Source organism: Leopardus geoffroyi, chromosome B3, assembly GCF_018350155.1.
Source record: "Leopardus geoffroyi isolate Oge1 chromosome B3, O.geoffroyi_Oge1_pat1.0, whole genome shotgun sequence".
NCBI lineage: Eukaryota > Metazoa > Chordata > Mammalia > Carnivora > Felidae > Leopardus > Leopardus geoffroyi.
Genome location: NC_059337.1, coordinates 141,042,582 through 141,114,670, shown reverse-complemented (window position 1 = coordinate 141,114,670; position 72,089 = coordinate 141,042,582). Strand labels below are relative to the sequence as shown.

The 72,089-nt window shown below is 43.7% G+C and overlaps 1 long non-coding RNA gene across 1 annotated transcript; it reads left to right on the top strand.

Moving 5' to 3' along the window:
- The first annotated feature begins 34,299 nt into the window (after window positions 1-34,299).
- Window positions 34,300-46,221, top strand: LOC123582348. Its single transcript, XR_006704338.1, has 3 exons — window positions 34,300-34,489; window positions 36,954-37,081; window positions 44,612-46,221. It is a non-coding gene; the product is annotated as an uncharacterized LOC123582348 (long non-coding RNA).
- Window positions 46,222-72,089: the final 25,868 nt, after the last annotated feature.

Sequence of the window (72,089 nt, the reverse complement as noted above, 5' to 3'; positions counted from 1 at the left end):
GGGCTGGCTCCCAACTCGCCTGACAGCAGATGACCAGGTGGCTTTCTCTGCCTTTTTCTCTGAGGCCTCAGCAGCTCAATACACATGCCTTGTCCATGGTCCTGCCTGGCAGGTGCTCTCAGTATAAACCAGTGTAATTTTGTTCTTAGAGAATCTCTCTGCCACCTGGGGGTTCAAGTTTTTGCATTTAACACATATCTGCCCACTGGGTGTCAGTGAGCCAGGCAGTGTGCTAGGTGCCCCTTTTCTTACACTTTCAGGAAATCTACAAGCGCTCATGTCAACTTCAGAGCCGTGGCCTCGCTTGGCTGGTCTGGGCCACTGGTTTTTAATGGCCCCCTGGTCCCTGGTAGTAGGTAGGTCAGGTGGCCATTACAAACAATCCCCACATCTCAATGGCTCAGCACAGTGAATTTTATTTCTTAAATTTTTAAAAAATGTTTATTTATTTTTGACAGAGAGGGAGAGGCAGAGCATGAGTGGGGGAGGGGCAGAGAGAGAGGGAGACACAGAATCCAAAGCAGGCTCCAGGCTCCGAGCTGTCAGCCCAGAGCCCGACACGGGGCTGAAACTCACAGACCTCGAGATCATGACCTGAAGCCGAAGTCAGACGCTCAACGGACTGAGCCACCCAGGCGCCCCGAATGTTATTTCTTATTCAGAGATGAGGAAAGGGGACTGGGCCCTGGGTCGGTGAAGGGTGGGGGAGGACTGCTGAGTTATTTAGTGACTTGGGGACCAAGATCTTTTCCACCTTGCGACTCAGACTTCCTCTAGTTCTCTTGGTTAATAAGGACCTTTTGGGAAGACTTTACGGGCTAAGAAGTGGTGAAAATTTCTGCACACATTCCATAGTTCAGTTCCATGTGACCACTCCATAAGGGAGACCGGGGAATGGAGTCCAGCCCTGTGCCCACAAAGAAGAGGAGCATATGAGCTTTTAGAGACCATTATATGTGTGTTTTTTTGATTCCTTCACAGTGTGAAATCTTCAAGGACAAGAGTTATGGCACCAACATGCTGACCCCTTGCTCAGGGCCTGGTGCTGTTATGTCAATGGTAAATATGTCCTGGAGAAAAAAAAAAAAAAAATGAATGAATGAGGGGAGACTGGCTCCTGGCTCAGTTAAACGTCTGACTCTGGATTTCAGTTCAGGTCATGATCTCACGGTTCGTGAGTTCAAGCCCCACATCAGGCTCTGCACTGACAGTGTGGACCCTGCTTGGGATTCTCTATTTCCCTCTCTCTCTGCCCCTCCCCTGCTTTCTCTCTCTCTCTCTCTCAAAATAAATGGATAAACTTTAAAAAAATGAATGCGTGAACAGATGAATGAACAGCCTACAACCATAATGTAATGGTTGATGACAAAGTTAACCAAAGTTATTAGCACAATTTTATTGAACTTCCAACATGTGGCTTCCACCATTCTTTCCTCTACTTGTTGTGTTGGACCAGACAGAAGGGGGCGAACACATAACCTGCATGGTTCAGACCCCTTCTAGAACTCCGTGATGTTTCTATGGGTATTTGTCTCATCTCAGACCCCTCTTTTCTGGACAAAGGCTCAGGGGTGGGAGGCTCAGCTCCTATGGGTGAAGTCCTCACTGTGGTCTCATTCTACCCAACTCACTCTAGTTCCCCTCAACTTTGCCAAAGCGTTAGTTCCTGACCGAGTCTCAGAGCAGGTGACCCAAAGCCGTATCCTGCACCACCATCTATCAACAGCTTCTAGGAAATCTCCAGCCTCAGACCTTTGACCATTGTCCCTGATAGCGAGCAAGCTTTTAAAAAAATATGAAATCCCTTTTTACCTCAAACATTCCGCACATTCAAGAACATTGTTTTTCTTTAGAGGCAAATGTCTAATGGGAACCTCAAGGTTGAGTTTCTTGTTCTTCTTGCTGTTGTCCCTCGCTGTGAATGTATCATTGGTTCAGTGGTGGGCAGCACAGGGCCGAGGGATTTATAGGCATGAAAACCTCACTGCTTTGATAACTCAAAATACTGCTGCTCTTACCACACTTCTATTAAAATGAAGGTTGTTTTTGGGGGTTCTATCTGTTCCCCCTTTCCACAACACAAAGTCCCAAGGAAATCCCAAAGGATTCCTACGATGGCTAATTTAAATGTCAGCTTGGGGGGCACCTGGGTGGCTCGGTTGGTTAAGCGTCCGACTTTGGCTCAGGTCATGATCTCACGGTCCATGAGTTCGAGCCCCGCGTCGGGCTCTGTGCTGACAGCTCAGAGCCTGGAGCCTGTTTCAGATTCTGTGTCTTCCTCTCTCTGTGCTCCTCCCCTGTTCATGCTCGGTCTCTCTCTGTCTCAAAAATAAATAAACGTTAAAAAAAAAATTAAAAAAAAATGTCAGCTTGGTTGGGGCACGATGCCCAGATATTTGGTCGAACATTATTCTGGATATTTCTATGAGAATGTTTTTAGGTCATATTAATATTTAAATGGATAAACTTTGAATGAAACAGATTGCCTCCCATCATGGGGGTGCGTTTTACCCAATCAGATACAGGCCTTAAGACATAAAAAAAAAAATAAAACAAACAAACAAAAAAACACAACAACAACAACAACAACAACCCTGAAATCCCCCTGAAAGAGGAAATGGAAGGGAATCTCCAGTCTTCAGAGTCAGGACTGTGGCATCATCTCTCTTCCCTGGATCTCCAGCCTGCTTACCTGCCCAGCAAAATTTGGATTTGCCAGCCTCCATAATCTCATGAGCTAATTCCTTAAAATTTCTCTGTCTTTCTCTATCTGCATGTGTGTATGTGTATATTTATAAATATAAATATATATATTTATTTTCTATTATTTATTTATATTATTATATTTATATTATGTATGTAAATATTATACATTTATATATATTTATATATTATTTTTATATATTTTAATATATATTTTATATATAATTTATAACAATATATTATTAGATATATATAATAGTTATATATTTTATAAATATAAACATATTATTATATAAATATAAACATATATTTATATATGTGTGTGTATACATACATATACATATGTACATACACATACAAATATAATACATGTACATATCTGTGTATATATTCGTATGTAAACATGTATATGTATAAATGTGTGTGTATGCATATGTATACCTATATACACACAAACATCTGGTAAAATGTTAATTCCAAATACCCACTTTTCCCATTGAAGAGATCCAAAATAAATGATTTCAGTCAACTTGAAAGTATAAACTTTTAGGAACGGAGATGAGATAGTCAAGTGTGTACTTATATTTATTTCATTCATTGGTTTACACATGCCTATCTAAAATACCTGAAAAATACAGTACTTACATTAATACTGTGAATTAAATAAACCTTAAAAATAAATAAATGTAGACTACTTGAAATTTACCAATTACTTTATCAATTTGCATGGGGTTTTTTTTGGTTTTAATTTGTTTGTTTTGCATTTTATAAAATCAAGAATTTTTTAAAAGGTATCACATCAGTAGTACTTACTTTAACAGTTCAGCTCAAGAATTATCCCCTTGAGAATTCTCAACGAAAATGAGTATTTTGAGAATCTTAAGAATTCCTCTCTACTCCCCCTGATTTTAAGACACAACAACTTTTCGGATAATGAAAGCAATCATTTAAAAAACTTGAGAATTCCTGATTTGTACTTATGCTATGAAAATGATTTTTTTAAAAGACAAACTTTTATATGCTATAATAATTGTCCTTAACAAACATCTCTTTAGCTTCAGAAAATTCATAGTGACTTCAAAAGATAACTGACCACACTGTTAAGAAGCAAAAAAGTAAAGGGGCGCCTGGGTGGCGCAGTCGGTTGAGCGTCCGACTTCAGCCAGGTCACGATCTCGCGGTCCGTGAGTTCGAGCCCCGCGTCAGGCTCTGGGCTGATGGCTCAGAGCCTGGAGCCTGTTTCCGATTCTGTGTCTCCCTCTCTCTCTGCCCCTCCCCCGTTCATGCTCTGTCTCTCTCTGTCCCAAAAATAAATAAACGTTGAAAAAAAAATTATAAAAAAAAAAAGAAGCAAAAAAGTAAAGAAAGAACCCCATTGGGACGGTCAAGTGAAGTTGAAACATGGGCAAAGTACCTAAAAATTGGTTGAAACTAATTTTTTGCTCTGCACTAATTGAGAGATTTTTTCCAGATAGCTAAAACTCCATATGTAGTAAGTTCTTCTTTCCTAAATTCACTTTTGGGAAAAAAAAAATACATTATTTTCTATTCAGACAATAAGAATGACCAGAGAATTTTCTGCCCCAAATGTTGGTGGATTTCAGGGAGAAGGATTCACTTGGAAGCCACTTCAGAATATTCTCCCTTTTCCTCCCACTGATATTCCCAATCCACTGAATTCAGTGTCATAGAAACGCAGGAGCAAGTCTTTTTAAATTCTTTAGATATGACATACTTTCTGTGGAGTAGTGTTGCCCGATAGATAAATAATGTAAAATACAGATGCAATTTTAAGTTATCTGGTAGCACGTTAGGAAGGTAAAAGAAACAGGTGACATTCACTTTAATCATGCATTTAATACAAAAAAAATGACCATTTTAACATGCAATCAAAATAAGAAGCACTCAGGAAATATTTTACACTCACTTTTTCCTAGTAAATGGCAGGCATCCAGTGTGGATTTTATATGTACAGCACATCTCAGTTTGGACCCACCACGTTTCAGTGTTGAGCAAACAGTTATGGCTAGTGGCTACCATATTGGAGAGAACAGCTCTAGATACCCGGCCACGTCTCCATATAGCTATATATCTACATAAATATAGACATAAATATAGATTCTCTTTTCCCAGCGCAGAGGACCCCAAATTCTAAAACTCGCCGAGTGATTGAATACGTATCTTTAGGGGGTGATTTGGGGGCAGTTGAGCCTTTCTTTATTAACTTCCCGGCAGTTCTGTTCCAAATAATGTCGCGTCATTTCGGAAGTAAACACCTCCTCAATTTGGATCCTACTCATGGGGTTTCCGCTGCCGGTGGCCTAGAGAAAGCTCATCTCAGTCTTTCCATCTCTACCTTCTACATCTCTTCAGATCCTTCCTTTCTCGCAGCTGTCCTGGGCTCAGCTTCCAAGGTTTGTAGAGGGTGCAATTTCTGGAGTCCATTATGTACAGTCTCTTTATGTCTTCAAGTTTTCAATTAAAGAGAGAAAGAAGAATGCTCCATAGAATTCGAGTTTCACTTATTAGACATTCAAGAGGAAATACTACTCCATTTGCTATCGGCTATCTGAAACAATAATTAGTAATGATAATAAAACCATCACTTATTGAAAGCCTACTCCACACTTTCACATTTCCAATATACTTTTATTTATTTTTTTTTAATTGTTTAATGTTTATTCATTTCTGAGAGAGACAGAGAGAGCACATAAGCAAGGGAGGGGCAGAGAGAGAGGGAGACCCAGAATCCGAAGCAGCTCCAGGCTCCGAGCTGTCAGCACAGAGCCTGATGTGGGGTTCGAACCCACAAACTGCAAAATCATGACCTGAGCCGAAGTCGGACGCTCAACCGACTGAGCCACCCAGGTGCCCCTCCAATACACTTTTATTTATTTTATTTTACTTTATTTTATTTTATTTTATTTTATTTTTAACGTTTATTTATTTTTGAGACAGAGAGAGACAGAGCATGAACGGGGGAGGGTCAGAGAGAGAGGGAGACACAGAATCTGAAACAGGCCCCAGGCTCTGAGCAGTCAGCACAGAGCCCGACGCGGGCTCGAACTCACAGACAGTGAGATCGTGACCTGAGCCGAAGTCAGACGCTTAACCGACTGAGCCACCCAGGCGCCCCTTTTTAAAAATTTTTTTTTTCCAATACACTTTTAAATATGTGCTAACTTTATTTCATCCACATAACAACACCATGAGGGTGAAAATACCTGTTTTATGGGTTCTGAAATGGGACTCCAGTGAAGTCGTTTGTTCAAGAACACGGAGCTGGGAAGAAATAAACAAGGAATTAAACACAAGCTTTTTCTATTCTGGTTCGGGTCGGAATGTCTGGTTCCAAGCCTCATGATTTTGCACTGGTTAGCGAAATTCTTCCAAGTAGCATTATAGAACTTTTATGTTGTGGGACCTCTGGCCCTGATGTGAAAATAACCATGTTGGAGTTCTGGCCCTCCTTTTGCCACTTACGCTGTGGCTTTAGGAAAATCCTATATTTGACTTCTACTTCCTGCTCTGAAAAATGGAATAATAAACCCTGCCTCACATGGGGATTCATGCAGCTCGGGCATTGGAGTATGCCACAGCATTAATTAACACGATGAAAAATAGAAGTAACTTAATTGTTAATTAATAGTGGGGTAACTTAAATAAAATAGAAATATGTTGCATGTTATGGCTGAATGATTAGATACTATATAGTCATTAAAAGTCAAGTTTTCAAAGAATATTAAGTGTTTAGACTCCGAATGCCATGCTAAGTAAAATTCTTTTAAAAGTATAAAAAAAAAAAAAACCTACCATATGATCTTAATTTGGTAATTCACAGAGGCACACATAAACACTGAGGAAAAAAAAAAAAATCCTGCCAGGAATCACATTTATGGTGGTTATTTGGGGGTCATAAATTACAAGTTTTTTTTTTTAATTGAGTACACTTCTATATGTCCCAAAATTTCTATAATGATCACGTATTAATTTCCCTTCCTTAATAAGAAAAAAATGTATTTTTAAGTGGCATCTCTAGTTCCCAGGAAAAGTTCACTTTTAATGAAGACCATTTGATTCATCAAATAAAGTTTTCTACCTCCTACACTTAATGAACTATTTTAAGTCTCCTCTTTCCTTAGACACCTACTGTTTCTATTAATTCTAATACACTATCAGCTCTCATTATAACACCCCTGAGGGACTGTGGGAACAAATGCACTTTCCGACAGGCATAAAGTGAGGTCATGGGGAAAATAAGGAAAATTGGTGACTTTCTATTTCCCTGGTGACCTAAGTGTTTTTCCCTAAGCAAGTAAGACTTCTGTGCGTTCCTGTGTATACATCCTAACAGTCCTGGATGAAGGAGTTGATCTTTAAGTAATAACGATTTCCTGCTTTAGTTAGAAATGCCAGTGCTTTCTAAGGAGGGGGGAGGTGGGGGCTTAAATACCTAGGAAAACCTAAAGGCTCTCTAAAGGGGCGTGAATTGCAGATGTGTGTGTACCCAGGAGGCTGCAGAAGGAATCCTGGAAGATGTGGGTCTGGATCTTTGCTGCTCCAACCACTGTGAAACTTTGAGCTGGTTCCTCAACATCCTAGAGGCCCTGGTCTGGGAAAGCCTGCTGGGATTTCTCCTTTCAAAGTGTGCGGGTGAGATGGGACATCTGTTAACACTCTGTGCATTAGGGAACGTTCCACATAAATGAGAGTCTTTGCTCCCCAGATGCTGGTTCCTGACTTCTAAGGCTGTTGGGCAGCTCTACCCCAAATTCTCCAGTAAAAAAACTTAATAGGACATCGCTCGAATTCCTGGGTGCCTGTAGGGAGACAGGAGTAGAGCAGCAAAAAGATTGTAAAGGCAAGAAAAACGACAGAGCGAAGCAAGGGCATGGAGTCTGAGAGTCACTGTGACTTTGGTTGGGTTTTCTGTCACGTGACCTTTGTTTATGTGTACGTGCCTATTGAGAAGCAGGCCTGGGGGAGTGGACCCACACTGGACTTCAGGTTAGAATGACACGGTCCGGGGTCTGTCTTTTCCATGAACGAACCGGGGCCCCTATATCAACACCCTTCCAGTCTCCAGACCTCAGGTGCTTTTCTGGAGAGAAGGGGAGAGACCATCTTTCTCACAAAGTTATGACAAGGATAAACAGAGTGGACACATCTCACAAACTCAATGGGTCCTGATTATTATTACGCTCTGGTTAAGAGACACCTTGTCGACCTGATGCAGCCAAAAATAATGTTACCTACACATTTTCTGCATGCAGACTGGGGTTTAAATAGTGCTGTTCCATATACTTTGTTATTTATGGTCATAGATAGAATTGCTCGTGGTGATAAAGTACAAAACTGTGGAATGGGTCAGCCTTAAAATCTTGTCTGAGAGTCCCAAGGGCCTGTCTCTCAGGTTTCCCTCCTTCTCCTCATCAGACACAGGGTAGACAGAACAGCGAGTTCAGATCTGATTTTCCCTTCAACTTTTTTTTTTTTTCTTAGGCACTAGGTCCCCCACTACAGATGCCTAGAGGAAGATTTACAAGGGAACTGAGAAATTCTTTTCGTGTCTTAAGAAAGTGGTTTTTTTTTTGTTGTTGTTAGGGGGTTCCTTTATAGGCCAACATGAAATCCAAAAAAGGGGGAAAGAAGGTCCTTTTATGAAAGCTATCCATCAAATGTCAAGGATAATAATCAATTTTCTGTCACAATGAACTGATAAAAGCTTTCAGTAATAATGTCATGGGTGGGGGGGATTTGTGTTGGAACTCGAAACGCAGAGCCCTGATATCAAACGAATTCATAAAAGCTCAATGCCGCTGTAGCCCTAGGAGGCATGACAAAATACAATTTTTCATCCACAGGATATGGAATAATTCCTCTTTTTTATTTTTATACTGAGAGAAGCAAAAGGAAATCTGAATTTAAAAAAAAAATATTACACAATCCAGCTTCTGCAGGTGAACATTAGTGATCATTTTGGCCGCTGATATCAGAAGCCGTTCTGGTGATTTCTCTCACATCATGCAAATGGCTGCATAATGCCTGCTCCTCTTGGAATGTAAAATCAAATCAGCATTCTAATGCTACAAGCCGGTGATGAGCTTGGGAATAAATATGCAGGAGTGCTTAAAAAAAATCAAGGCAATCAGGAGGAGCCAGCGTCCTGGCTCGGACTATAAATCTTTGTCTATTTCAATCGTAGGGCTGGCCGAATCAGTGTAAAACTCCAGTGGGGATGTCATCAATTTCTGTTAACCTCTCTATTCCTCTTTGTGTTGGCTCCGGGGTGATGGATTGGTTTTGTCACTTCTGTTCCGTTCACAGTATGTTAACATGGAAGGGTGCAGGCAGGTTATGAGGAAAGGTTATTGCTGTCCCAGCCTTGACCCTCGCTTACTCTCTTCTGTGGGATCACGGGTACCTTTCTATCTGGGGACCTTGGTGCCTCCTTTTGGTCCCTGGATGCTCGGCTCAAAGACCCCATGTTGGCCGGTCCAACGTTGAATCGCAGGTCTCCCTTTTGAAGTGAAAATAGGTCTATCGATTCACCTTCCAGAGGAACAGCTGGCAGTGTATTAAGACAAGGGAAGAACAGATTAGGAACCTGGGCTCCAAAAGGAACTCAGACTCCGAGTCACTACACGGCCCCACGTGTGGTTGTCTCTCTTCTGGTGTCACTTTCCAAACTGTGACTGGCTTTTTCCAGCCATAAGTCTATAGTTCTTTCCAACACTTCTAATGGAGTATTACGGTCTCTGTTTTCCCCAGAGGTGCATGTTAACCAACTAAAGGCTTGGCCTGCACAGAATATGTGAACGTGAACCAATAAACCCAGTAGTTAACTTCTTATTCTCATGGCACGCCCAGGCTGTGACTTCAAGATTGCAGGACAGGTTGCTTTCAATGTTGTTGCCGCCGTTACTAGCACATAGATTGTAAGTGCACTAGCCAAAATGGTAGCCACTAGCCACATGGGACTCTCTGCATTTTAAATTCATTAAAATGAAAGAAAATTTAAACATCAGTCTTTTGTTTCTCTAGCCACATTCTGAGTGCTTAATAGTCACCTGTGATTCATGGCTACTTTATTGGACAACACAGACATTGAACAATTCCATCATCTTAGAAAATTCTATAGGACAGAGTTGGCTTAGATTGCATTTATCTAAATGGATCTGTGCCTTTCAAAGTATTCACCAAAGGGAAGCCAGATACTTATTTCAATAAGATTGCCATTGTTGAGACATGGGAGCTTAGTTATACAGCTATTAATCAAAGGTGAGGTATGCTCATAAGGTAATGGCTTGCTTGGAAATTGACTCTAAAGGAATTCCAAAGACGTTTCAAGCTTGTTTTGAGTGATGGCAAAGTTATTGAAATAAGTATGATACAAAGAGCCTATGGGCATTTGCTTCAGACGTATCTGAATTCCAGACACCAATCTGACACTTCCTGGGGCTGGAATCTTGGAAGTTTTACATAAACTCCCCAAACCTCAGTTTTCTGAAGCTTTTTTCTGAAGCCGTTTTCACAAGCTTTTTCTTCCTGAGGTTTAATTGAGGTAATACTGCAAAGAAGTTTAGGAATGATGCATCAAACAGAGCAGGAGCTTAAAACATATTTGCTCTCATGACCTTAACATTTCTACACTATCGATCTTCAAACAGAATTGGGAAGCAGATGTATACAAAGGAAAGGGACAATGGCAACTTTTAATCACTGGAACATGCAGCAAAGCACTAACTACCCACCTTGGGGCAGCAGTTATTTGCTTAATTAGGGGTGGGACGGGAGAGGCAGGTCACGCTCTGGTTCACATAAACATCCCATCTCCTGATAACCCAGCCCTTCCCAGACTCCCAAGACTTTCACCTGCAAGACTGGTTTTACGTAAGATGGTAAATCAGCCTCGCTTAGCAGGACACACGTTGGCCGGCTCTGCTCCCAGTAGGAGTCAGGGGCCAGGATGCTGTCTTCGGAGTGGTACTCCGGAAGCCGGGAATCTCCTGTGGGCATATTGATCAGGTTGCCTATGCCCCCCACTCTTGATATCCTTCGCTTCCAATCAGAACTGGGGTCCCGTGTGCAAAGGGTGTGCGTTCAGGCAAAGCCCTCTTCCTTAATCGAGAGCCTTTTAGTTTGGTGAAGACCTCTGAAACAAGACCATCTACAGTGAAATCCTTGCTCTGCTACTGACCAGTCGCTTGAACTTGAACAAGTTATTCAGCCTCTAAGGACTCTGGTATCCTCATCTACAAGATGAGGAAGTAGTACCTACCTCACAAGTTTGTTACTAAGAGTTAAATCCGATAAACCATAGCACGCACGTAACGCAGTACTTACCGGGGCTCCATCAACGGCGCCAATGAATATATATATATATATATATATTTTTTTTTTGGTAACTGATGCTTTTATAAATGCACTTTACTGGGAAGTGCTCTTCCAAAGGCAGAATTTTGCTTGGCTGTGCCTGCTAGAGCTACAAGTGGTACTGAGATGAAAACACCCATTTTACTGATGAAGAAATTGCATTTCAGGGAGGCCAGGTGACCTACCCTAATGACCACAGAACCAGGAGGCTGCGCCACCGACTTGTTTCAAGTCTACAACAATTAGAAAGAGAATTCATCGAAATAAATTAGTCCTCAAAGGGAATGTTTGACACATAAACTGAAATAAGACACTCACATTTCTCTGGGACCGAATTAACAAGAAGTCTGGTCAGAACTCCACTTTGGGCTTTGGGAGTACATGTGATTGGGTAACTGTATTTAAGGATTTAGAATAAGTTGGCCCTGGGGTAGTGGGAGTGAGTGTGGGGGGAAAATCAGGCAATGGGGCAGAGACAAGTGAGAAACATATCCATCCGAGTATCTGCTGAATTGAGAATTCCACAATCACCAGGATGGACCCGTTTTGTTTGCTATCTCAAAACCACTGGAGAGTGTCTCGTGTGCCATAAGATTTTGCGATTGCTACATAGAAGAATAAGTAAAAGATAGAGTGGGGAAATGAATGAATGGAGCCAGAAAGGAAATCACATCCTAACTCGTTCAGTGGTTCTCAATAGAATCCCTTGTAGAGCCTTTTCAAAGATCCAAGGTCTGGGCACCATCCAAACCAATAAATCACTGTCTCTGGGCATGGGGCTTGAGCAAGACGATTTTTTTTTTAAGTTTATCAATTTATTTTGAGAGAGAGAGAGAGAGAGACAGTTCAGGGGAGGGGCAGAGAGAGAGAGGGAGAAAGAGAGAATCCCAAGCAGGCTCTACACTGACAGACCCCAACACAGGGTTCAAACTCACAGACCACGAGATCATGACCTGAGCCCAAATCAAGAGTCAGATGCTTGGCAGACTGAGTCACCCAGGCGCCCCTTGAGCAAGGCTATTTTTAATAGTGCTCCAGGTGAGTCTAACGTTCAGCAAGGTGTGAGAAACACTGATGTAGTCTTATCCATTAATTACTGGGAACAGATGGGAAAATTGAGAATTCACTAGTGGAAGGGACTTGCCTGAGGATTTTCACCAAATCATTGGTGTTTCTGAAGCTAGGGGCTTTTGGCTTGATTGTGTGTGTCTGTGTGTGTGTGTGTGTGTGTGTGTACCATAATTTCTCGTGTAGTTGTTTCTTTATAGATGAATATGACCCTTCTGTTCCTTGAAAGTCTTTCTCCGCTGACTCTCTTCCTACATATCTCCTCCCCTTATGAGATTTTTAAAAGGGTGTTTCCCTTTTAAGAAGGTTTTAGTGATCTCTTTCATCCGTGGGCTGGTGACCTTCTACTACTCTGTGCTCCAAAAAAGTCCTCCTGGTTTCCCAAAGTCCCTGGTTTCAATATTATTCTTGTGAATCCCTACACTTACAGCCTCAGTTATATGGTGAGCTCATCAAGGGCAGAAAGGGTGTCTTTTTTAGCTGCTTGTCTGTAGGGCTTGACACATGGGCTCAATTAATAGATAATGAATAAATGTGGGCCAGTTGCTTTACATACATAAAAGTGATTTGTATATACATATACATATCTGTGTGAGTGTATATCATTTGCGTAGGACTTATTTAAAAATTTATCATTTTGAATGTACATATGATTAAATGTAAATGAGATAGTTTAATTTAAATTGACAGAATTTATTGAGCACCTATTATATCTGAAGCACTTTGTAAAAACAGGAGATTAATGATAAGTAGGACACAGTCTCTGACCTCACCAGAGCTCACAGGCTAGGGGGTCAGGCTTACTCACTAATTATAACACGGTTCGTTCTTCGGAGTGTGTTAACTACGGTGACAGACCAACAAGCAAAGTGCCGTGGGAGCAAAACTGAGCTAAATGTATGTGGTGAACGAAACATTAATCCAAGCGTTCTTAAACTTCCTTTGGAGGGCATCCTTGACACGTTGACAAAAAAACTGCTATGAATACTTCCCAGAAAATATGCACAAGGCACACCACTTGCAGACCCACTGAGGATTTTCCGTGGACGCTTGACCCCCTCTGATGCACCTTCTTAGGTGTTTGGCCCTGGTGACTATCTCAACATGGTTCAATGCCATGACACCCTTGACGTTTAGGTGCCATCTGCGCCTTTACTCCATAGAAGTTAACAATCCAGACACTAAATACATTTCTAGGCCTCTCGCCCCTATGGTACAAAGTCTGGGAAGACCAAGAAGGAGGTTCCATTCCTGCAAAGACCAGGATGTGCAATATCCCAGTGAGTTTTCTCTTGATGCGTCTGCAGCTTGGCGCATGATCTGGAGAAGAGGACCCTGGAACATCGCTGGCCAGATCAGAGTTCAGCTGCTACACTCACCACTGAAGGCAACACATTCCCCTTCTTTGTGGTTGTGTGCGTGGTATCACTTTCTGAGCTACACGTAAATGGATTCCCCAGTAAGCTGACACATAGACTCATCATCTCCTTGGTTGAAGCAACTCAAGAGATATTTCTATTTAATTACTTTATCCCTGATGCTATTTCATACAGTGGTTTTTAGACTTTGGAGTCTCACGTTATAGTCTTACAAATCATTAAAGACCGAAATAGCGTTGCTCATGTGGGTTACAGTTATAAGCATTTAGCATATGAGAAATGAAAACAGATGTCTAGAATAGCTAATTATTAATTCATTTAAAAATAACAATACCATCCATTATTTGATAATGGAAATAAGATGTTTATAATGAAAAATAATGAGGTTTCTTCCCCCAAAAAATCACTGAGAAGAGTGACGTTATTTTACATTTCTGTAAATCTTTTTCGGAAGACAGCTGGATTCTCATGTCTGCTTCTGCACATCATTATTTTGTGATAGATCTTTCTGATTGAAGTATAAGAAGAAAACCCAGCTTCACATATTTGTGTCGTGGAAACAGAGAGGAATGTTTTAACAGCTTTTCAGATAATTTGAGATAGTCTTCTTTGATATTACTCGAAAACCCAACAAGTGGTGGTTTCTTAAGAGTTAGCTGTAATGTAAAATCTGAAATCACATCAGTGAGCTTTTCATGCTCTGTTATATTAAAATCTAGTGATGGGTCTTGAACTTTAATCAATGATAGATTTCATAAATGACTTCGAAAGATCATATATCTGTCATTTAGAAAATACTGGTTCACCGAGTGATACGTATCTTCCAAATATTGCACATTCATTGCATCACCGGAAACATCACCTTCATTCATATCACCACAGAGATCATCAGAAAAGCCTTTAATATTGGAAAGGGATCGGGCTCATGATATCCCATGCAAGTTTTCCAAAGTTCTAATTGTGAATTGAAAGCTCTAATTTTATTATTGGCAACAAATACAATCAGTTGTTTTTGTTGAAATCAACACTTCAAGCTCACTTTATTCGCTTTCAAAACAGATGTGTCCACGAAACCCAGAGATCTGAATAATCACAGTTTATAAGTTGCTGCTTCAAGTAAAAAGGGTATTCCAGGAAAAAAGCACTAATTTAGCTCACAGCGCGAACACACAAATGCCCACGTTGGGCTCTGGGCTGACAGCGCTGAACCTGCTTGGGATTGTTCTTTCTCCCTCTCTGTCTGCGCCTCCCCTTGCTCGCACTCTCTCGCTCTCTAAAGCTAAAGAAATGAATATTAAAAAAAAAAGAAGGAAAACTAACACATTCCAGTACTTCCGGGTGTCGGCACATTAATGATTGTTACAATTTCTTGAAGGACATTCTTTTTTTTTTTTTTTTTAATTTTTTTTTTCAACGTTTATTTATTTTTGGGACAGAGAGAGACAGAGCATGAACGGGGGAGGGGCAGAGAGAGAGGGAGACACAGAATCGGAAACAGGTTCCAGGCTCTGAGCCATCAGCCCAGAGCCTGACGCGGGGCTCGAACTCACGGACCGCGAGATCGTGACCTGGCTGAAGTCGGACGCTTAACCGACTGCGCCACCCAGGCGCCCCATTGAAGGACATTGTTAAATGAGTATCAATGCGTTTGGTGCCACTGCCTTGACTCCCACTAAGATGTCGATGGTGCTACCAACTGTTGCTTACATCATCAATGGAAATGTCAATTGTATAAAAAAAAAGGGAAGGACGTCTTGGTAGTATTTCAAAAACAGTCTTGACATCACGGATCCACTGAAAGAGCTTCAAGGAACCCCCCAGGATCTGCAGACCACATGTTAGAGTCAACCGATTTATTTCAGTTGTACAATCACGTTTCAAAGCATCCTGCAAATTTTTATCTGTCCGCCCCCGTGTTCAATTTATAAACATTCCAAGAATTAAATTAGACGGTTATGGGTTTCAATGAGCTAAGATGAGATGAAAGTTTGGAGATCTCCAATCTCACTTTTTGAGAATTTTTTTCGGAATATTCAGATACGTGTAACTACATTGCTGGGAAATTCTCGATGCAACTTTGGATTTTAACACATCAATAACCTTCTGTACATAGGCATTCCCAGTGATTTAATTTTGGCTTCTCTAACTATTATATCCCAGCATTTATCAATTTAAGTAAAATGGCAACATAAATACACACATCCTTCCATTTTTATACATATTTCTATCCATTACAACCAAGTTAGCCACTTGATTTCCTTTTCAGGGAACACAGTCGATGAAGCTGATGAAGTTTTCCCATGTGGGCAAACTTCTTTCGGGACTAAATTTCAACCATCCAAACTGAAACGCTTGGAGCTAAAAATGTGCACCGTGGGCTCTCAGAACCCGAAGGTGTGCATTTAAAATGTTCTAAAGTGCTTTCATTAAGAGACATGTTCTTTTTGATTGATTGATTTTCAAGGGAAAAAAAAAAAGCTGCCAGAGAATGAATTCGTTGGTAGTTGAAAGTTAAAAGCTATAGACATGGTCGGACTGGGGGAACCAGACCATCTCTGTGATGAGACCCTGGAGGGCGCATGGCATTCAACCATCGCAACCTCATAGCACTGAACTACACAGAAAAAATAGACCCCGTAGTTCTGATTTGCAAATCAAGGGCCATATGATTTAGTTGAAGGAGAAATAGAAAACAAAAGCTCTCGTTTGAGATTCACACTCGGAGAGTGATGACCTTGGTTCACATGCCAGAGCTCTCTGAATCGTGGCTCCCTTCCATGAGTGCAATGTGGGACTATTTTGCTAGTCACTCAGTGTCTTCTGAAGAGGGTAGATCATGGACACTGGTGAGCCACTGACTCTTAGGAAGGTATGGGTATGGCACTATCAAGACAGAGGCAGAGAAAAGGCTGGATTTTTCTTCACAAAGGCAGGTGGGCCAATTGAGATTCCCAAGGAGAAGACACCAGCGGAAGGAGACAGGAGCTATCAAAGCTGAGTCATCAGGACAGGGTGGGGAAATGGATCCTTTTGATGATGTAGCAGAGAAAAGGGGATTTTGTCAAGTGGACATGTTTGATGGGATTTTTAAAGTGTATTGTCGAGTATGAAAGCTTTGACGGAATCTGCAGTTCTCATTATACCTTTGGTGCAAATGGATTCGTTCTGGGGAACCGGAATGGCTATTTTAGTTCTGCTTCAAAACTGGCATGCACGACCAGGAACAGCTGAGATTTCAGTGACACATGGAAGGCAGCTACAGGCAACCGATGTGAAAACACCTGTTGAGGCAGAAGCATGGTATATGCTTTCTGAATAACAGCCAATAAAGTTCATTTGAACACGAGGAGATTTTTTTTAATCTTTTTTTTTCAATGTTTATTTATCTTTGAAGGAGAGAGAGACAGAGTGTGAGTGGGGCATTGGGGGTTGGTGCACAGCAGAGAGAGAGGGAGACACAGAATCAGAAGCAGGTTCCAGGCTCCGACGCGGGGCTCGAACTCAAGACCCGTGAGATCATGACTTGAGCCCACGTTGGATGCTTAACAGGCTGAGCCACCCAGGTACCCCTTTTAAAAGTCTTTTTAAAGATTATTTATTTTGAGAGAGAGAGAGAGAGAGAGAGAGAGAGAATGAGCAGGAGGAAGGCAGAGAGCGAAGGAGAGAGAGAATCCCAAGCAGGCTGTGCCCTGAGAGTGCAGATCCTGACCTGGGGCTTGATCCCACGAACTATGAGATCATGGCCTGAGCTGAAATCAGTTTAATTCTCATAAGTAGGGGTAGGGGTTGGGGCCGACGTTCCTTATTTCTGTGCCTAGCTACAGGCAGAGTCAAGGAGCGGCCTGACCCAGCAATGCAGAGTTCTGTTGTACTTGAATCCCTGACTACCAGGAGGAGAAAGCAGGAGAGAAAAAGTCTTTCCATTCTCCTGGTGTGGAAATAAAACCATAAGAACAAATGACTTCATTTCTTGAGTGCTTATTATCCATCAGGCCCCATTCCAGATACATTAGAATCCTTTTCTCTGATGGCAATTCTGCTTTAAGGATGAGGAAAATGCAAACTGGAAATTAAGGAACTTGCTTAAGATCTCAAGACCAGTAATTGTTTCTAGTGAAAGTTTCTCCCACGGTTCCCTGGCATTTGATGCTGTTACTAAAGGCCACTTGGAGGGCGGGGGGGGGGGGGCGGGGGCCTGGGTGGTTCCATTGGTTAAGCATCCAGCTCAGGTCATGATCTCGTGGTTCCTGGGTTTGAGCCCCACGTCGGGCTCGGTGCTGACAGGACACAGCCTGCTTGAGATTCTCTGCTCTTCAGATTATCTGGTGACCTGCTCCCTGCGGTGTGGAGGCCCCCACGTCCACCTCAACACCTTTGTTCCTGTGAAGCCGATTCTCTGCCCAGAAAGGGAGGGCAGAGTGCCCTCGGATTGTTAAGAGCTCATGATTTAGAATCCGGGGTTTGAGTTCACTCTTGAGTTTCATAGAACAGTGAGCTGATTCGAAGCAGGCGAGACTTTCTCGATGATTGCCAAACCCCTTTTCTCTTTTTTCCAAACAGATAACGCTACTCTGTCCCTAGCCTCCCTTGTGATTAGAAGTGGCCATTTCACTGAATTTTGACCAGTGGATGCGGACCACCTCCAGGACTGGTCCTTCAAAACCTCCTGTGCAGGGGGACCCGGGTGGCTCAGTCGGTTGAACATCTGACTTCGGCTCAGGTCATGATCTCGGGGTTCCTGACTCCGAGGCCCGCCCCTGGCTCTCTGCTGTCAGCGGGAAGCCCGCTTCAGGTCCTCTGCCCTCCTCTCTCTGTGTGCCTCCCCGACTTGTTCTCTCTCTCAAAAATAAACCCTGAAAAAGAAAATAGCGATAAACCTCCCGTGCAATGCTCTTTTCCCAGAGCAATCTTGGAAGTCTAGCCTTATCTTAATAAAGTTTAGAGTGTGGGTTTGGATATTCTAGACTACCGCCATTTTTGATAATAGCTCTGATTGCCTGCCACTTACTGTAAGCTCGGCATTGTGCTGAGGGCCGAACATGCAGTATCTCATTTAAATTTCACCAAAACGCTACGAGGTGGATAATAACGTCGTCCTCATTTTACAGGTGAACAAAGCCAGCCTCACACAGTTCAAGTGAGTTTCCTGGACCACACAGGTGCTACAGTGGTAGACGCTGGATTAGGAGCCAAGACTTGGTCACTAACGTGCATCCCCTGTTCCTCTGTTCCTCTGTGATGCTGCCCTGCCTTCCCCACAAGAACCTCGTTTCTGCATCCTTTGTTCTGCCTGGAGCCTAGGGGTTATGTGCTCCTACTTAGGAACAGATATCAATTGGATTAGCAGCAAGCCTTTATTGATTCTTTCAGACTTACGGGGTCTGTTTCACGTCCAGCTCAGTTTGGTCCCCCCGAGGAGCACGTGGGGACGCAGGTGTGGTGCCCACCCTCACGACACATGTTGGGTGACGTCTGTCTTCCCAGGCGGTGAGAAAGCGAGCATTGCGGTGTCTTCCATAGAGGTGGGCTATGGCCATCGTGTGATGAAGATGTTGCTTTGTCTATGGTCAGCACCGGCCTCTTCTAAGCGAGGCTTCTGGGCTACCAGAAACAGAACCTACAGGTGGCTACCTTAAGTAGAAGGAAATGCATATTTCAAGGACACCGGCAAGGGCCAGGGGGTCCCAAGGAGGAACGCCATCTTTTGGGTGCTTATATCACTTTCCTCAGGCCGCCTCCTTCCTTCCCCGCCCTACGACCTCCTGCACCCGTACCCTCTCGTAGGGAGGACCCCATCCCTGAAGGCTCAGCTCTTGCGATGACCCGTGAGGGAGGGTTGAGGCTGGTAGACAGGAAGGGAAGGAGCATGAGGAAACTCGTCAGTGACATTGGAGGTTGGTTCTGGGGACAAGATTTTCCAGCTTAGCTCTTCCGTAGGATATAATGAAGGCCCACGGGTCTGTACCGATGCGCTGGTGTGGCTGTCCCAGGGGTTCAAATGTGTAAACTCAGGAGCGTTTGGGCTGGGCTTTCATTCCAGTTCGGTGTTAAGGGTTCCTTTTTAAATTAAAGGGTTCATTTGAATTGCTCAGTGGAATATTTGATATACACAGAAATTTTCCAAGCCAGTGCGTGCCTCAATTTCAGGCGACTGCCCCTCTTAGCACATGGATGGCAGGCTCTGACCCAGACCTGAGTGCCCCAGTCCTGGGGAGGCAAGGGGCTGCATACACTGAGCTTGCCCCCTTGTCCTCTCTCTTGTGTCCTTCCACGGGGGCCCTTGGGGTTACCCCTCGCACCTGACTAGAGAAACCACCATCCCTGGCCTGACCCTTTGCCACTTTCTAAGGGCTAATCCCTGCCTCTTCCTGTGTTTTCCCCCATTTCTAACAGACCCGGGTTAACATGACTACCAGCCATAGTCTCTGGGACCCCGTCTTCACTCCACACCCTGCCCCCACCTCCCACGGTCACTGGGAAAGGAAGTGAGGAAGTACCACGTGGACAAAGCCTTTGGCCCAGCTTGGCCACCGCTCAGTGGACCTCTCTTCTTCGCCGCCGTGTCCCTCTGTTTTCTAGAACAATGCCTAGGATGCCATTAAGCACTGGATGCTGCATAAATAAGTGGAGGAAAGGGCATGGGATAGCGTGTGCTTAAGAGGGGAGGAAACAAAAGAAAAGTTCAGGAGCTGGCTCTCAGTATAGTCCTTAGGTTGACAACTTGGTAACAGTGTGAAAACAAATTAAGCCAAAGAAATACCTCCCCTGAGATACTTCATTACTTTTCCCATCTAGGTGTGGATGCCATTAAGGCAAATTATTGCCTCTCAAATATTTTTAGCTCGATGCCCATTTCCGTCTGCATTTGCCTTAGAGGTACATGTTTTCAACTAAGTAATAGGACATACAAATTAAATGCAATTTCAAATTTAAACCTGTACAAGTGTCACTTACCAAGTCCCCCCTGATAGTCCCAGGGGGCTGCCCATAGCATTGTTGGAAAGTATATTGCTGTACTTGGCTCCCATTATTTAGTCCAAGAGATTCTTATTAAAATAAAAGCCAGCAATAAGGTTAATATTTTATATACTGCACAGCCATAGCGAATGCGTGGGCCCTAACAGATAGATTTATTTCTCATAACTTTCTTCTCATTTATGTAATTTTTTAAATTTTATTGTGAGCCTACTGACATCTATGTAGACACACCCTCTGAGGACATTTCAAGATTAAAAGGTAGCACATACTATAAGCATTTTAAACATTGAAAACGGGTTTTTTTTATTTATTTATTTCTGAGACAGAGAGAGAGCATGAACGGGGGAGGGTCAGAGAGAGAGGGAGACACAGAATCTGAAACAGGCTCCAGGCTCTGAGCTGTCAGCACAGAGCCGGACGCGGGGCTCGAGCTCACGGACCGCGAGATCATGACCTGAGCCGAAGTCGGTCGCCCAACGGACTCAGCCACCCAGGCGCCCCGGGTTTTTTTTTTTTTTTTTTTAAGTTTATTTATTTATCTTAAGAGAGACAGAGACAGGGTGAGCGGGGAAGGGGCAGAGAAAGAGGGAGAGAGAGAGAATCCCAAGCAATCTTCGAGCTGTCCACGCAAAGCCTGAGGCATGGCTCGAACTCACGAACCGCGAGTGGAGACCAAGAAACCAAGAGTCGGACGCTTAACCAACTGAGCCACCCAGGCGCTCCGAAAACTGAAAACGGTTTTAGAGAAAGGTTGGCATATTCAGGAGCCCAGAATTCTGGCTGAATATTGCGCCCCAAGAACCGGGTACCACGACCTTAAAGTTGATCTAGGCACCAGCCTGGACAGCGACACAAACAGATGGGTCCTCGTCCTTTGACAGTGTTGCTCCAGACCATTTTCTCTTACTGTGCTTTTCTCCCGATGCTGGCCAGCTGGGCCTGGTGCGCCCCTCATCCTCTGGTCCCGGGTATCATAGACCTTCCATTTTGCTTGGCCTGACTTGGTCACTGGACCATGAGCCCCTTCCTGGGAGAGACTGTGCTGACTCGTGTCTACCTGCCCAGTGACAGTGTGATAGATGCAGTGTGGGCACCCAGTGAGCAGGGCATTCTCGGAATCAATGTGGATTTAGCAACTCTCTTGTTGACTTGCATTCCAGCTTCTGCAGTCAGCCGCTTCTTCTCCCTGCCTTTCTTCCCCATCAACCAGGAGCTCAGCCCCCGGCCCCGAGCGCTCTTCTGGCATTGTCCGTGCTTACCATCAGACATCTACTTTACCTCTCTGCTACCTAACTGCTAAGGGCACCTCATCTTTAATTTTTTGTCAAACCAACACTGCGAGAGGATTTCGGCCCTCTAAAAAGTGGATCTTTGAACGGCTCGCAACACAATAGGTCGCTTTAGAGAAATCAGTCAACGTCTTCAGCCTATTTCCTCGTCTGGGAAATGAAGGCACTGGATTAAGCAACAGAACTTGTCTCTTTCATGCCTTCGATTCTCTATTTCTGATTCCAGAAGGGTCAGGGGCTCTGTACTACTAAAGCAAACAAGATTAAACTAGCGGTCTGTATGGGTTTCCTTTTCGACCTCTACGGCTCTACCGTGTCATACAGTAAAACAGTAGATTGGGAATAACTTGTTCTGCAAGACGAGCAAACACTGCTAATAAATTTTAACTTGATAAATGAGCGATGTCTGGCAATTTGAATAGTATGTGATGCTGAATGTCACGTGATCACAACTGAGCCAATGGTTCTTCTCTCTCTCTCTCTCCCTCTCTCTCTCTGCAGGATTGTGGGTGATCATCTCCCGTCCTCAGATGCTCAGTCTGAGGCCACAGTGTTTGGCAGAAATCAGTGATTTTCTGGCACTAGTGTGTTTTTTGGTCGCTTCCAAGCACCTATGGACAGTCCTTTGCTTCATTCCAGGTCAGGCTGCCTGAAGATACAGACCCTTTCCTCTGCTGCCTTATTGCCAGTTCCGTGAAATACAGCCTGTGACAAGAGTTTATTGATACTTTACTGTAGTCAACATCCTTTAGTGATGCTGAAAGGCGTCCTACACAATAACCCTCCTCCCTCATGTCTCCCTCACACCAGCCACGAAGGTTTTCAAAGGTAAGTGCAGGTTAATTTGCTTATTTTTTATATTTTGTACTTTCCTTATTATTTTACATTATATTACAGTATTATTATCATTTTACATGAATATTTTGGGTTTGTGGAATGATATACAAGTGCTTTGGATTACAAACATGTTTCCGGAACGGATGATGCTTGCAAACCAAGGATTTACTGTATTTGGACGGAGACCTTTACGCTCATTAAAGGATTTCCTCGGTAAGGACCCATTTTCCAGCTATAGAAGACATGCCACAGTCTTAGAAAGCAAAGCAATTACTGACTGAACCACTGAGGAGTTTCCAAAAATGTTGACAGGGAGGTCAGAAAGCCACTGGGCTCTAGGTTCACCAGGCAATGTGGCGAGAAGGCATAAGTGTGTAATGGGGGTGGGGAGGGGAAGCAAGCCATCATTTATTCATTCATTTGTCAAAAATGCTTGTTGAAAACCTGCTGCATGCTGTGGATGCTTGTGCTATGAGGCTCAGCTCAGAACATTTGGAAACCAGAGTTTAAAAAGCCAAGTGCCGGGCTGCCATCAGCTATTGGGGTGTGTATGCATGTGGGGGAAGGGGTGGGAAAGTGATCCTTAAACTTTTTCTCTCTATGCATGCAACTTTTTACACACTTTCAAAAATGGTGGACACGTAATTAGGCATTCTGCTTTTCTCCTTTTACGTGAACCACAGAAGCCTTTCTCGGTTTTTGTAATTACCATTTCACTGTACCAGAATTTAATTACGCTTTGCTCTGTGATTGTTTGTTTAGATTTTCCTTATTCCTTGTGTTTTATTAAAACTAATACTTCCATGAACATCTCTGTGAACTTAACTTTTATTTATTTTCAGATTATTTCCTTTGAATAGATCTCTCAAAGTATTAAAATATTGGAGCCATTTTTTCTATTTAACATTTTATCGGTTTTAAGCAATATTGACTGACTCATCCCCATAGATGATACAATTCACTAACTTATGCCTTCTCACCTCTTCTCTGTCTTCTATAATTTTTTGTTAGGTGCACAGTCATTTGTGTTTGTCAAGGGCTCAGTGATATGCATGCCACCATCAAAATTCTTCCAGATGTTTGGTTGAAGTTCTTTGTTTAAATGGATTCAGTAGTCACTTCTAGTAATTTTCTTTGTTTCTCCCTTCCTGAATATATTCTTTGGATTCATTTTGCCTCAGTGGGTCTCATCACTGACTTTTTCAAAGGCGCACTCCAACTCTATCTTCTGTGAAGGTTTTCACGTTTGAGAATGTTTTACATTTTTTTATTTTTATTTTTTTTAATTTTTTTAATGTTTATTTATGAGAGACAGACAGACAGACAGAGTGTGAGCGGGGGAGGGGCAGAGAGAGAGGGAGACACAGAATCTGAGGCAGGTTCCGGGCTCTGAACTGTCAATACAGAGCCCAACGCGGGGCTCGAACTCACAAACTGTGAGGTCATGACATGAACCAAAGTCAGACGCTTAACTGACTGAGCCACCCAGGTGACCCACAAACACACCAATTTAAAAATGAAACATTTCCAGGGTCGCCTGGGTAGCTCAGTCGGTTGAGCGACCGACTTAGGCTTAGGTCATGATCTCATGGTTCGTGAGTTCAAGCCCTGCGTCGGGCTCTGTGCTGACAGCTCAGAGCCTGGAGCCTGCTTCCACTTCTGTGTCTCTCTCTTCCTCTCTCTCTCTGTTCGGTCCACCCCCCACCCCATCATCCCACTTGTGCTCCTCTCTCAAAACTAAATAAATAAACACTACAAAGATTTTTAAAAAATGATTAAACACTTCCTGAAGAGCATTTCAGGCCTGATCCTGGCAATGAACTCATAAAGCGTTGGGGATCACTTGAAGCAAATGGAAACAAGCTGGAGAAGTTTGTGCACCCCACAATCCTTTCTGAAGCAAGTGTGAAAGGGGTTCATTTCTATACTGCAGCAGGTAGAATGCTCTTAATTTGGACGTTCTGGAAGCATCACAAAGAGGGAGAGGGAAAGAGCTGCATTTCTGGGTTTTAAAACCATAAGTTTGAGCCCCGTCACAAGGGAGGTCATGAAGAAGATATTCAAAGAAATCACACCTAAAAGCTGTAAGTGACCTTCTGGACACTTACACTCAGATCTTCAGTCCCAAGTCCAGGAGTCTGCTGGACACGTGGGGTTGTGTTGCTCTCTCTGTCTCTTCCCTCCTGTCTGAAAGGGCTAAGGATTAGCAGGTGAACACCTGGTCAAAAAACTGACCATCTGGCTGAGCCCTCGGTTTCCACAGAACAGGTTCTTTACCTCCGGGAAGAGGGCCGACATAGGGGGTTTGTGGCAGGGCAGTGCTGGTGTTAAAGATTCGCATACTTTCCAAGAAATTGTGTAGCTCCACCTCTTAACCTGCAACATCCAGCTGGCTAGGGATCTCGGTGGGATCAGTGGGATCTTCCGGCCCCAAATGCAAAGCATAATCCATGTCCCAAGTCTGGTGGTTTGACTGGTGTTCTATGTGGGACTCTCTTTTGCATTTGTGCTTTGAGAAATGGTACAGGCTGACCTCCTCATCTCTTTGACAGTGTTGGAAGCCTGAGTGATTGAAGCCAGTAGACCTGAAAATCCCAATCCTACCCCCCTCCACTACAAATAAACCAGGTACTCCATATGGAGTTAGCAATGTGCCCAAAATGGTTACATCTGGCCAGCGTTTGTTAGATAAAAAGGGGCCAACTGAAGTTCTAGTTGGATGTCCTATAGTCGTATTACATAGTCAGTATATGAGTACGATTCCACAATGTGCTATGTCAATGACTCATTTATCCAACGGAGCCTATGAGAAATCAAGACATCATTCATTCTTGGAACTGCTGTCTCCCCAGCTGGTCCTCCCCAGTTTACTCACTTGCTTCCTTCTGTCAATTGCACACATTGAAAACTCTTCTGAATCTATCCACCTCTCCCCATTTTGCCAGTGGTGTGGTAGAACAGGCTACCCTTGTGCTCGTGAGTCAACAGGAGTATTACTGGTCTTCTATGCAGAATTTTCTCCTCCAGGCACCTAGCCCTACAATCTGTGACCCACACATATGACCACTTAAAACCTTCCCATCGCTTCCCCTTAGTGAGACGCAAGGCCTTATGCGACCAGACCACCACTCACCTGTCCAGCCTCGCGTTGCTCCTCTCTCGCACCAGTTGGCTTTCTTTAAATTCCTTCTGCTCTCCTTCTGCTCCAGCCAACTGGCTTTCCTTAAATTCCTATGGTGAGTATGTCTCTGCTCACCTCAGGGGTTGACCCATGGGACTCTCTCAGCCCCAGGTGCTTGGCCAACCTGCTCTTCTCCCAAATACCAAGTGAACTCCTATTCACACTGAGATGGCAACTGGACCATTATTTCCTCAAAGGTTCCTTGACAGTCAGGCTAGATGAGGTCTCAGGAGACTTTCCTAGAAAACCCTCTTTTTCCTTCCAGCTCTCATCACAGTGCATACTTGTGAATTTGTGCGACTATTTAATCAATGTCTCTTTTCTCCACTGGGCGGTGAGCTTCCTGACGGCTGGGACTGCATCTGCTTTGGTCATGGTGCTGCCCCCACCTCACAGCACAGAGCCTGACAGACAGTTGTTGTTCGGGGAAGGTGAGTTGGGGAAAAGGAAGACTAATTGAACTAGTCTGATACTTAAATTAAACCTTTTGCTTTTAAGTCCCATGACCTAACATCATTTTTTGAAATAATCATAAAATAAGCTTACATTCCTAAAATCAGCCTGTTCTTGACTATGCCATGGGTGTACGCGCTGGGGTTGAACTAGAGAAACCAGGCATAATGGGTTCATTCCAAGGACTGAAGAGCCAAGAGGAGAGACAAGGCAGACAAATGGAGGACAGTCACTCTTTCCAATTACCATGGTACCTCCACTAAAGCTAGTATTATTCTCTTCTCTAATGATCTCTTACCATGTTTGTCTTCCCCATGAGGCTGGTGATTCCTCAGTGGCCAGAAATATCTGGTATTAATATTTGTGGTCCCAAAAATTTGTGGGGGAGGACCTGGTAAACTATAAGTAGCCAACAAATATTATACACATCAATGAATATAAATGAATTTATGAAAACCAAATAATACTGAGCATTAGTTGGGGTATTCTTCATTCTGCATATATTTGTAATTTGGAGAGGCTACAAATTGCAAATTTGAGTAGAACACCTTCAGTTCTGAGCTTGTAAACCCTCACCGGCAATCAAGCAAGTCCCAGAGATGGAATCCATCTTTCATCCCCTAATAAGAATGCAAATGGCCTAAAATTAACATATTAAAATATATCTTCCCCTGTGGGGGGGTACATATATAAAATGGTGCCTTTTACCGTCTAGTGGGTTCAGATCCACTCTCTTTGCTGCCAGATTGCCCCCTTTGGGTACTGTCCTTGACACTAAGGCACAGTCAAGATGCTTGATAAAGCCAAAGGCTTCACTGATCTAAACAAAAGGCAGTTTGAAGACGTCTGGTTGGCATCCAGGGAGGGGAAGGATCCGAGGAGAGACTTGTCACATCCTTTCCTCCACTTTTCCTTTTTCTTTTTCTTTTCGTTCTTGGCTGGGAGAGTTTGAGAGATGTGTGTTGGTGAACGGGAAGTTATTTCTTGGAGGATCTTTCTTTCTTTCTTTCTTTCTTTCTTTCTTTCTTCCCAAGGACCAGGGTCAGGAAGAATCCACCCCAAGGGTAGTTGGAGGGAAGAAAAATAACAAGGCACACGAGTGTCTGGGGACTACAACATTGCTCACATCCTCTATAATCATCAGTGCATGGCTTGGCTGTCTTGGTAATTTACATAATACCATCCTGACACGTTCACTTCAGTTATCCATCACTACCGCAGTGAGTTTTCCTTCCTGGCACATGCCTGCCTGCTCTCGCTCTCTCTCTCTCTCTCTCTCTCTCTCTCTCTTCAGTCCACCTTGTTTTTCTTCTTCTCTCGTCTTGTCCTCTTGCATGTTTATGCCTCTCTTTCTCCCTCTCCCCATTTGGTCTTATGTTTACTGGGCCAAGCAAAAAGAAGAAGGAGGAAAAAAAAAAAGACAGATTTCACATCATTTCTTGTTCAACTCACAGACATTTGGTAAATGATGAAGCACCAAGTCAATGAAGATGGTAAAAATGCAGAAGAGAGCTCCTTTTTTATGTAATAAATAGTATCATTGGGGTGGGGGGAAGGGAGTTATTTTAATGAATTTATACATGAACACTCTGGGGGAAATGAGGTCTTCAGTTTATACATTGTTTTGAACATAAATCAGTTTATACTTTGCATTGAACATAAATTTGCAAATAGAGAAAAATTGGACACTGAGTATTCAATTCATCTTTCAATATAATTCAAACAGTCCATAAATAAATAAATCCAAGAGTCACATGCACCTAGGAATATGATCAAGGCACTGGGATGATAATTTTTTGAGAATGTTTCAGTTGGTTGTATTTATAATGGCTAGGCCACAAGAAAATGGAAAAATAGTCAAAAGGATCAATAGTTTTTTTTCTTGTCACACTACATTTTAGAGAAAAATAAATGGCTAGAAAATTATATAAAAATGCACAGAGAACCTGTTGCATAGAATATACATTTTAGTCTTATTAATACACAGTGAAAGTTATTATGAACTGTTTGACAAAGACTGACAAATGCCAAGGTCACTGGGGATAGAATGTTATAAAATGGAAGTTTTATATGTATCTGGATTTTAAAGAAGAAAATTGTTTCACTGAATGGACTCTACTGATTTTTCATAAACTTTATTCTTTTTTTCTTTCTTTTCTTTTAATGTCTGTTCCACCTCACCACTCTCCCTTATGTTTTCCCCCCTCTTTTGTTTTACTCTGGAATAGAGAGTGCAGATAAACAGTACAAGCTTTCAACAATTGTTTCTTGAAAGGCAGACCCACTGTTTTAGCCCTCTCTGTAAAGCCTTTTAAAAAGAAATACTGCCACTTAGACCCCCACCAAGACAAATGGAATTGGAGTTTTCAAACGCAAAGCAGCCACTAAGTTCCTATAGGTTCCAATAGTAAGCTTTTTATATGCTCCTCTCTCCTCCATTTAAATGTTCCCCATGCCCTTCTAGAATTTTCTAGAAACATCCCTGTTTATGCTGTGGAGCTATTAAAGCAGTCTCTCACAGTCGTGTGTTTATCTCTCTCTCTCTTATCTCTCTCTCTCTCTCTCTCTCTCTCTCTCTCTCTCTATACATATATATATACATATATATGTATAGAGAGAGAGAGAGAGATTTTTTTTTTTCAGTGCAAAAGATAAATTACTAACAGGGCCTGATCCTGCAACTCTGCACCAAGTGTTGTGCTTAGAATTTCATTTGCATTATCTTGCTCATCTTTACAATGCTACCTGGTAAGAACTATTATTTTCTCCATTATACAGGTGGATAAATTAAGATGGGGGGATGGTAATAAATCACCCAAGTTCTTGCAGCCCAGGAGATGTAGATTAAGGACTATAAGCATGACAATAGAAAGAGAAGGCACATTGTAGGCACCAACAAATGGTGGCTGTTTGAGATAATCATTGCTATTTTAGTCCTGGGATCTTGCTAGGAGGCACTGTGGATAACAAAACAAAATTGAAAGATCAAAAGCACCAGGGAATACCTTTACCTGTGGTCAGTGGATGGACTAGCTGGGAGGCTTCTTGAGGTCAGGGCTGAATTTATTTCCTTTGTGCCTTTTCCGCCTGGAACCGGGTTTGGATAACCTCACTGGAACTCAGCAGACATTTGCTAAAGTGAATCCCGCCCTAGTTGCAGAGGTATGCTGGTTTTCCTGCAGGAACGTCAGGTGATGCTCAGTCCAGCAGTCCTGTGGACCCGGCATTCAGCTCCTCTGTATCTCTGTATAAATATCCTTGTCTCTCCCCTTTGCCATATATATATATATATATATATATATATATATATATATATATATGGCATATATATATATATATGCCATATATATATATATGATGCCATATATATATATGCCATATATATATGCCATATATATATGTGTATATATATATATATATATATATATATGATGATGGAAAAGGACCCACTCAGTTCTGAATCTCACTAGCCAACTTGTCCCCTTCTGGCAAGAGGCAAACCAAAGATTGGGACAAAAATTGTAGCCATTTTGGTGTTTCGAACTCAGATGCCAATGCCTCTGTCTCACTGGACAGGACCCCCCGACAATCAGAGACTGTGTTTGGGTTCACCTAGCATCTGCCTACTGAAGAGACCAACTTCATGAAGGAGGTATTCAGGCTGTAGAATGATCATGGCCAAGGGAAGCAATGGAGCCTGTCTGTTTTTCCGAACCATGGAGCCCAGGATCTAGCAAAGCCTGGCCCATAGGAGAAATACAATTATTACTTGCGCAACTGGTGGATAAACGAGCTGAGGCATGGAATGTGTTAATATTTCCAAGTGTGACCTCACTGGCAGCCTTCCCACTGGATAGGTCGCTCAAGAACTCCCTCTGGAGCAAACTGTGTGGCTCCCCAAAGAAGGATAATATCTATACACTTAATCCCTGCCTTTTCAAAGGGCAGAGCTTCACATTTCTGCCTGCACACCCACATGACACATCCCAAACACCACACAGAGGCTGTAATGCAAGAAGGGGAAATTATGAGCTAGAAAGTCTAGAAGAACCACAGCTTAGCTGAAGGGAAGTTTTCACCAGAGGTCTTCAGTATCAACGCAATGGAACATTCCCACGCCTCACCATTTCCTCTAGAAGCTTCCATTACTCCGACATCAATTCATGCCCTCTTGTTATAAACTCTCAGAGCATCCCATTTCCTCTTTGCAGGTCTTCGTCTACTCGGATTAACTTTGTGTACGTGTATCCGTTTACTTTCATTTGTTTACTCGGTAAGGACTTCTTGAGGGCCAATTAAGTTTCAAGGTTTTGTGCTAGATATTCTGCCAGTGACGATGGGAGAGTCCGGTTATTATCTGTTGCTCTGAGCAGAATGCAGAGTCCGTAGGATCGAAGATCATAACTACGCTTTGGTCATCCCCTGGCATTCCCACTAGCACCTGCTACCCGGCAGGTCCTTGATAAACACGTTGCTGAAAGAAAATATGAATGAGTGATCCAGCTGGACACTGGGGCTGCACAAGTGGTTCAGAAACGGCCCCTGCCTTGCCCTAAAGGGGCTCACAGTCTATGAAGTAACACTTCCGTCTAAACCACAGCACGCAGGACTGCAGCGACTCACCAAGTGACACTAGAGAGATATGCCATCACTGTGTAACTATTGGTGGTGGCAAACACTTCCCCTCAATGCCAATGAGCCCCTGGGAGTCAGCGATCATATCAAACTCATCTCTGAATCCCCTACAGCACCTTCCACGGGGCACTGCCCCAGCAGGCACCTTGTCAGCGCTGGCGAACTTGACGTTGGAATGGAGTCTTCCCGCCCACTCCAAGCCAGAACCCCCAGGACTGAATGTAACAATGTTGACCAAAGATGGCAACGAGATACTAGAGTAAGAGTGCAGTTGCCATGTATTGGTTCTTACTCTGTACCAGGCACAATCTAAACACCGTTCGGACACGTCATTTCGTTGTGACAGTGTGCTGAGGGGCTACATTCTCACGTCATCATTCTACAGGATCCGACACTTGCCCAGGTTAAGGCATGTTTGCTAGGGTGACACAGAGGGGCAGTGGCAGACTCAGGATCCTGAACCACGTCGGTCTCTTTTCAGTGTATGACCTGAATCAGGTGAAAATGTTGGTCCTCCACACAAATGCCGGCAGGTCCTTACGCCAGGAGGTGATCCCCGATCCCCTGGTGTCCACCTGCCTTTTCAAGCAGGACCAGTCCAAGTCTCAATACTTGTAAGAGTTTCGACACCTGTCTTGGGTCTTCATCTCTATACAATGTCTGGGTGGTGCTTTTTAAAAATCTTTTTTTTAAAAAGGTTTCCTTATTTTGGGGAGAGAGAGAGACAGAGCGTGAGCGGGGAGGGGCAGAGAGAGAAAGAGGGAGACACAGAATCCAAGGCAGGGTCCAGGCTCTGAGCTGTCAGCACAGAGCCCAATGCAGGGCTTGAACCCATGAACCGCGAGATCTTGACCTGAGCTGAAGACGGAAGCTTAACCGACTGAGCCACCCAGGTGGCCCACCCAGTGGTGGTTTTTAAATGCTTTTATTTGCACAACTGCTTGGCATTCATTGTAATCCTCTCAGCTCCCTGTTGGAACGTCCGTGATCTAATTGTGCACTGAATATGTTATTTTTTTCATTCCTAACAAAGCTACAAAGCTGGGCAGAATCCACCTGGAATTTACATGCAGCCAACGATTCTCATCAAACAGGTAGTATTGTGGTTCTGTCGGTGATAGTTGTAACGGATTCTATTAGCACTTGATTAAATGACATTGATAGAAATGCTCCCTATATTCTGCAATATACACACCAAAGAAAGAAAAAAAAGACAGAAAGAAGGAAGGAAAAACCAAAGTCATGTGAGCATTTGGGACAAGTGCTTTCTGTTTCCATGAGGTTATGTTAGGATATCGTTTTTCAAACCTACAAACTGCAAATCCGGAAAAAGTGGAGGCTCCTAGACTCTCCCAGTGGCTGTTGTTGTTGTTGTTGTTGTTGTTGTTAGATTTGAAGTTATGAAGTTACTTGATTAAGATTAGAGTTTATGCTATAAATTGAATTAAGGCAAAATATATACAGTTCATTTTGTCTTTTAGCGCTGCCTCATTCTTACTTTCTCCCGTGATAAAGAAAACCATTAGCTCCTGTCAGAACCGCAAGGAAGGAGATCATTTTTATTGAAATAAGAAGGAAATGATAGTGTCAGGCACTGAGTCCGAGAGATAAAATATTACATCTAATAAACATGCTACATATGGGATTCGACAAGGGGTCCTTGAGTTACGGGACAACAGAAGCTTCAGAAAAACAATAACATTAATATTGAAAAATAATGGCTAGTGCTTCCATCTTGGAGAAACCTGCATTTTAATAAACAGGAGGGAAATTCAGGACTCTCTGAGAGAGCATCTTAATGATATCGAGCAGACGGAAAGATTGTCGTAGGTGAAACGATGGGATGGCCAGCGTGGATGTCCGAGATCTTTGTGAATCCAGGAAACGACGACAATAAAAACAAACCCCAGACTTTGCCGAGAGGCAGGTGGTATTGGAAATATTGGGGTAGCAAGGGGCGGCACAGACAGGGGAGTGCACATTAGGGTGGGTGAGAGGAGTTAATGCAACAGACCCCTAAGGGGCTGTCTGGTGTGACGTGGTGAGATTCCTGGGTCCGTGCTCAGTGGCACAGGGTCACGTCAAATGAGTGATGTCTGCCTTAGGGATGGGCTGAAGGTGGAGGGTGAAGGGACAGGGGCATGGCTGCCATCGGAGGCCCATGTCAGTTCTCAACTCCCCCCGGGGACCATTCAACAGTGTCTGGAGACGTGAGGCACTGAGGGCGTGGGATGATGCTGAATACCCTGCAGTGTCCAGCGTCCTCCCAGCAACAAAGAATTATCTGGCCCCAAATACCAACAGTGCCATGGGTGACAAAAATCTACGTTTTCCATTTCCCCACCAGGAGTCCCATCTACTTACAACCGGCCCCGCCTCCAGTACGCGCACGGGCTTCTTTTCCCTTGACAGTCTCTGATCCTTCCTACCCAGCTTCCGGGAGAGGATGACGTGGTCCACTCGAGACCTTCTTTGTTTCCTCCCGGGATCCGGCTCTCCACTGGGCGCATCAAGAACGTTTTAAAAAAGAAATCAAGGGTTATTACTCACGATGTCAAAAACTGCAGTTATCAATGCAAAATTGCAACGGCCACCACGAATTGAGTGCCTGCGTGTGTCGGGTGCAGAGGTCAGCGTTTCCCGCAGATGATCTTTAATGAAGCAGACAGACCTGCAATGAAGGTGTCACCATCCCCAAATCGTAGTGGAGGCATTCACAGAAAAGGGTTGAGCTGGTAAACCACATAGCCGGGATTCAATACAATGCTGTCCGACCCCAAAGCTTGATCCGTTTTCAGCGAATTCAGAGGTTCTCAGCCTTGGTAGTAAGCACACGTAGACTCATGTAGTATTTTGCTGGGGGTGGTGATGATGCTATGTTATGCATTGTAGAGGATGTTCCCTGGTCCCTCACCCACTAGATGCCAGGAACATTCCTGTCCCAACATGACAACCCAAACTCTCTCCAACCAAAAATGCCTTTGGACCTTGTCAAACATCCCCTGGGGGTTACAGCCGCCTCCAGTGTGCCTTAGGATTTCAGCGCTGGAACAATACAGACGCTATAGAGAGAGCAAATGGTTAATCGGTTGCTGTAAAAATAGTCAGAATTAAAAAGAAAAAAAAAATCACTGTTGTCTTCCTCATTCTTTGCCATTCAAAACACATCTGCTTTCTCTGTAACATGCATGGACTTGAGGTTTTCTGCCATTGATTACTTGTTTCCAAGAAAACATTGGGAAAATCCCACATGTGTCAGAGTCAGGCCTTTGTCCTGACTTGGGCTGAGTTACAATTTCTTGTCTTCCAGGCATGGTTGCCTGATGCATTTGAACATGGTAACCATGGCAAAACGTCACCGTTTACTGAGCAGGTACTACTACGTATGACTAGCCCTGGGCCTCCCTTGACTTCTCAAGGGTCTTGGGACGTGGAGATGCTCACACATGTTTTGGTGCAGTGAAGTCTGGCCAGAAGTTAAGGAACTGGGTTCTCGGTTGTACACCCTGAGAAGGGGAGGACGATTTACAGTCCAAAGCCGCGGGTTTCTCTGTCCATGCTGTTCTACCTCCAAACTCCTGATGCCCATGGTATGTACCTGTAGATTTTGCCTGATTCTCTCTGGTTAAAAAATACAATTTTGGAGGCGCCTGGGTGGCTCATTCAGGTAAGCTCTGACTTCAGCTCAGGTCATGATCTCATGGTCTGTGATTTCCAGCCCCGCGTTGGGCTTTGTGCTGACAGCTCGGAGCCTGGAGCCTGCTTCGGATTCGGTGTCTCCCTCTCTCTCTCTCTCTCTGCCCCTCCCCTGCTCATAGTCTGTCTCTCGCAAAAATAAATAAACTTAAAAAAAAATACAATTTTGACCATGGTTAAACTAAGTGATAGATGAGTGAAGATCTTTATCCTTTCCTCTCTACTTTTATGTATGTTTGATGATTCCTGTAAGAAAAAAGAATTTTTAAACACTCCTTTCCATCTCCTTATGAAACATAAACTCATGCATCTCATGCTTGATTTGAATCTGAGTGCCCCAGTCCTGTTTTCCACTCGCCTGATATTTTGAATCCAAACTGGTAAGCTTGGAAAGCTTGCTTGTTTGCTTTCTTTCTTCTTTCTTTCTTTCTTTCTTTCTTTCTTTCTTTCTTTCTTTCTTCTTTCTTTCTTCTTTCTTCTTTCTTTCTTCTTTTTTCTTTTTTTTCCTTTTCTAGAAAAGGTTGAGTCTTAGCGGACCGCTTCGTGCCAGATGCCTCAATGAGCTATAAACTTCTTGAAAGTGAAAATCATCACCAACCTTGGCCTTTCTGGCCTCTGCCCTTTGTCTCCCCTTGTCTGGGCACAGCTGCTTGGCTCCTGCTGCCCAGGTTTCTGTCTTCCTCACTCCTGATGGCTGCCTTGTCCACCGGGCTAAAGAGCAGACAACGACATAACCAAGAGAAGATTTCAGAGGAGACTCACAGACATGTTGCCTCACACCCTTCTCATCAGTTCATTATTGAAACTCTGAGCAAAAGAGAGACATGGTGCAGAGTTGGGGGGGAGGAAGGCAGACATTGGTCCCTGAATGTTTCACTGGGATGTCTGTCCAATGACACAGTTTAGAGTCATCCACAGAAGAAAGGGAAGGGAGGGAGTACTCTGACCTCCTTGGGTAACCGGACCCGGGCAATTGCCCATTTGGCCCCATCAGAATGAAAACAGGAACGCGGGCTTGGAATGTTATACGCAAGTTCTGCTGGTCTACGTCACCACCAGCGGGCTGAAAGTAGGCATTGTGACTATAAACAGTATCTTCCTAACCGGACAGCTGTTTGGGGGATTTAAAAGCATTGTTGTTTTTTTAAGCCGCCTTGAGAAGACACCTCCCCCTCTTTCCCTGCTTCCATCCCCCAGACCTTGGCCCGCTCTCCTAAGTGAACACTCGCCCACTCCAGGATGCCTCGATCCATGATCCTGTTGAGAAGTGTAGCGCTTACACTCTGTCCCATCGGGTCCTCTGCCAGACTCCGAACGTGATCTTGTCGTCGGTGAATCTGAGGTTCTCTGGGTAAGACGTTACCGTAGTCTGTTGGCGCTGCCACAACAGAGGGCTGCAGACTGGGTGGCTTGTAAGCAACAGAAATTGCTTTCTCACAGCGCCAGAGGCTAGAGCATCAGGGATCAGCATGGTCAGGTTCTGTGGGATCCTCTTCCGGGCTATAGACTGCTTACTTTTCTCTATCTTCACATGGCGGAAAGATGGCCAGGGAGCTCCCTGCGGAGGGAAATGTGAAATGGAGCACCCATTTTCACATGGGTGATTGATTGATCCCACTCATGAGAACTTCACCTCCCGAAGTGCCACCAACAAATACCATCGCGCTGGGGATTAGGATGTCCACATATGAATGGGGGGGGGCACAGATAGTCAGGTTATTGCAGCCATATTCTGGGGAGCTCTCCAAATCATCTTCTTCATGTATTATTTCAAACCTATCCCTTGTTCCTATTGTGTATCCAATGTCATGCTAAGCACCGCAGGGACAGAAAGAACTCTTGCCATTATGACAACTACCACTAGATGTGATCACAGTAGTGACTTGAAAGCCTGGTGATCCAAGTGAATGGGGTCAGTAGAAAGGCTGCAGGAAGCACCAGAAGGTAGAACACAGTACGGTCAACAGCCAAAGGCAGGAGAGGAAGAAGGGGGCCCAGAAATGATCTGTTGGGGAAAAGCTGAGTGGGGTCTTAAGGTGGGAATGAGTTATCAGAGGGGCGTGGACAGGGGAGAAACACTCTGGGGGGAGGAGTGATGGGAGTGGTGGGATGGGAGCCAGCGTTATGGTCCAGGAATTGCAGGGAGTTTCAAACAGTCAACAGGAAGATAGGGAGAAGGACAACTGGAACAGGAACTGGAAGAGGCTCAAAGCCTTCTCCAAAGCCCAGACCCCGAAGGGCTATAGGAAGCCACTGAAAGCACAAACTGCAGAAGGGATAGGCCTATATTGGGTGTGGTCTTTGTTTTTAACAACTTTATTAAGGTCTAATGGACATTCAAACTGTACATTTTTCTAGGGGTGTAATTTGATGAGTTTGGACATTCTCCATGACGCCATCACTACAATCAAGGTAATGGACGTATCCACACTCTGACTCCCCAAAATGGCGTCTCCCTCCCACCTACCTCTGGGCTCCACCCCCTGGTGAGCACTGATGCACTTTCCATCACCAGATCAATTTACTCTTTGGTATTTGTCTTCTTGCACTTGCCATATTTATCTCCAGATTCATCCATGGTGTTGAACATCAGTAGTTCATCTCTTTCCATTTCTCTCTTTAAAAAATATGTATTCAGTTTTGAGAGAGAAAGAGAGAAAGAGAGAGAGAGAGAGAGAGAGAGAGAGAGAGAGAGAGAGAATGCACACCAGTAGAGGAGAGGCCAAGAGAGAGGGAGAGGGAGACAGAGAATCCCAAGCAGGCTCCATGCTGTCAGTGTAGAGCCCACTGTGGGGATCGAAACCAAGGAACATGAGATCATGACCTTAACTGACGTCAAAAGTCAGATGCTTAACTGACTGCGCCACCCAGGTACCCCTTTGCATTTCTGAGTAGGAATCCATTTGTATGGACATACCACAGTGTGTATCTAGTCACTGACTGATGGACATTGGAGTTGTTTCCAGGTTTTAACCACAAAAAATAAAGCTGCTCTATGCACTTCTCAAATCTCTGTATGTACATATGTTTTTCTTTCTCTTAGGTAAACATATGTCTCAGTCATATGATAGGTATATATTTAACCTTTGAAGAAACTGCCCAACCATTTTCCAAAATGGTGGCACCCTTGCCTAATCTGCTGGCAGTGTCTGAGGGGTCCAGTTGCCCCACATTTTCTTCAATACTTGGTGTGATCAGCCTTGTCAGTTTTAACCACTATGGAGTGTAGAAGAATCTCTCTGGCTGTTCTTAAGACTTTTCTCTTCATAACTGATGTTAGGCAATATGTTTATGATGGGCCTTGATATGGTTTTGTCATATCTCTTATGTTTGGGGTTTGTTGGGCCTTTTGGATCTGGGGGCTTATAGTTTTCATCAAATCTGAAGACCATTATTCTTTCAGATATTTTTCTAGGCCCTTATGGTAGGCAGCCTCTAAGATGGACCCCAAAGAGCACTATCTCCTGATAGTCACATTCTCGTGTGGTCTCTCCCCAAGCTCTGCCACAGACTGGTACAATATGGCAGATGGGATGGGATGTCATTTCCAAGATTAACTTACAGGATACACTGATTTCTGATTTGCTCCCTCTTTCTCTGATCTGGCGGAAGTGAGGGGCCACGTTGTGAGGACACTCAAGCATGTGAAAGGGAGGCTTGCGTGGAGAGTGACTGAGGCAGCCAGCCACCGCATGAGCGAGCCGTCAGCAAACCCTACCTCAGTGGAGGCTTCAGATGCCTAAGGCTTCAACACAGTTTCACAAGAGAACCTGGGCCTGAACCATCCAGTTAAAATACGCCTGGATTCCTGACCCTCAGAAACTCTATGAGCTAATAAATGTCTTTTTAAGCTAACTTTTTGGAGTCACTGCTTATGCAATTCTAAAGTCCTGACACCATGTCCCTCCCTTTCTTCTCTCTCCTTGCACACGTGTTAGGCTGATGAAGCTGGTCCACAGCTCACAGATGGTCGCTGCATCCCCCCACCCCCAAGCCAACCTTGTTTCTCTGCGTTTTATTTTGGAAACGATCAATGAGCTTGATTTCAAGTTTAGTAATATTTCCTTCTGCACTATCTAATCTCTTACTTAATCCCTTTCACTGTGTTTGCTAGTTTAGACCTTGTGGTTTCCACATCATCCTCTTAAAACTTAAATCACTTTATTGAGGTGTGATTGACATACAAAAAGCCGTACCTACATATGTAATCTAGACAAGGTGATGAGCTTGGAGATAAGTAGGCATCTGTGAAGCTAGCATCACAATCCGTGCCATAAACCTATCCTTCACCTCCGAGGACTTCCTCTCATCCTATTTATTTATTTATTTATTTATTTATTTATTTATTATTTGTGATAAGAATGCTTAACATAAAATCTACCTTCTTAGCAAAGTTCTACGAGTGCAATATGGTAGGTCTTATTACCTGTAGGCATATGCTGTATGCTAGATCTCTAGGACTGGTTCATCTAGCATAACAGAAACATGTGCTGTGATTTAAAGGGTGCACAGATGCTGTGGCTTTCACCTCTAAGAATCTATTTTTTTTTTAATATTTCTATGTCTCTACTTAACTTTCTCAATGTAAGAAATGTAATCATAAGTGTTTAATATCCTTGCCTACTAATTCTGTAGTATATGTATAACGTATGGGTAGATTTCCAGGTCAATTTTGATTAATTTTTCTCCCCATCATCACTTATATTTTTCTGTTTCCTCGCATGCCTGGTCATTTTTTATTGCGTGCCAGACATCGTGGATTTAGCCCTATTAGGTGTTGAGTATCTCTCTATCTGAATAACTCCTTATGGACATTATTCTAGGATCTGGTTATGTGACCTGAAAAAAGCGTGGGTCTTTGTACCTTCTTTAAATGTTATTAGGTGGGTCCAGCGCAGTGTTTAGTCCAGAGCTCATTCCCCCCACTACTGGGGTAAAACTGTTCTGAATATTCTACCTGATACTCTGAATTACGAGTTTTCCACTCTGGCGTATGGGAACCAAAGCTATTTCTGGTAAGCTCCAAGGACTGATTCCTCCAGTCCTTTCCAGTGGCTCTTTCTCCAGCCTTGGGTATAACAATCAGCACTTTGCTTAAGACTAGAGGGAGATCCGGGGCACCTGGGTGGCTCAATCGGTTGAGCGTCTGACTTCGGCTCAGGTCATGATCTCACGGTTTGTGAGTTCCAGCCCCGCGTCGGGCTCTGGGCTGACAGCTCGGAGCTTGGAGCCCACTTCAGATTCTGTGTCTCCCTCTGTCTACTCCTCTGCTGCTTGCACTCTGTCTCTCGCATTGTCTCAAAGATAAATAAACATTAAGTAAATTAAAAAAAAGACTAGAGGGAGATCCTTCTTGGCTCTCCCCTTCATGTGCCCTGCAAACTCTGGCAGTCTGTTCCCCCTGGCCTCCCAGCTTCATTGTTTCCACTGACCTGGACGTGAGACTACGGGTTCTGTCTCAGTGTCCCCATTTCCTGAAAGTGTAAGCAGTAAGCTAGGGGGAAATTACAGGGTTCACATTATTTATTGACCATATCTCAAGGATGCCTGCTTTTTTGCTCTGTGTTTAAAACTGTTGTCTCCTATATTTCATCTGTTCAGGAGAGAATAAATGCTCTCCTTGTTATTCCTTGTTGGAAATGGAAGCATTTCTATGTGCTTTTTGAAAGATCTCTGACTGCTGTATGCAGTAGGGTCTGGGATGGTTAGGAGAGAGGCTGCACATCCTTTCGGAGACCACTGAAACGTCTTTGCAGGGATTGCAAGGGTTTGCGTTAGGCTGGGAAAATCAGAACGGGGAAGAGGGAAGGGAATTTGGAAACGTAAGGAAGACAGAACTTCTGTGACTGAAGGTAAACGGTGAGTGAGAAGTGAAAAGTGATTTCCAGTTTTCTGACCTGATTGACCTGGTGAATCATTGCCAGCTTCTCAAGGAACTCTTCAGATGCCTCCTTGGGACACGCTATGTACTACGCTATTTTCCCGATCTGCTTCCTGATTGTGCCATAGAATATGGTAGGAAAATGTTTAAGAAAAAATGCATTGGAATGTGGAAAAGATGTAAAGTCCTAAAAGGAATATGAAAATAAGTGACTATTATCTAAAGTGGAAAAAAATGCACGTTAACAATAGAGCTAATCAGTACAGTCCCCTCCAAGGCTGAACAAGAATCTTTCTGTTTCTAGATAACCACTTCATCTTTACCATTGTTAGGATTTTTTTTATTACATAATTCATGTTCCTCTGCTATTATTTCTTCCAGAGACTTAATCTTATTTAAATTAAAAAATCACACACCTTATTAATTAAAATACCAGTTGAAAGCAATTGATAACACATGCAAGAGAAAGCAAACATCTTTTCTATAAATATTTCTCCTGATTCTTTAGGTGCTTATTATTTAAGCTTTGGTAAAGCACCTTATGCTCTAATCCAAACTGTAATTAATAACAACCACTTACATGTGTACAACAATTCATAGATTAGGAAGCACGTTTTTACCCATTGTTTAATTTCATCTTTCTCACCATCTTACGAAGGGGGAAGGGGAAGGATTAGTCAGCCCCCACATTGCAGAGGAGGAAACCAAGCCCGCAAGAGAGGACACGCTTCGCCCAGGGTCACGCAATTGGCAGCTGGCAACATGTGACTCCAAATTCAGTGGTTTTACCATTTCCTCACGCCTTCGGCTTTCCTCGCAACTGAAGAATAAAGAAATTTCAGGGTTTTATTCCAAGTGGGATCTAGCTCTTGACATAATTCTAAGCTGTTGAAACAGGGGAGTAGCATCTCTAACAACAGGATGGTTCAGGGAAGGAAAACACCGCTTCTTTCGGAGTCTGTGAATGACAGCTTGATGGCTCTATCAATGCAACTTCAAAACCAGAGAGAGGAGACTCAAACCCGCTTGTCTTACCAGCTATTTGGTGTCATGCGAGGCAAACGAGAAAGAATACCTCTCAGTAGTTCTTGAAGTGAATTAATCTTTTGGTGTAGAAATCAGTCGATCTTAGTTTTGAATCTACAAAATACTGTATGTTACGTGAAATAGCAGGGCGATGCCTTTCTCTTGCTTTTAATGTCTGTCTTCGATGAACTCTCTCTTGTCTGCTCCCAGACAGTGTCTGCCATGAGCCCACCTGGATGAAGATTTTGGATTCAGACTCAGGCCTGGAGCAAGCTGTAGCAGCTCTTAGAAGGCTTTAGCTTTCGTGCCACAGAGAACTCTCCCTCCTCTGGGCTCCGTCCTCAAGACCGTGGGCCTACAGTCCATTCGAATTTCCCCCAAGAAGGTTCTCATGGGGCTGGCATCCGCTTTGTTCTTCGTCAGAGGTGCTTTGTGGCACAGTCACCAGACTGTGAATTTCGAATCTAATGGGCAGGGTTTGGAGTGACACCCTGGAATCAGTAGTTGCCAGCTGGATGACTCTGGGCACGTTATTTTAACCTCTCTGGGTGTCAGTCACTTTCTCATGGGGGCACCTGGGTGGCTCAGTGGGTTGAGCGTCCGACTTCGGCTCAGGTCATGATCTCACAGTCTGTGAGTTCGAGCCCCACATCGGGCTCTGTGCTGACAGCTCAGAGCCTGGAGCCTGCTTCACATTCTGTGTCTCCCTCTCTCTCTGCCCCTCCCCTGTTCATGCTCTCCCTCTCTCTCTCTCTCTCTCTCTTTCAAAAAATGAATGAACATTAAAATTTTTTTTAAAAATTAAAAAAAAAAACGAATACAATAACCATGAAATGAGAGGTTGTGTGTATAACTCAAATTCCAGGGCCTCATATGATGCCGTCTCAGCATAGTGTTACATTCAGGCAAATCTCAGCAACTAAAAGGTACCCGAAAGTTCTTCATATCTTATCTATCCTCTTAAGGAAATGTCAAAGAGAGAGGAACAATATGGAACCAATATACTTCAGGTACCTAAAAATTCCACGTCTTCCATCAACGTCACATTTTCGATGCCCCAATAGCTAGTTCTCAACATTTCTACTCCTCTGTTTGCAATTCCAAACATCACCCACACATCATGCACATCATGCCTGCATCTCTTCTGCATCCGTTCTCTTAGCTCTTTGTCACGTGATCATTTCTGGCTTTTTTTCCATATTCTCTCTTCTTGCCTGGTTCCCAAATTCTTTACCACCAACGAGAGTCCTTGCAATAACTTAGTGCACAGGCACATTCTCCTTTGGAAGTCAGGGGAGTGGGTAAGATGGTCATTAATCATTCATCAACAATTTTGCTCAGAGAATACACTAAGTTTGTACTCAATGTGGTAAACACCGGGCACAATGCCTAGCCCATAGGTGAAACTCAATATTGTACACGTCATTTTGTTAAATAGCATTTTTAAAGTTTATTGGGTTGCCTGGGTGGCTCAGTCCATTAACCATCTGACTCTTGGTTTTGGCTCAGGTCATGATCTCACGGTTTGTGGGTTCAAGCCCCGCATCAGGCTCTGTGCCAATGGGGCAGAGCCTGCTTGGGATGCTCTCTCTCTCCCTCTCTCTGCACCTCCCCTGCTCGCACGCTCTCTGTCTCTCAATTTAGTGACATTTAAAAATAATAACATTTATTTATTTATTTTTGAGAGAGAGAAAGGGAGAGCATGAGCAGGGAAGGGGCAGAAAGAGGGAGGGAGAGAGAGAATCCAAAGCAAGGCCCATGCTGTCAGTGCAGAGCCCTCTGTGGGGCTCAGTCTCACGAACCATGAGATCATGATCTCAGTCGAAACTAACAATTAGACTCTTAACTGACTAAACCACCCAGGTCCCTGTACATGTCATTGTTTTAACCCAGCCTCAGACAGACTTTCTGTGACTGCCCTCAGCCTGTATATGCCCCATCTCTCCACATAGACAGTAAGCCTCTGGAAATCTACGACCAAATTCTTAGAACTGAGAACCTTTCTCTGATGAGTGTAGGTAGTCTCTAGATGGGTCATTCTCTCAGCATAATACAGTGTTCCTATTACATGTCAAAAAATACTGGGCTTGACTCCCAGGACTTAATATGAAGAAGGCACATTCACATTCAGCTGATCTTTCAAGGGTGTTACAGGCTAATGAAAGGGATCCGTGCCAAAAAAAAAAAAAAAAAAAGCATAGTTTTTAAGAGGCTGTAGGTAGATTTCTACCAATGACTCCTACCAGATTGGTGTGGCCGTCCTCAGCTGCCATGGGACTGGCTGATAATGGCTCACAGCTTCGTGTTTCTCCAGGAAATTATCATGACCAATGGACTTGTCTTGCCCAGTGATGCCTATGGGATTAGACCTCCTGTCACCTGTTAATCAGGACGTGGTCTACAGCTAATGAGTAGCTGATTGGGGGCATAAAAGCCCAGCCCCTGACTTCACAGTGGGATAACTCACGCTCCAGAGCTCCTCATGGAATCAGTGTGAGGAGACTTCAGCTGAAACCAGATCTTCCCTGAACTACCTTGTGCCCTGCCCCTTCCTTTATAGGAATTACCTGGGAGCTCTCCCTCAATAGATTACCTACAAAAGAATGTCCTTTCAGGCGTTACAGCTCAGAAACCTGGCTTAAGACACAGTGTTACAGGGCACCTGGGTGGCTCAGTGGGTTAAAAACTGACTTCAGCTCAGTCGTGATCTTACAGTTCATGGGTTCAAGCCCCGTGCCAGGCTCTGCACTGACAGTTCAGAGCCTGGGGTCTGCTTTGAATTTTGTGTCTCCCTTTCTCTCTGCCCCTCCCCTGCTTGTGCTCTCTCACCCCCCCACCCCCTCTCTTTCTCTCTCCCTTTCTCTCAAAAATGAATAAACATTAAAAAAAAGACACAGTGTTACAATACAGCTCAATGCATGGTGGGCAGGGAGGAGAGAGGATGACTCCTTAAGACTCCAGGAAAGCGGCAGTGAGCAGGGCCACTTGGCATTTCCTTTTGACGGACAGAGGGTCCTTTTGGTAGGCGAGGGATGATGTCTGTAGAGTACCTACCAAGACCACACATATCATAGCTGCTCCAGATTAATTTACACTCCTCCTTTCTCAGTGTAGGCGAACAAACTACAGCAGCAAAGCCATCGGAGAGCAAAAGAGCATGCCGTTCTCAGACAACACTGAAAACTCTCATCGCCCGGAGTTCGAGGAGCTGGTGAGGGCTTGAAGGAGAGTCAGATCCCTAAGGGATCTCTGCTCAGCGCTTTTCCTTATATATGCGGCAAGCCAGAAGAGGTTTTAAATCAAGAGGACGATACCGGATCCGCGCTTGAAACGATATTCTGGCGGCGGTGGGTTGGATGGACTGGTCATTGAAACAGTCAAGACAAAAGGAGCTTGAGAGACGGAGATAGATGATCACTTAGCAGGATCAAGGTTTGGGAGTTGGGGATGTGTTCAAGGGGTTCTTAGAAGAATTACTCCTCAGCACGAAGGGACCAATGGAGAGGGAGCAAGGAGCCATCGTAATACTGGATGAAAATTTTCTGGTATCTGACATTAATCAACTAGTAAACTGAATGAGGATCATTCCATTAACTCTGTTGGCAAAAAGACAATCGTAATGAAGAGTACCACCCAAGGAAGACGTATGTCATCCTCTTACTTGAAACCTTCCTGTGATTTAGGACCTCACCGCTGTATTTAAAAGAACGCGCTACTGGGAGCCCTTGCCGAAGATCAACATTCATTAGCAACCCTACAATAACAGCCCACAAGTGTGAAGACCGCCTGTGATTGAGGAAGACGATTTCAGTGAGGAACGAGACTCTCATTTCCAACTCTCACAAGGTTGTCACGACGGCCAGAGAATGAAAACACTTTTATGTTTCAAATTTACGAAAGAGCCCTCACCACCACCACCACCGTCATCATCCAACAGTCCATCCAGGAAAGCACTTGCAGCTGAGTTCATCTCTTCTTTGAACTTCAAGACAAACGGGTAGCCAGGGACAAAGGTGATGGGGGAGGGGGGCGGATTCTGATGATTTCTTTGCAAAACGCAAATGAAAAATAAGCTTTCAGAGATTTATTTTTTTTTTTAATACGGGAGTTGCATTAGACTTACCTTCCTGCCATTGTTGTGTGTGAATGTGTGTGTCCGTGCCGGCTGAACTCGGGGTGTGTGAGTGTGGTCTGACCTGTGTGCACCCCTGTGTGTGTGTGTGTGTGTGTGTGTGTGTGTGTGTGTATCTGACACTGCTGGGGTTAAGCCCCGTTGTCAGATACATTGTAGTTTGTTTTGTTTTGAGCAGTTACTATGTCTCCAGGCACTTTGTTTCCTTGGCCTTTGTAAGAACCCTGCTGGATAGGTATTAGAAAGACATTTTCAAGATGGGAAAAGTAAGCCTCAGAAACATCAGGTGACTCACTCAAGATCACTGAGCTAACGACAGAACAGACAGCAGCCGGGCTGGGTCAGGGTGGGAGACAGAGGCTCGGGACAGCCCGGTGCCTTGTGAAGGCTCACACGTCTAGCAAGTGATGACACAGCCAGGACCAAGCTCATGCCTCTCGCCTGCTACATGATCTCATCTCCCACACACCACGATGGAGGGAGGCTATCAGATGGTACGGCGTCCCCAAACTTGTCTGCACTTCGGGATTACCTGGGGAGTTTCCCCAAACACTGATGCCTCCATGCCACCCCCAGACATGATGAATTCATTGGTCCGGGGTACGGCTTACGCTTTGGAAATTTTCCAAGCTTCCCCTTAGGTGGTTCTCAGGTGTAGATAAGCTTGGGGACCACTGATCTGGTAGTAAAGAGTAATTTTCCGAAGCCATACTGACCAGTGTTCAAATCCCAGGCTGTAGCTTGCTAGAATCTTTGGGCAAATCCTTGTGTGAACCTTGGACAAGAGGCTTGATGTCTCTATGCCTCAGTTTCCCTGTAATACAATTTCCCTGTAATAGAACTGTGGAGATGAAATGAGTTAATAGCTATAAAGCGCTTGGAATGGGACCCTGGTTTCTATGTCTAGGTGTCCAGGAGGAACAACGTGCCAAAAAGACCGGCATCCAGAGGAAGCCACTAAGGCCACCACCAGAGTTTGAGTCTGGGAAGAATTCAATGAGATCTGGAGCCATGAGATCATCTGGAACCGGAAGTGTCTTTAGACGGCATGCCCGTTCCCCCCCCCCCCCCCCCCCGCCATGTGCAGGTTTTATTATAAAGACGAAGAGGCCCAGAGAGGTTGAGTAATGTGCTCAGTGCCACACAGCACTATCGGGAGCAGGACTTAAGATTCCTAGCTCATGTTCTGGCACAAGTCCTACTTTAAAGGCAGCTTCCTTTGGAGGGCTGTGAGGTGGGGCTCTGGAAGGCAGCGGCTGTTGATGCCAAGGGGAAGTTTCTGGGCTCCAGAGCACTCCCTTTCGACCTGCCGTGACCCCAATTCATACGCTCTTGAGGGACAAACCTCAATTGACCAGCCAGGTTGGCACTTGTCGCTTCTCCGCTTGTCTCTTCGACATGCCCTGGCTGGTGGAGAGAAATTCGCTTTAACGAGTCTCTGAATTGGAATCCTCCCAAAAGGGTTTGATTTGCCTTTCCGCCTGTTAAGGGGAGAATTTTCACTTGTGCGCAACGCGATGAGCGTGGCCCCTCTGTCGATGAGGAGTCTGCCGGCTTCGGGCGGCCGCAAACTCCCATCAGGGCGGCTGTGCTTGACTCATGCTTTCGACGTTTGCTCTTCCAAAGGTCGCTTAACTGGAGCACATCTTTTCAAACAGAATCCTTGGGAACATGTTGGCTTTTGTGTGGGCACGAGGTAGTGGGAGAAGTGTTTTAGAGACTTCAGCAGACGCGGGGGGTATGCTGACGAGTGACACACGGATGACTCCGCTTTGCCGCCCCTCGACGTTCTTATCTTTAAAATGGGGACCGGGCCTGCCTTGTTGCGAAGCTCTGAGATCCAATCTGATGATGTGCGTCTCCAGGAATCTGTACAAAGAGGCGCGTCTGGCAGACAATCAGGAAATAGGTCCTTCTCTGCTCCCGTAGTCCCTGCGGAGGGAGTGACACCAATTAACCAGAGTGCATCAAGAAAAATGCCCACAGCTCGGTTTAGTGAGAAGCACGGCACCGTGGGCTGTGAAAGCTGTCCCAGGCGCCCCTGCCCTCCCTGCCCCCGAGGGCTTTAGGGTTGAGCTGGAGGTAGGAAATTAGCAGAATGGGTGGTAACTGATAAAAAGTGGGTGAGGTGGATCATTCAAGTGAGGCAGGGTGTTGGAGGTGATACTTATGTTGCAAAGTAATTTACAAGCTAGTAATTTTCAAGATACCTTAAGCCTTTGGGCAAGTCTGTCTTTCTTTCTTTCTTTCTTTCTTTCTTTCTTTCTTTCTTTCTTTTCTCTCTTTCTTTCTTTCTCCTTCCTTCCTTCCTTCCTTTTAAATATTTATTTATTCTAAGATTGAGAGCGTGAGCAGGGGAGGGGAAGAGAGAGAGACGGACAAAGAATCTCAAGCAGGCTAAGCCTTTGGGCAAGTTTTTTCTTTCTTTCTTTCTTTCTTTCTTTCTTTCTTTCTTTCTTTCTTCTTCCTTCTTTCCTTCCTTCCTTCCTTCCTTCCTTTCTTTTAAATATTTATTTATTCTGAGAGAGAGAGCATAAGCAGGGGAGGGTAAGAGAGAAAGACGGACAGAGAACCTCAAACAGGCTCCGTGCTGTCAGCACAGAGCCCTACACACGGGGCTTGAACTGGTAAACTGTGAGATTGTGATGGGAGCCGAAATCAAGAGTTGGGTGCTGAACCGGCTGAACCACCCTCAGACGCCCCTCAGATATGCCCTTTGGATGGAGCGTGCTCTTGAGTTTGCCACAGTCCTCACTGCCTCCTGCTCTGTCCCCAACTCTGATGATTGGTCTACTCAACCTGTGCACGGCCACTGCACCCATAGCAGAGCTAAGGGGAAAGTGGAACATACCACGTACTAGGAAAGCGTTTCAGAAAATGTAGAGGAGAACATATGGTAGAAAAGGGAAAGACCCTTCTTCCATGAACGATACACCCACTGACAAAGAGGTACATGATGTAAGTTTGTTATGAAATAAAATATTGCAAGAACTACAACCAACATTAAAAAAATGTACAGAGAAAAGCACAGCTGGAAAACGACAGGGAAGTCCAACCTGGCCTAATTGATTAACACCAGCCAGCCAGGCCCTGTGTCTCTTACATACATCTCGGTCTAGAAACAGAAGCACGGACTGGAATCTCTACCTTGTCAAGCTTTAGCTGCACGGCAGACATCTTTCTGAGATTCACTTTCATTTGGCAACATGAAGATGACCACATTGGCCGCCCCCCTAGGACTTGGGGGAGTACTCGGTGAATCACATGCAGACAAGGTCCTGTCGGAGTAGTCCATGGTGATGACCAGTGCACCCCCTTGGAAATGGGGCTCAAAGGGCAGGTGAGGAATCATGAGGTCTGGAGGACTCAGGAGACATCACTGGGGAAGCAGGACATCACTGGACTCGTGCAGAGTCAGAGGGAAGTGGGAAGGTGGGAACAGGTCCAGGGTCCGGGGCATGGCATTGGAGATTGAGGTGTTGGACAATGAGCCTGACCCTGCCGGGGCCAAGGGTCCACGTTAAGGAGAGACTGAGCAGAGGTGTAGGGAGGGGGTCGCCCAGCACCCCGGGGGCCTGGCCGGGGGTCCCTCAGCTTCTTACCCCTTTGCTTATAGAGTCCAACCCACCATTATTTGTTGATCTCTTGGGTGCCAGGCATTAGGCTTGATCCTGGGAGCAGAGGAACGTCAAGACTTGGCCCGTGAATTCGATCTGTGTGAAGTCAGACCGCATTGCTCTGCCGCTTAGAAACCGTGTTACTCTAGGCACATCGCTTAACCTGCCTCTACTGCAGTTTCCTCACCGGGGGAAAAAATAGAGATGGCCACAGCGGCTGCCGGGATGCATTGTTGAGGATGAAATGAGGGCGTTTCCAAACAAGTGCTGGAAGCCGAGTGAGAACTTGATACATGCGAGCAACAGTTTTTTGTAAGGACTGGGCTCCAATCCCCGGCAGCACCTCATGTCATGGGAAGGGGGTCAGGGAAATCGATCCTTGCACATGAGTGGAACGTGTGCAGAGACCAGGGAGTGGACCCAGCAGGGCTGGCTCAGCCCAAGTGACTCAGGACCGAACAGAGACAGTGGTCTGGACAAAGAGCTGTTGGTGCAGAAAGGCCCAGAGAGAACAGACATCCGGGATGGGCGAAGGCAGCCGCTGGTGTCCAGGAACCTCAGGGAGGCAGGTGGCCTGGAGCTGAGGCAGGAGATAACACTCAAGTTCCCGAGCCGAAGGCAGAGTAAGAGGGAACTTGAATGTCCCATTGGACAGCTTTTATTTTATCCTATGGGCGATCAGGGGCCCTTGTGTGGCTTAAAAATAGAGGGATGGTGCAATAACGCTTGGGGCAGAGTTTTTAAGCATCCACACTCTCAGATATTCAGCAAACCGGAGGGGCAAGGCAGGCAGCTTGAGGTCGGCTTTCTCTTGAGAGGCACCTGGCCTGTCCCCTCATCCCTACTCCGGGGTGTTTAGATCTATTTAGTATCTGTATTGCATTTAACACTGAACATATTGCAAACCATTGCCTTTAAGTGTTGTTTGACCTTTAGGAAGAGATAAAAGTTATTGTTCCAAATGACGAAGGATCAGGGCATTTGAGGAATCCACCCTGTTCCACCATATTTTGTGAGGGTGAAGAGCCACAGTGGGACAGCGAAAGTGAATGGACCTGTGCCTTCAATATGGCGGCCACCAGCCATGTGGGGATCGCTAAACTTAAGCTTAAATTAGTTGAAATGCGGGGCGCCTGGGTGGCTCAGGGGGTTAAGCGACCGACTTCAGCTCAGGTCAAGATCTCACCGTCTGTGAGTTCGAGCCCCGCGTCAGGCTCTGGGCTGACAGCTCAGAGCCTGGAACCTGCTTCGGATTCTGTGTCTCCCTCTCCCTCCGCCCCTCCCCCACTCATGCTCTGTCTCTCTCTGTCTCAAAAATTGGTTAAAATGAAATAAAATTAGAAGTTGAGTTTCCTTATGGCACTGGCCACGTCTCAAGTACTCAACACCCACTCGTGGTGGCAGCCAGCCTGAGAAGTGCAGGTAGAGAACACTTCCATCAACCCAGAAGGTTCCGTGGGACAGAGCTGCAAGTAGGCCATTCAACACTGTGCTTTGCCACTGTTATGCAGGAAGGGGATTATTTGCATCACTTCCCTTCTTATACACTGACCTTGAAGTCCCCAAAGGTTTCTCTCCTTGCTTCCCAGACATGCGAAATTTCAGTTTTGCCACAAATGTCTCTCGCGTGTTCTTGGGGTTCTGTGCAACAGAAACATCTCCAGGAGTCTGCAGACGTATTTTGAGATGCACCCACGTTCGAGATCAAACCGACGGTGACTCTGGCTTTTTGTAGCTTGTACAAGGCCTTTAATGGAAGTAGACTTTGGTGTTATGACCTCCGCTTGGGATAGGGATGCTGAAAACCAGGCTCACTATGGAATTACGGGTGGGGATACTGTCAGCCCCAAGTGCAGTGTTCTTTTCATGAGGACATCCTGGAGAGGTTGACCTTAGGCTTGAGTTCTCCTGAGTGACTTATCTTCTCTGGATGCTACCGGTCGTATAGCCGTGTTTCCTTCTTTGCTTTGGCTTCTGGGAAGCTCAGAACTAAATTTCTGACTCCGCCATAACACCTATAAAGGCCCATCTGGCATACACTGTTGTGAACTCATTCCTGCTGTGCTTCTGTTAAGAATCTCCTCTCTGTCTTCTCTCGCTGTGATTTTGCTTCACTCTTTGCCTTGCCTTCAATCCGTCGCATTTTGAGTTTTGTTGTTATTGTTGCCTCGTTCATTTTAAACGCCTCCTTCCACACCTCTGACCAACCTACAGGAATGAGGAAATGAACCACCATATGTAAATGGCTCAGCCACTGGTGGGCCTGTCGGGGGGCAACTGTGAAGGTGCTGGGGCTGGAGCTGGCCCAGCTCATCTCTGGGTGGTCACACCAAATGGAGGCCACTCCTTCAGAATTTTGTTGTCTTTGCCCCTGAGGGTGGCCTTGACATGTGACCCGACCGCACCAGGAAAGGGAGGGCTGGTGGCCTGTCTGGGCATATTCAGGCTTCTGGGCTCTGAGCTGGGATGGCCCCACCTGTCCCCACTCCTGATGGTAATCGGGAACATCGGAGGTGAGTCACTTGAGCCTTTGGCCTCTCTCCTTGCAGGGAGAGGCTTTCCCAGAACACTTGTGTCCCACCACCCTGCCCCCTCCTTCCGGTGAGTGACAGCCCTAATTATGGGTCAGGGCAGGGTGTTACCCCTCTCTCTGACCTTCCCTGTTTCAGGAGCTGATTTACTCATTTTACAAGACCTTGGTCAGCAGCACCGAGGGAACTGGAGGGTGTGTCCTGCCTGCGGGCTGAGCCAGGCAGCTCCAAGCTTCTGGAAAACAGCAAGTCCCGGCCCGGCGGGGATGGCGCATTGCAACCTACACGCACTTCCATCATGACTTGTATTAGAGTTTGATTTAATTTTTACCTGATGCTTCACCTATTACAATGAGACATAAAAAGGGAATTTGCAGCTGCCTGCTTATCAGAAAAGATCAACTGTTTCTGTAATTAATATGGGAGATAACAATTTAAAATAATGAAACACCCATAATATGCTGAGGGGAAGCGGCTTGTTGCTATAATTAGGATGAGAATCAAATTGTTCTGATGGCAAACACATCATTTATTGAACTGAAGCTACTCTATGAATGGAAGTAAATAGCACAGCAGGAAAAAAAAAATGAGTAAGAGACACATTTCATACAACTCCGGGTCTGAGGAAGATTTTAGAAGCATCCAGACGTGGGGCTCCACGGGACCGGATGCCCCCGCTCTCCCCAAGCTCCCGCCTGGTGTTCGTTTAGCGCCCTTTGAGGTCCTTGACGTTTTACGGCTGTGACTGTGTCGTCCCCCTGCTTAAGCCTCCCCTGAAACCAGGTTAGATATCAACAGATTTATAGTGCAACGCGTGCAATACAAACAGACGCACGTACACACATGCACAGGCTGTGATATGTGTAAATATTCCAGAAAGAGACACAGGGAATGGTTGTTTCCTCTTTACTCAACTTTGGCTGGGAGGTGAGGACAGAGGGGCCACTTGCAAGGTATGTGCCACGCTTTCAACCGTTTAAAGGCTTGAGTCCAAGTTCCCTGGGTGGTTTTGACCCGCCCAGCTTGCCAGCCTCACCTCCGGCCCCGGCACTGGCTCCCTGCACTGAAGGCTCCCGAGGAAAGCTTGGATCCTCGGTGGGCCTGATGCCTTCCTTCTCGCTGCTGCTCGCTTGGCCTGCAAACTTCTCTCTTCCCTTTTCTGGTCTGGAAGGCTCCTCCCTATCTGATCTGCAAAGGCCTGGCGCAAACCCCGCCTCGTCCTGGCAGGCTTCTGATAGCAGCACTCGCTCCTGGGGGCACAGTTCGCTGCCCTCCCCTCTGAACTCCCTTGACATTTCCCGTGAGCATGTCTCAATGCCTTATAGTGCCTTATGTATTTCCTTGCCTCCCTGCCTTCTCTCAGCGTGCGTGTGCGCGCGTGTGTTTATACGCCTGGCACATAGTAGGTATAAATGTTTACTCGGATGGTGTTAGATTAATTTGGGTGAGCAAGGACACATTCTGGGTTCATTAGACATGTTAAGATATTTTTAAAGTTCTGTGGTTTGAGTAAAATTTGAGAAGCGTTCTGCCAAATATGTTTCTCCCTATTTTGTAAAGCCCATATGTCTATTAAGGGGGGAAAAGCCATATGGTTCTGATTTCTTTACTCACAGATCAGCATTTCGGTTTCTGGGATATCTGATGTTCAAGATGCTGCCGGTGCTGCACGGAGTGCTCCCTCTTTCCGAATCTGTTTTTCTTTGAACCGAGGAGATGGGCTTTTCTCCAGATAGAGACTTAAGTCTCGACAGTACGGAGGGGAATTCTTCTGCCCCGCACTCGTAAGGCTTGAAGTCGGTTTTCTCAAATGAAAACACGTCCTGCCTTTTACGAAGAGAAACGTGGTCACCCCGAAACAGAACCCCTCGGGCCAGGAGGACCCCAGGCAGGTTTGAATCACACGACCTACGGAGTGAATAAATATGTGAATGAATGAAAGCGGTCCACGGGGAGGTGATGTCATAGAGGCCGGTTTTAACGTTAGAAACCCCGGATTCAATGGTTCTTGCCTTTGACTTGGTGTCTTAATACCCGAAAGTCTTGTACGGACTCTCACCCCCTGCATATGGTCCCCTTGTTGAACGCGGGCATTGTAACGTCGATAGTTGAGCTTCTAATGAGGAGTTGATTAAGACCTTTTGAGCGAAGTTGGCCAAGCTTTTAGTCAGCCATCTACCGCCTTTGCACTCTTGCCATGGCTGGGTATTTTACGTGCTGTCACCTTACACATTTTTTTTTAAAGCTGACTTTTCTTTATTTGGTGAAGTAGGGGAACACAAATATTTACAAAGGAAACACGTGATCACGGTTGTCTGAGCAAAACAGGGAGTCAGTTCGTCCGAGTAGCGAGTTCTCTGGACATCCACCGTCACCCTCATCACCATATAATTTTCTTACACTGACTCATCAGATAATTGCAGTATGTCCGTGGGGCAGGCATGGCCTTGACCAGGATTCCCACTGTAAACGTGAGGAAATCGAGGCTGCAAGGAGGTGACGTGGTATCCCCAGGGTTTCAAAGCTCACCAAAGGCCGGGCTAGTTCTAGAAGATGCCGGGGCCTTTAATTCCTGCTGGTCCTGGTTACTTGCTTCTACGCCTCTGAGCAGACAACACGTATGATGGAAGAATGGCTCAATGGAAACGAAAGAGGTGAAACTTTGCTGAAGAGATACAAGGTGTAAAGTCCTCCAAAGATGTTTCCCCTTCGTCTTTCTCTCGGAAGAGGGCCCTGAACACAGCCTGGAAGGCCTGTTTGTGACTTAACGTGCCACCCTCTTCTGAACTTGGGTAATTTAACAAATACTTTACTGAAATAGAATGTGTCAGGCCTTCAGATAGTTGCTCGAGGAGCTGAAATAATTCAATTCCATTTCTTTTTGGAAGAGGTCACAGCCTGGTGGGGGAGACCGACTGATTAGGAAATGGACCAACAAGAAAAAAAGCAACCGTAACAAGAGCCGGTTGGCCAAACAGAATAAAACAAAAATGATACAAGGTCATGTATCTTGTATGATGAAGATACAAAAATGAAGCTACGTGCAAAGAAATCTGGGAGAAGAGACAAGGTGGCAATGATTTACATTAAAAAGTGTGACTGGAGTGCGTTTTCAACACGGGTTAGGTTCCCAAACTTCATTTTCCTTTCCTCTTCAAAAGCAGTCATTATAGGGGGACTCTGGGTGGCTCCGTCGGTTGGGCATTCGACTTTGGCTCAAGGTATGATCTCACGGTTCGCGAGTTCAAGCCCTGCATCGGGCTCTGTGCTGACAGCTCAGAGCATGGAGCCTGCTTCAGATTCTGTGTCTCCCTCTCTCTCTGCCCCTCCCCCCGCTCATGCTCGCTCTCTCGCTCTCTCTCTCGCTCTCCCTCTCATAAATAAATAAATGTTAAAAAAAAAAAAAGCAGTCATTATATATTCCTGTGTTAGTGATAGGCTGGTCACTGCCCAACCAAACTCTCCTTCAGTGGGCTTCTGACACCCTCAGAGTTCCTGGGCTCACATCTATCTCAGGGTGCAGCTTGCCCCCCAAATCATGCAGGCCACAGGTCCAAGGAGGCCCATAGCATTTTTCCACAGGCATTGGGAAAGTCTCAGCAGTCAGAGCTACCGTGGAACAGAATCCCAAACTTGGCAATGAGAAGCACAAGAATTCATTTTTAGATCTTAAAAATAAAAGTGTCCATCATCAAGTCAACACATTCCCCTGTTTTGGCATCTCCAACCATCTTTAAGAAAAAAAAGAGAGAGAGAGAGAGAGAGAAATGTGCAGCTTACCTTTGCAATCTAAAAATGAGTGTTACAAAAAATGTGCATTACTAAACCATCACATGATTTGTTTCAGGAGACAAGATTATGACTTCCGCACGCACGGACTTCCAGCCATGAGGGGTCGGCCAGCCGTCACACGGTTAGAGATTGGACAAGAACGGGAAGCATGGCTGATCGCAAGGAAGAGCAGCTGGCTTATATTTGTGCCAGCCCCAGAGGGGGGACCTGGGACCTGAGAGGAGGAAGCTCCCTGCACACTGGACCGATGACCGGGAATGGTGGCTGACCCACCGATCGTCTCTACAAATGGAAGGGGCCCTTTAAAAAACTGTTTCAAGCTTCTAATACGTACAAGTACTTGGTCTGAAAGCCACATTTCCATAAGCTTTCTGCTTTTGGGCTTCGTTTGGTTTGATCTCCCACATGCTGGCGAGTGTGTGCAGTTTTATACGAGCTACGTGGGATGCGTCCTACCCCCTGGAAGTGTGTGGGGCCCTAGACTCTCTGTGGTTGATCTCCTCATCTGTCAATCTGGGATGTGGATGGCCACTCGTCTGCAGACCCGTGTGAGGATTAACGGCAGGAAACACACCTAACAGGAAGCCTGGCACATTTTAAGTTTTCGCAAACTATTGGCTGTTATTATCTGTTAATCCTGATCATGGCTATCCATTTCTGCTAATCCTCCCCCCAAATTGTGTAAAATAGGTCTGACTGTATCCATTTTACAGATGAGGACAACTGAGGCTAAAACGTGAGGCAAATCTTTACTATGGCATTGCCAGAATCGTGTGGAACTTAAAAACGAAATGTGGTCTGGACGACCGCAAAACCTTCTAGTGCTTCCTAATGTGTGAAGGGCTTTCGGGTCTCTTGGGTTGTTTACCAGATCCCGTGCTGTGATTGAACAGTGCGAAACTCCGTCACTCAACCTGTTGTTTTGACGACACAAATGTCGGGGTGTTTAGTTTTTCATTTTTGCCAGTTACTGGACTAAATATCACACGCTTTTTACAGTTTGTCCAAAGCCTTCAAGCAATGGATCCAGAAATCTTCTTATATTTTTTCTGGAGAGAATCTAGGATTCTGGAGACAAGGGTTGGCGACCTGTGGAGAAGAAAGAATTTTCATAATTTCGAATGCCGCTCGTGGATAGCGAAGAACATCATGCACGACACAGTCTGAGAAGCTGATTCCATTATGAAATGATACAGGGTCTTACTGCCCATTTTCCCAATCTTTGGGGCTATTGTTGCCATGCATTATACACTGTGAACTCTTCAGGGACAGAGAGAAATTGACCTCTATCAAAATAACAACGAACTGTAAGCAAACTAATTTAAAAAAACTCCTGGAAAGAAAACATAAGGAAATGCATTTGGAAAACTAAAAAGAGAAATTGCAAGAATAACTTCACAATCTTGCAAGGAGTTGTCCGAAAGCAGAGAGACGAAGACAGAGAAGTTATTATATACTGTGCAAGACTCTGAAGTAATTGATTCCTGGGGGGCTGGCTCTGAGAGGTCTGGTGTCTTAAATATCCATTATTTTCACTTGAGGAGCAGACATTCAATAGAAAGCTTATAAATATAGCTATTTATGTGCTTTAATTAATTCCACTTGATAACTGGTGGAGTCTTTCCATTTGAAGTATCATGAATTCCTTTATTCAAGGAGAATCCTCAGTCATTATGTCTGCAGATGATGTCTCATCTACAAGAGTTCAGTTGTATGGATGTTGAAATTTCTGGGTTTCTTCCACATGAAACAAGGTTGTCCTTTCAAATTTCAATCTCTTCGCATTCCATTCTGGGGAAATTTCTCATATTAATCTTCCAACTTTTGTCATTTAATCTTTATCCATATCCAGGCTGCTTTATGACATTTCTTGTGTGTATTTTATTTCAATGATCAGAGATCTTATTTACAAAATCTCTTAATTACATTTTTTCAAAGCAGATTGAACTTATGAGTGGTTTATTACAGCATAAATAAAAATTTAGAACCCTTTTCTGATAACTCTACCGGATCTGTTTCGAGGCGGAGTATCATGTGCTGATTTTGTATTTCTTTTATGATACATGTCTGGGGGGGATTTGTACTTTCCTGACGTCGTGTTGCCATTTGGATGTACCACTAAGAGTCTGATTGTCAGTGCAATGCGGGAAATCTGTCCTATTCCTCTGGTCCCTTTGAAGACTTTCTCCTGTCTTTGGTGTCAATAATCTTATTATGATGTGATCGGGTGTGAATTTTGGAGGTACGCTGTACATGGAATAGGAAGTTCAGATCATAAGTGCTCATTGTGATGATGTTGGACATGCTTAGACATCGTTTTGTTACTGTCATTCTCCTCCCACCCTGCCCTTCCAAATGCACGCACAGTCACAGAGGATGACATTTCCTTTGTCCCAGAGAGTTTCCTCCTGCCCTGAGGTGCTTTCTGGTTTTTAACATGATAGATTAATTTCGCCTGTTCATGGGCTTCCTATAAATGGAATGATGCAGTATGTATGGTCTGTGTCCAATTTCTTTCACTCAATATATTTTTGAGATGCATCCCTACTGTTGCATTTACCTGTAGTATGTTCTTTTGTTTAGTTGAGTCGTATTCCTGCATATTATTATTACCTTATAACAATTTTTCCATGTATTTAACTGTTGACAAGTATTTAAATTGCTTGTAATTTTGTATATTATGAATAAGCTTGCTAGGAACAGTCTTATACCAGAGTTTAAGTAAAAATGCATTTTGTTTTGTTTTTGGGGAAATGATCAAGAGTGAATTTTGTGGCTCATAGGATATGTATATAGTCACTTTCCTAAGAAACTGGCAAAGGTAATTTTGGCTACTCGAGATCCTTTGCATTTCTATGTAAATATTAATATTGATCTGTCACTTTTGAAAAAAATAAATAGTCTGCTGGGGTTCCATTTGGGAATATAAAGAATCCACAAATCAATTTGGGGACAATTACCATCTTAGCAATATTAAATCTTCTGATTCATAAATATAGTATACATCCTTATTAACTGGGTCTCCTTTAATTTTTCTTAGCAATTTTTTTTTGGTTTTTAATGTGGAAATGTTATGCATCTTTTGTTAAATATATTCCCTATTTGATATTTTTATAATACCGTGAAAACATATTCAATTTCATTTTTCAATTAGTTTTTCTAGATTATAGAAATATAATTGAAATATAAAATACAAATAAAATACAATTGTATATTAACCTTGTGTCTCACAACTTTACGAAATTCAAATAGATTTCCAGTAATATTTGTGTATATGTCATAGGATTTTCTATGTACACAATCATGTTGTCTGTGAATAATGATGGTTTTACTTGACTCCTTTTTAATACTTAGCAGACATATCTTTCCCCTGCTCATGATTTTAGGAGAAAAATGTTTAACGTTCTGCCACCCAGTATCATGGCAGCTGTAGATTTTTCCCTAGTGCCCTTTATCGGATTGAAGAAGGTTCTTTTTGCTATTGATTTTCTAAGAATTTTCACCATGAATGAAGGTTGAATGCTATCAACTCTAACATATATTCTCTAAGAGTGTAAGATTTTCCCTCAGTGTGTTTGGAACTTACTAATGAAACCGTCACGGCTTGATGCTTGTTTTTTGTTTGTTGGCTCATGCAGGTGCGGTAGGCAGAATAATGGCCTCCCAAAACTGCAACAAAGTAAGTTTCTGTTATTTCAGCCATCTGGTGTGATATTTTGTCATGGCAGCCCAAGCCGACTAATACAGCACCTTCCTCTTTTTTGGGTGTGTTTTTAGTTTGCTTTTAATGTATTTAACCAAGTAAAATATAAAAACGCAATTATTTTATACTCTCTGCATTCTGAATATTCGGTTATACAAATCTCTCAGTGGTAAATACGTTGGTGCGTTTTCTTTAACTCGCGCTCAAGTGTTACTTGTGAGTTCTGCGGTTTTGGACTGTGAACTGTCCCGCGGGATTCATTGTAAACCCTGCTTGACCCAGGATGAGGGCAATCCCTCCAGAGAGGTTCCGCCTTTCTTCAAGGTATTTGTCTATTACATGGGATCGTGTTTACGAACTTTCAAAACTGACATTTCCCCCTTCGCTGACCCTTCTTTGAAACAGACAGAGCTTCATTGTTGACTCATAGTCGCCACAGGTAACTTGATTTCTAATTATTTTTTGAGGAAGCTAACTTTTTCTGCCACTTGAGGCTCAATTAACTCTTATTTGAAAAGCCCAATGTTTTCCCCCTGTCTCTACACGGTCATTCATCTCATGTATCCAAATTACAAAAATGAGAATTTCATTGGTAGCCTAGAGTCAGCTGTACTTACTGTCTGGATTTTTGTTTCCTTTTGGTTGTGTTGTCATTAGTTTTGACATTATTGGCAGTTTATCTGTGCATGTAAGAAATGCCTGCTACATTGTATTCTTCCCTTTTATGTGATTCTGTAATGGGAGGAGTTTTTGATTACCTATAGTCTCCTGTACCGTCAGAGATGGGGATCAAAACTCAATTTACAATATCACTATAACCTGGTGTCAAATACGGACAGATATAATATAATATATATTAGCTTATAATTATTATATATTTTATATATAATACATATATATTTTATATATAATATATTTATATATGAATATATATAATATATATTTTATATATATTATATATAATATATATTTATATATATTATATATTTTATACACATTATATATATAAATACATATAATTATCAATTATAAATATATAAATATATTATTATATATTTATTAATATATTATATATATATGCCAGATATAATAGAAACCTTTCTCAATTACAATTACCAGAAATCTCCATCATATCATACTTAACGATAAAAAAAATCAAACAATAGCGTTCTTTTACCACCCATACAGTAAATATTTATTAAATACCTACTAGTTATGGAGATGTAGCAGAGTTCATAACAAAATCTTACACTTTGAAGTTTAACAAAAGAAATAAATTAATTACTTTTATTTGAAAAAGTGACAATACTGCTATAATTTGTGAGTAACAGTCTTAGAAAAATCAGTTGGTTAACTATGGGCGCTAGTGAAGATGTTAAGCAAGGTTACCAGAATCAATGGGATATTGGAACATTGCATTTTCCTATAAAACATCATCATCAATTAGAGAAGATAACCAAAATATTTCCCAGTAGCCATTATATCTAAATTGTGTCTAGTACCAAACTTAAAAAAGAACTATGCTGGAACTTTTGGAAGAGATTTGTAACATTTTAAGAAGGAACATGAAAGGATCTGAACAAATGAAGAAAAGACTATATTTACAAGTGGGAAGAATCAATGTCAACTTTGCCCCAAATTAATCCATCATTTTGAGGCCATTCGTTCAAATGCAAACAGGATTGTTTTCTCCAAGGAACTGAGCAGATAATTCTGAATTTGCCATGATAGGGGTGCCTGAATGGCTCAGTTGGTTGAACATCTGACTCTTGATTTCAGCTCAGTTCACCATCCCACGGTCATGGGATCAAGCCCATGCTCAGCATGGAACCTGCTTGAGATTCTTTCCAACGCTGCCCTCCCCTGTCATACTCTCTCTCTCTCTTTCTCAAAATAAATAAACTTTAAAACATAAATAAATATGTTTGCTATGATAAATGTGTAAAATTTGTCAAAGCAATTTTCACATAAAAGACAATACTGTTTTTTTCAGAATGATGTAGGAAAAAGATCTACGAGATAAAATATACCGTAAACTTAACAAAGAGTATAGAAGCAGGCTAGCAGAGGTAAGAGAAGTTAGCGTATCTTAAACGCAGAATTTTGAATAATTGAGAGAAGGACCGTCTGCTTCATCTATGATATTGGGTCAATCTGCCATGTTTTGAAAGGGATCATCAGTTCCTATCAAGCTCTTTACAGAAATACCTTTGAGAAGAGTTATTCTCATATTCTCATTTCTACGAAGAGGAAAGGTAGATGAGTGTCGACATGTCTTTTTAACACGACACAAAATCAAAAGCTATTAAAGAAAAGATTGATCTATCGGAATACGTCAGCGTTTAAAAACGCCTATTAAAAAATGTTAAAAGACAAGTGGTGATCAAGGACAAAATATCTGCATTCTGCCTACATGTGTAACAAAATATAAAGAAATTATATTTAAATATATGTAGAACACATGCAGATAAATAATGTAATACAATAAAAAAGACAAAACTCATGGGCTGCCAATGAAGAGTAGAGGAGATACAAAAGGTCAATGAATATGTGAAAATAGATACTCCATATAAAATTAACAGCAAGCAAATTTAAATTAAGATAACAATGGCATGACCTTTTTCAACCTTCAGATTGGAAAAAAAGTTAAGAGGATCAAGTTTTGATGGTGGTATGGGGAAACATATCCCTTCAAAAAATGCTGGCAAACTGTATAGATGTTGAGCTACCTTATTGCCAATAAAAAAAGAGCATGTTTTATTTAACCAAAGTATAGCCACATAATAGAATCATACACATCAGATAAAATTGGATAAGATTGTGTCATGTGCCGAGATTGGGAAAGTGCTCTCATATTTATTATTAAACGAGAAAAGAAATTTGCAGCTCACCATGTCACCTATGATACTCTTTAGGTGAAGCTGTCATACATGTCCCCTCTCTCACATGTAAAAAAAATCATGAATTTGCATAGACACCATATTACAAGGAAGCAAGTGCATAGAAAAATGTCTAGAAAGAGAAATACCAAATATAACAGTGATTAACTTGGGGTAGATGTAGGTTGTTTACAGAGGACTTTAGAAGAAGAAACTGATTCCCTATACCAAGTTGCATTATTTATTTATTCCAATAATTTTTCTTACTCATGCATCATTACCATGCCTGACTCATTCTCGTAAGTAATAACTCTCATAAAAGCAGTTTTTACCTGTGCTTGTGTAAATGAAACTCTTTTGAAATCTCTATGGAGCTTGGAAAGAACATCTCTCCACCAAACCTTTATAGGGTCTCTTGAAGAGATATCATCCAGTAGTTGAGAATAATTGTAGTAATTGTTCAACAATGATGGTCCTAAGGGTGATGATAATGGAGATGATGATGATCATGGTGATGACAGAAATTTACAAGAACATGTTTGTTTTGGGTGAGTCAGTTCCAGATTATATCTTTGTCCCGTATCTGGTGCCCCTTCCTGCCTTCCTTTCCTCTCTCCTTTCCTCTCTCCTTTCCTCCCTCCCTCCTTCCCTCCCTCCCTTCCTTCCCCCCTCCCACCCTTCCTCCCTTCTTTCTTTCTTTCTTTCTTTCTTTCCTTCCTTCCTCCCTCCCTTCTTTTCTTCCTTCCTCCCTCCCTTCTTTCCTTCCTTCCTCCCTCCCTTCCTACCTTCCTTCCTTCCTTCCTTCCTTCCTTCTTTCCAGTTTTCTTTTTATCCACTATGCATCAGGTACAGAGTTTAATCCCAGTAACATGTAGATAAATAATACTTGCTTCTGTCTTCCAGTACGTCTCCATCTCTCAAAGAACTGTTGTATAGGTTGGGAAAACAAGGAAAGGGGGCCTCTATAAGATCTAAGTGAAAGTCCTACAGAAATCCTCAGTAGGTGTCTTGTTATATTTCAAGGACTGACACTTGATCACCTAGTAGAATAAAGAAGTCTGGAAAGTGTCAGTTTTACATTTTCTAACTTCTCTGATGAAGACAGGTCAGCCAAAGGAATGTGGGACTGCGTGCTTAGTGAGACAACACTTTGCGAGCCGTGGACGTGCAAAGTGTGATCATGTTATCACCACCCTCATCATCATCATCATCATCATTAGGAGATGGTAACAGAAGCCCACTTTGAGACCTCTGCAGCAGGACTGACCAGCACATGGCCGTGCAAACATAGCAACATAGTGATTGAGACCTTCAACATCATCGTCACCATCTTCATCACCAACCTGAGTCCCTGGAATAGTGGTTGGAGCCATCATGTGATGGGCACGCAGTGTGAAGGGACGAAGCACGGTCACCTAAGTATCCTTGTCATTACGGCTGCCGATCGGTGTCTACTTCATGTCAGACTGTGCCATGGGTCCTTTCATCCTCACTATTTAGTTTAATCCTTCATTTTTATGGTGGAAACTGAGATTGAGAAATATTTATATAACTAGGTAAAGATTAAATAAGTACGAAGTTTGAGAACCAAAACTCAAATCCAGTTGCCTGGGATTTTTTTTTTTCCTCCACCAGCGTTAACTCCATCCTGTGGACATCATATGTCTGTGAATTACTAGTATTTTGATGGCCGTATTTACCTTCTGTTAGTGTGGCTCTTAAGAAATCTATTTCTTTAAAAGAATTACCAAAAATAGATGACTTCTTTGAAGACAGCAGCCCACACAATTTTAGTAAATATAATATTTATAGGACTGTGCAATTAATTTACAAATTTTTTATATCAAAATTCACCCTGATGATCTTATTCTTTAGGGACAACAATTGTCTCCTCCATGATGTTCTCCTGTACTAAAGGCAATTATTGTTGCTTCTAGCTGTAATAAAAAAATAACCAAAACAGATAGAAGTGTCTTCGTCGAAATTGAGCTGAAACTCCCACTGTGGAAATAATCAGGAAATTAAAAGCTCTGCAATCTTGCAAATAACATTGCAACTTAATATTATTGGAACATAACATTATTATCTCTTTTTATAGGGAAAACAAACATAAATATATTTTCAAATGACACCATGATATTAGTTTTATTTTATTGGATGGGGGGGGCAAAGAACAATAAGTTTTTAGGTTTGGCAAATGAAACAATGGGGATTTATGAAACATGATCAGTAGCACAAGGCTATGCTGCAAGTCTCAATCTCAGGCAGAACATTCCAGATACAATGGTGCAGTACACCAGCCCCTCCCGTGTGATTTTCTGGGGTGACTTCACCTACAGTTCCTCATGGTGGCAACCAGGCACAGGGTCTGCAATCAGCTAGGTATTCACTCAATGTGGGTTAAATGGGTTTTTAATTGATACTGAAATAGATCAAAGTCAAATCCTTCCTTTTTCCTCCTTCCTTTCTTTCTTCCTCCCTCCTTCCCTCCCTCCCTTCCATCCTTACTTCCTTCCCTCCTTCCTTTCTTCCTTCCTCCCTCCTTCCCTCCCTCCCTTCCATCCTTCCTTCCTTCCTTCCCTCCTTTCTTTCTTCCTTTCTTCCTTCCTTCCTCTCTTCTTCTCTATTAGTCCAAGTTATGAGATGATATAAAACATGATAGTTTATCTCTACAAAAAAAATACATCATTTGAACTCAGTTAGTCAATTAAACACACATTCATATTCTCTTAGACCCTCAGGATAAAACAACAGTCATGGCTAGCTTCAAGAAAATTCCAGTAGTCCGTGACTTTGCCCCTGTTCTTTCCAAGGGTCTGGGTGCTACTGAAATGACCCAATCTTGGAAATGCTTCACAGGTTATGTGGTCCAAACACACGTGGCCTGGAGGTTACAGTGCTGTTTGCAGAAAGGTTGAAGTCGCTGTAAGAAACTGCTTGGGAAGTGGTAGGTAGGGTGGGTGGTGATCAATTTTAGACAGTTGCATGGATGTCAAAACACTCCCCCGGAGCTATCCTCAAGCAGCTGGAAATTGGATAATTCCTGGGGTTGATGTTGCAGTAGTTTCTTTTTATGAGACTATAAATTATAAATTGGTCAGCCATTATTTTCTTAAACAGTATGGAGTGAATGCGATTTTTTTTTTCTCAGACGACCCCAGCCATTCTTGAAATCATTTGAAATGCTCTCCTGTCTAATGGGTGAATAATCAGGGATAAGACGACAGAATTCAGTGTATCTGGCCACTTAGCTCCTATTGGACAAGCTTTCACTTTCTTCTCCAGGTGCTCAGAATGAAGCCCACTCTCTCAGTGCTTTCTTAGGAGAATGAACTGGAATGGTGCCTGGGCACTACTGTGGGTGCAAAAACAACACTTTTGTAGGACAACAAAGTGGAAAGAGAGTAGGCTTTAGACATGAGTTTGAGTCCTAGACTTGTCGTTCACTAGCTCTAAGATCCATTTGAATTGTTTTCTCCTTGGTCTCTTCATCTGTAAAAAGGGTCGAATAAATATCGAATAGTAGTGCATGGCCCAGGGCTCAGTTTAGAAAATAGGCTATATATCACCTAATTTAAGTGACTGGGTTCTCTGTACTCTACAGTTGTGGGTCTAACTCAGGCAATAATCAGGTAGCAGTGGCTGTCCTTTTATCATAATTCTTTGTGCGTATTTCTCTCTGTCTAGAAACCTAGAAGCAAATATTCTTAGGTTCCTTAGCTGAATTCTTCCTAATGTCATCCATTCTGAATATAGTGTCAAGTATAGTTTGGCCATTGGATAACACGGTCAAGATGAGGGCCAGTGCATCATCAAGGGCTTTATCTCTGGGCTCCCTTCCCTCTGAAATAGGACCAAAAGGGATTTAGAAAGTGTAGACCATTTCCTCCTTTTTGGAGCTTGGCATGGCATGAGGACCAGCAATGATACAGCCCTGGGGCTTTCTTCTCGTTTTCTTTCCTGACTTGGTCTCTGTCCAGAGTTGAAACGAATAGGCTGGAAATGGAAGTTACACAAAGTACTGGAAGCTTCCTTTTGGGATTGCTTTGTTTAAAGAGCCTTTTTATGATCAATAAGTGTGTGATATGTATATTTATATGAGGGGGTTGAATATGATTTAGATCTGAACTTCCTGCAGAGTGAAAAAGACTCGCTTCTCTTTTATCCAAAGTGCTTCATATTTAAATTATAAGTTGAAGACATGCTCAGCTTTGACTTGCTCAATCAAGGTGTCTTTCTGAAATTTAATTCCATCCAGTGCGACCCAAATAAATTTTTCCTTATTGATCACCTAATGGATATAAGACCCAATACCCGGTCCTGGGTACACAGAAGACTAAGTAAGACTTACTGTCCGCCTGTATCTTCCAAATGTGCCATAAACGTGTCCACTTCTCTCCACCCTTCTTACTGTTTCCTACTCAGGCCCCTCTTCATTTCCTGGGCTGTGAACACAGTTGTCCAGAATGCCTCCCTTCATCAGGTCATCCTGTCCCTATTCTACCCAACAAACCAAATAATCTTTTTTTTCTTTTTAACGGAAGTGTAGTTGACACAATGTAACGTTAGTTTCAACTACAACATAGTGATTCAACGTCTCCAAACGTTATGTGTATACGCTGTGCTCATCACAGCGTAGAGACCATTTGAATCCATACAACACTATTCTAATACCATTAACTGTATTCCCTACGATGCGTCTTTCATCCCCATAACTTACTGACTTCCTAACTGGAAGCCTCTATACCCCCACTCTCCTTCACCTACTTTGCCTATTCCCTTATCCCCCTCCTCTCGGGCAAACATGGGTCAGTTGTCTGTATTTATGGGTCTCTTTCTGCTTTTTGTATTTGTTTTGTTTTTTAGATTCCGCATATCGGTGAAATCATATGGTATTTGTCTTTCTCTGACTGACTTATTTCACTTAGCATAATGCCCTCTCACTCCATCCATGTTGTTGCAAATAGCACGATATCATCTCTTTATGGATGAATGATATTTCATTGCATATATATATATGTATACATATATATACATACACATATATATACACACACACACATACACATATATGCATACGCATTGCACATCTTTTTTATTTATTAACCAAGTAATCTCGTTCATACCTAACTCAGATCACAACATTCCCCTGCTTTAAAACCACCAGTGGCTTTTCTGCATGTAGAATAACAACAAACACTGTATGGTCTGCATCCTCTTTGTTCTTCCCCAGCCCCAACTCTCTGAACTCCTTTTAAACCAGGCCCCCACTTGCTCACACGTCTTCAGCATGCCTCTTCCTTCTCATCCTTGAGGTATTTGGTGCCTCGTGGCCCCTCCTCCAGATGTTTTCTCTGCTAGAATGGTCCTCAAACTCATCTTCTGGTACTTGACTCGTTTCTCTCATGTCATGAACATTGTCTTCTCAGAAAGGTACTCCTTGCTTCCAAGGCGAATGGCAGCTTTCTTTAATAGCACCCATCACTCTCTGATATTGTTTGTGTTTATTTACTTGTTTATCATTTATCTCTCTACCACCGTCCTCCCATGTAATAGAAACTCCATAGAGATTGGGTTGTTTCCTAGTACCTGGAACAGCTCAATAGATATTTGTTAAAGGAATGAATGAACACCTTCCGGGTGTTAAAAGGCTGATGGAGGCAGAATGGAATCCAAAATCTGAGTGATATGGTCTGAGGCGAAGCATTCAAAGAAGGAGTCCACAAGCACAGGATCAGTGGGGAAGGCCTTGGAGGGGCAGGTGGGTCCTCACAAGGTGACACTCACTGCCTTGGTAAAATGTTCCATCCTGTCGTCCTCAGGAATCGAATTTATAGGTATGACAACTTCACACTTCCAAAAACAAACTTGCTCATGGGAATGATCTCTGAGCCTGGATGGAACCATGTTAACTTGAAATGAAAACTATTGCTGCTTATGAGCGACAGTAGATAATACAATCCTCCAACCAGAACATTTTCACTCTCCAGGTGGCTGCTTGGGAGTTAATTTATCCTCAGAAGGTCATTTAGTGAGGTTAAGTCAGATCATAGGGTTAGTCATCAGTCTGCAGTTTTGATAGAATCACCAAGTCAAAAGCTGGAGAAATCCCAACGGTTTAGTATGTGGAGAGCAAATGGGTCAACTCAAGTGGCTCAGGACCAAGAGCATGGGGGAAGCAAAGGTTAGGAGGCCCTCTTTCATGTAAAGCCTGCTGCAGTGCATAGTTGAAATGTGAATATGCCAATGGAGCTAAGATACACCAGGTACACCTTTGGCCTCCTTCTCGATTTAGATACATGTGCACAGTTTCCTTGGAATCCGTTATGCCCTCTCTACTGATGCTCGCTGGAAAACGTGATGCTCTTTGCAACTGAACTTTATCCTGCTTAGATAATAAGTCAACAAAATTTGAGATTGAAAGCTCTGATTCTGTAACTTCTACAACCCATTTGGAAGAGGAAAGAGTCCTTCCCACCGTGGTTCTCTGGTAGTGCAGAAAGCTGGGGCAGCTATAGTCTCTTGGAGCCAGTCTGCTGAGTATCAAAGGCCCAGGGACATGAACAGACAAAGGCAGACCTTATCCTTTAAACAGCAGGCGTCGGGCTCTCATCGATTGACACTGGCCGGATGGTAAGAAAATGATGAGTTCTTCCCTATGATTACGCCTTCCTTCACATGGTCCTTCTTGGTTTATGTCAGGACCACTTTCTTATGGTCGACGCTGTCCTGGTATCTGTAAAACCCAAGTGTGCATTCAAAGCTCACCGCCAGCCACAATCTGACTCTATCTTCCCTTCAACTTGGCTCCTCCCTGTCAGTCCTAGAGCACCTGGGGACTGGCCACCACCTGTAGCTTTCTTCCCACTTGCCTTCCTCTTTGCCTTTGGCCATGATGTACCCTCCATCTGGTTATAGGGATCTTGTCCTTAATTCCTTGTCTGTTTAGTCTTACTGATAAATCCAAGGCCCCGACAATTCCCAAATCCTTCAAACCCTTACGCGGTTAGTAACTTCTTTTTTATGAATCTAAAGGACTTGGTACCTCTGATTTAACACTTGCTTCTTTCTTCTCTGATGGAGTCACATAACAGTAATCATCATATAATGAGTTCACTCTGTGTGTTTGTGTCTGTCTGTCTACCTGTCTGTCTCCCTGAGAGACTGAGTATACAAATGGCTAATGGTCAAACCATATACGACTACAGAACTCTGACCCACAACCTCTGCAGCCCAGGCAACCACACGACAGCTTCTATAGCAAATGGCCCAGAACCTGGGCAGAACAATTGGTCAGAACTTGGCCAATGGCTGTCAGTTTTCCTACTCCTGCTCCAAATACGGTTTCACATAAGATGCCCGCCCCACGTCAGTCACCTCCAACACCCTCAGGCCAGCAACCTCCCATCGGGGCACGCCTGAACCCTTTGCTTGTAACTCCTCTTACACTGCGCCCTCCCTTGTCTCTCCTTGAGCCTCTGCCTAACATAAGTGACGGTAGCTGCTTCCTTTATAGCAAGCTCTAAGTCAACGGCCTCTATTTGTTCTCAGTTGGGTGGTCTGTGTTTATTTCCACATTCCCAAGACTCTAAACAACACATCTCATTATTCTCCTTTTGCCTAGGAGGAACCTGAGGCCAAGGATGGTTATGTACTTTGGCCAAGTTCTCACGGCTGAATCAACAAAGCCAACATCTGAATTTACAAAGCTATCTCTCTTTCTACCCTGTGGTGTCACTTCTTCAAGCTCCCGCTAAGCACTTACAGAAGGCAAGATCTCTGCCTTAGTCACCTGTGTCTCCCATGCCCTGCCCAGTGTCAGGCATACAGCAAGTGCTCATGAAGCAGTTGAGGGCTTGGGTTATTACTAGCATTCCCAGGAAATGAGTTTCTGTGTTTCTACTAGTTTGGCACCTCTGAAAGCAGACAATGTAAGTAACTTCTGGTGAGCATTTCTGCTCTCAGAATAAATGTGAACTGTTATTTATTGCAAAAAATACCAAGACTCATTTTTTAATATGCTGCTTAACATAATAATTCCTGGAAACGGTTCCCCTGTGGTGAAGTAATGAAAAGTAAGTGAAAGGAGCTACAAATGTCGCTTCTGAGCAAAAGATTAAAGCACTCCTCTCCTTAGGTTTGTTTCACATATTTAAGTAATAGAATTTGTTGGTTGGCCTCACGTTATAAATTACAAACCCAACCACTGTGGCATTCCTGAGTAGGTGCCCTGGGCTGTGTGGCTTTGGTGTGTGCAGGCCACACGACCAGGGCCACGTGATCAGGGCCACGCGATCAGGGCAGGGCGCTCTTGGGAAAAAAACCTATTCCAAAGCTTCCATTTTGCTGGAATCTGAAGTCTCTCGCTCACTAATGGAGCTATTTATAAAATAGTCCTTTGAGCCTTTTCATTTTTTCTCTTGGCTTACTTCTGTCTATGAAATTTGGTAGTTATGGGAGAATTTTCAACTAGGAGCCTAACACAGAAGAAAACTTACATCATGAAAAACAGGCACATTGGAACTGTTAGTATTTGTCAAGCCTTAAAAGATCGTAAGCTCATTGAGTTCACCCTTACTGTTTTGAATCCCAGAGAGACTTTGCCCAGTGTTGCATGTAATTTCCAGGGGAGGGCTAATTGGGAAGGCCTGGAGGGGGATGGGCATGTACAAAAAGAGTTTGAGCCTTGGGGCTCCTGGGTGGCTCAGTTGGTTGAGTGTCTGACTTCGGCTCAGGTCATGATCTCACAGTTTGTGAGTTCGGGCCCCACAAAGGGCTCTGTGCTGACAGCTCAGAGCCTGGAGCCTGCTTCAGATTCTGTGTCTCCCTCTCCCTCTGCTCTTCTCCCGCTCATGCTCTGTCTCTCTCTCCTTCAAAAATAAATAACTATTAAAAAAAAAGAGTTTGAGCCTTAATGAGAGTGTTATAATGTTTCCTCTGGGGAAGAACATCAAATTCCAATAGTCTACCCCTTGTGCAACCAGGAAAACAAGATGGCAGCTAGAGGCCACATGCAAAGGCTGGTAAGGAAGTTGGCCAAAAGGACGCTCGCTGCCATGGCGTCTGTCTGTGGTGTCAGCCTTTTGTAGCTGAAATAGAGTCTTTTCAGCGGATGCCTGGCCCACTGTCTGTCTCATTATTTTTGTGCAACTTATTGCATAGACCATTGGTATCTTGTGTTTTGCCACAGAACGTCAACCTAACATAACTTAGAAAATGCTGGCATATCTCAGCTGCAAGAAAGGGATCGAGGTTCTTTCCCCTGCCCAAACCACAGAGTTCTGTGCTTTGTTTGAACAAGGGTCGGAGGGGAGGGCTGGGCCCGCTGCTCTCAGTTAACTTTGGAGGGGCTTTTTCCGAGGGTCCCGGCACACATAATAACCTGTCCTTTGACTGGCTGATGGAGCTCTCTGATAAGGGCCACCTGATATGTCTTAATGGATGCATGCCTCCTCTTGGGGGCATGCACATTCCTCAGATGTCTGGCTCCAAACTGACAGCCTTTTGAACTCCCTATATTCTGAAAGCCCATTACTTGACTTAATAATTTGGGGGAGATTTGAAGGCTATTCTTGCCCTGGTTATTCAGACATGTCCAAAGACGAAGACGTGGTTTGGAAGAAAGGATTTTTTTAAAAATTATCTCTGCAGATGATCAACGTGCTCAGGTCTCTCCTTGACCCTGACACCCAACCCTCCACAGCATTCTTGCTTCAAAAGAAGGGTTCTAACTAGCTGTCTCCTGCTTGTCGTACCCCAACGACTTATCAAGTATCTATCCCAAAGCTTTCATGTCAGCCCCACAAAACTGTGGTTTCCGTGGGCCCTAAGGACTAATTGCCAGTCCTACTGAACCACTCCTGCCATTATCTTGAACTTGCTGTTGTATTTGAAACTGATAACCACCCCCTTGGAACTCTCGCACCAGCCTCT